Below are 72,089 nucleotides of genomic sequence, written 5' to 3'. Positions count from 1 at the left end.
TTTCTCTAGCTCATCTTTTGTAGACTCACTGGAAGCAACTTTAAGTCAGTTTCTGTATGAGAATATGATGACAATGGGGCACACCTCATCGTGTATTCATTTAGTTGGTGCAGTATATAAGACTGCTAGACTTTGAGTTCAGGAAAAGTTGTTTTCAAATACTGCTTCTGATATTTCCTGGCTGGATAAACCTTGACAAGTCATTAACTTCTCTTTCAGTCTCAATTTGATCTGTAAAACGAGGACTATAATAGAATCTACTTCATGGGGTTGCTTGTGAGAATCAAATAAAATAATATATGTACAGTACTTTGAAAACTATAAAATATTATATAATTGTTAGCTATACATATACCAATTTGTTTTATTAGTCTTCTCTATATTTTAAAAACTTTTCATTCCCTTTCGCTTGATACTTATGAATATTTCACAAAATGACATCAATTCAAACATTGTTCTTAAATTTTATGGATCAATATTATATCTAGATATTCGTGGGCCACAATTCTGTGTATGAAAACACAGTGGTTCCAATAGAGTTTCTCTCTTAGATTCTCAAAAATGTTCTTGAGGTTTCTATTGACTTCATGGGGATTACTCATGTTTTATTCCATGAAACAAGCAAACTTATCATCACTATTTTTTCATATTCTCCTTTTTTGAAATAATGTTTAAATAAAAACCATCTGAAGAGAGATCTCTATTGTGATAGCATTTTTTATATCTAAAATTTTATGGACAATTATATAGGTGGATTAAGTGATTAGTTTTTTAATTAACTAAGAATATTGGAATATAAATTTAGCTTTAAGAGATTATCTAAAAGTAGCATGTTTGGGAAAACTACAATAATAGAGAGAAAAACAGAGCTAATGTATATATTGTTTATTTCTCATTTGATTTTAGTTTTTAATAGGTCTTTATATTTTGACTTTTTTTCTCTCCCTATAACATAGAGATTAATAATTTTTTGTATGATGACAGCTATTAAATGTTCTTCCTTAATTTTTACTGATTGATGTTGTACCTAGACAATTATGAACAATTCTGTCTATAATGATGCTTCAGCTCCACTATAATCTTTTTGTTCAATTCTCAGGGATATTTTAAGGTTTTCACTTGCAGCAAAAAGGTTTTTTTTTTAATCTTTAAGTTATAAAGGATAGTGAATTTTTCTTATATAATTCTGACTGTTTAATCATGTCTTCTTAGGTTCTGGTACAGGATATTGTATATGTATGGAATAAAATAATTATTCTGCATAGTTTCTATCACGTCATTGTCTGATCTGCAGCCATCAATTAATTGGGATTTGTTTTGCTTATATATAATTTCTGGCAGTAAGGCTAGTATCCTGAATTAATATCTCAATTCCATTTTATGTATATATCTTCTTGACTCAGCCATTCAATACTTTTTTTTTTCCAGTTCTTGTGATCATCACCCCTGGAGTACCTTTTGACTCCACTTTTGGGTCGTAACCATTTCCTAGGATCCTTCTGAAAAAAAGCTACTTTTCCTTGCATTTAACAAATTTGGAGGAGTATATCTGTTCTCATTCTTTACTATTGCTTTCTAAACTGAGGTCTGTTTGTTCTAAATATAATTTGTAATTTTTTTACCTGTTAATCCTATGCTATGAAGGAGAGGTAGGAACAAACATTTATTAATTTATCACTATATGCCAGAAATTTTGCTAATATTTTTACAAATATTATCTCATTTGATCCTTACAATAATCCTGGAAGGTGAGTCTTATCGTTATTTCTAATGTACAGTTTGGGAAATTAAATTAAGTAATTTCTCCAGAGCCACAAAACTATTAAATGTTTAAATGGAGGCTAAATATGAAGTTAGGGTTTTCTTGATTTCTATTCCAGTGTTCTACACACAGTCACTTAGTTGTCTATGGTAACAGATATCAATTTTCTTTCTCTCTTTTTTTTGAATAAGGGTAAATCTTTCTATGGAAATTAAGTATGTAATGAGTAGAGTACCAAGCCTGAAGTCAAGAAAACTTATCCTTCTGAGTTCAAACCTGGCCTCAAACACTAGCCAATATTACCTTGACTAGTCACTTAACTTTGAGTCCCTCAATTTCTTTACCTATAAAATGAGCTGGAGGAAAAAAAGTGCAAACCACTTGGGTACTTTTGCCAAAAAATAAAAAATAAAAAAAAGCAAAGCAAAACTAAAAAACCCAAATGAGGTCACAAAGAGTTGGCTTTAACTGAAAAAATGACTAAACAATAATAACAACAAATTTTTTCTATAACTGTTTGAGGTTAATGACCTTTTCCTCAACATTGTATGGCTTTTTGTTTGGATGCTGTTTACATATATATTTTTTGTTGATTCCACCATGAAAAAACTATATATTCAACATGTTATTGCAAAGATGTTAACTGCTCTAAATGTGATTCTGCTGTTTTCTTTGAGTTATATGTGGATATAAAATAATATAGTTTTCTTACATTGATCTATTTAAATATACAATACACAAGCCATGAGTACAGAACTGAATCAAAGATTTCACAATACCCAATATAGATTTGTAACTGTTAAAATGTTTTAGGTAACTTGTTCAATAATTTTTGAATTAATAATGAGTTTCTCTTCATGTCCCTGGGACTCTGACACACCTTTTATTTTTCTCCCTTTGGCATTATGTTCTTTTATTTTGTGTGTCTACAAATTTCTTTGAGTGAAATAATCTGGAGTATATAGGTAACTAACCTATATACAGAAAAGTTACATGTATTTTCATCTTTCTGTGATAATTACATGATATCTTTTTTAAATAAAAATGTAATCATGTTTGTCTCAGAGGGTATAGAAAAATGTTTTACTAGTAATTCATGTGTCACTTTGATCAGTTTGAAAAGATAAGTATGGTTCATATTCAAACCTGCTGATTTCTAGTTCTTCAGAGGTGCTAAAATTTCAGACAAATTCACTGATGGAATTATGTTGCTCATTATATTAGTTCATATATTTGGTTCTTGGGATTCTTCTTCTCCTTTGGTTAGTTATCCAATACTGTAAAGGGTTGAAACTCTGAATAGGTATGCTTGAGTCAGACAACTGAACACTTAAGGCTAATTACCTATTGGATAATAACTCTATTAGCATATGTTTTGAATTTCTCTTCTCACAGCAAATGCTGGCTCAATCCTTGGGTTTAGGAGAATTATAGGAGGGATTGGGGGCGGAGTGAGACAACCCAGAGTCACTTTGGAAGAGGACAATGAGAAGAAAGGCTGGTGGAGAGTTTGTGGCAGTTTTCTCCGCTTCCTACACTTCTTCCCCTAAAGACCAAGGACTTTTGCTTATCCTGAGTCTGGCTGATTCTAAGGCTTCCAGGGAGCTAGCCTGGAACTTACACAATACCAATTGCATAAGATTCATTGCATAGTAGAATCTGTATTCTGAACTATTATTAGATTATTAGGAATCAGTTTTGAAAAAGCTTTAGTATAGTAATTCAATATCTAACACAAAGCTAAAAAAAAAAAACCAATTAATTATGAGACTAGGAAAAAAAGTGTTCATTAGATTATAGGAATCAATATGTTTCCTCAAGGAGGATAAGAAAGAAAACCAGAAAGAGAGATCCAATCATGGGGTATATATGGGACTCAGTATATATGGGATATTCAGGGAGTAGTAGCACCTCTGGTGTGAGGCTCACCAAGCCTTTTTCAGCCTGCTCACCTAACTTTGGTGTGCACTTTTCCAATTCTTAGCTGTGACTCCAAGAAGCTATAGTAAGAGCAGTGGCCACATCCCTGTAAAGTCATCTTGGAAGGTGGGATAAACCAGGCTGCAGATAACTGAGAAGCCTCAAACCTGTTGGTGCAATAGGGAGATATCTATCCCAAGAATGTGAAGACCTTTCCTTGGAGGAATGGGTAGATGAGAACAATATGTTCCAATGGCCAAGAAAGCAGTGGAAGCAGGTACTATAAAGTGCTTAGATCTTGGTCAGACATTGAAGATACTAAGGTAATTCATTGCATTCCAGAACATCATCAGATGTCCTTTTTTTTTTTTTTTTTTTTTTGCCTTCAATGACTTTGGTGCAACGCTGCCTCACTTAAATCCAATTCAAGCATGACTCAAGATGATACTTCATGATGTCTTTGAACATCTTCAAAATGAGGCACAAACACACATTAGTGGTAATTCAGTTTTTTATTTAATTGATATAATTTGAGCTTTTGTTGTATTCAACCAAAATGATTCCACCTCCCCATTTGGAGGGGGGGGGCAATTCTTTATTTCTTTTTATCTCAGATCTCTTATATTGTGATGGTAGTTGTTGTTTCAAATTAATTCTGAATTATTTTATTTTGTTTCTTCCTTTAAGCTGTATCTATTCCTACAACCTTAACCTTTGAACTTTTGCTTTCATTTGTTGATTAAGAATATCAAAAATTTCTGATCTTTTTTTTCTGAATTCCATTTTGCATGTTCCTTTTGTTGTTGTTGCCTTTTATTGAGCAATATGGCATTTTAGTTTGTCATTTTGTGCAGGTTCTTAATAGTCACCTCATCATTTCTGCCATTATGGGATTTGACAATTATCTTAAAACATATGGCTATGAAGCCCTAACCTTCCTCTGATATTTTCTACTTAAATAACATATAATATATTATGTTCAGATCCTGAACAGTTTTTATACTCATAACATATTTTGGGAGAATTTATAAATTCCTGATAGTAATAATAGTTGACGTATATATATGATATATATGTATATATATATATAATGATAAAAATCATTATAACTTTAAATACATATATACATATATATATAAAGTTATAATAATTTTGAATTAATCTATTATAGGTGCTAATATTTTTTGTGTCATAGACCCCATTGGCAGTTAAGTGAAACCTACTGGCTCTTTCTCAGAATAAAGTGCTTACATGAATTAAATAAAATGCATCAGATTATATGGGAACCAATCTAAATTGAAACAGTTATTGAAAAATGTTTCTTAAATTCATGGACCCCAATTAAGAACTGCTCTCCTATGAGTTGGGCTTATGCCATCCAATTCAAGAAAGAGTTTTTCAAAATTTTACTCTAAGAATGTCCATTTCCCTTTCAAAATCAGTTGAGACATCAACTTTATTTTGTATATACATTTCCCCATTAGGTAGATATTTCTAGAGTTTTTGTTAATGTAGATTTTCAATGCCTCTGGGTTCTTCAGCTTTTTTCCTGTTAGGTTTAAGTAACTCATCAATTTCTACTCATTTCATCTAATCTCTGCTTAGGAATGAAGTTATTTCCTAGGATTGCCCTACATTGATCTGTAATATGGTGTTGTATAGCTCGGAGCTGAGGATATTGTTGTCAAAAAGCTGGAAAAAGCCCTTGCCTATAATTGCAAGATCTGCTTTCAATTTTGTTATGAAGCAGTATTGGTGCATAATAAAAACATTCATATCCTCCATTTCATGTTCAATGGTAGTTTGCCTACTTTAATGGTCTGCACCATCTGCATCGAAGCATTTCCATCAGTTGGAGTATTGGCATTTCTGATTGGTTCCAATGTGTCTTGCCTCCTTAAAGCTCTAGGACATAAAGGAGATCTGCGCTCTGTCACCATGATGATTACAGTGATTCTGAGTTGGGCCAGCCAGGAACCCTGTGCTAGCCTGTCTCAGCTTCGTGATAACAGTTATATCACATCAGCCAGAGAGCTAACTGACCACTTGTGCTGCCCATGCTCAGCTGATCAGCATTTCAGACTTCTCTGGAAGGCGTCATATTTATTGCCTTAGTCCCAGGGCAACAGAGCCCCCATTGTTCATCACCCTGGATGGTACTCCCTTACTTTGTCATTCTGCCCCCCACTCTTTCTTCTTTAAGTGGATTTGTGGGGGTTGATTTTGTTGTTGCTAACGCAGAGTACCTATCTTAAGCTTTTTAGAAATAACATATTTCTTGGAACAAAGCTTTACATGAAGTCAGGACTCAATAACAACTTAACTGATTGACTGACCCAGGACCCAAGGAGGTAACAGGTCAATGCTTTAAGTGCCTTCCCAGAGATGAGGCCTTGAGACACCTCCCTCCAATCCTGCCTCCTCTGCATTTGGCTTTCTTTGCTATCTTTAGTCACTGGCTTTCTTGAGGCTGAAGATCACCCACGCTTTTAGGAAAAGGGAGGTAGGATGACTTTTTTCTCTTTTAGTTCAATATTATTAGGCCTGTAGATAAAACTGAAATCCACAGTCAGTGGTATGGGGTGGAGAGCTGGCAGGTGGCAAAGCAATTTATGCAAGGCTTTTCTAGCTGAGGTGTTAAAGTTGTTTTGTTTCTTCTGGGGTATCTAAGCTAGGCCCTGGAATAGCAAAGCTCCTGACAAAAATAGTGAAGCTTCTTGAACAAATCTTCATCATTATCACTGAATATGACCCTACAATGAGATTTAGATGGCTTCAATCCCTCCCTCTAACTGCTCTATTCCCTTCAAATCTTGGAACAAAAAACATTAAAACATAGCATGTCACAACTGGATGGTCCTTAGAACATAAAATACAGACTAATAGAGCCAGAAGAGAAACTAGAACGTGGGATGTAGAAAGCTTGAGTTGAAAGTTACCTTGAACAGAGAAGGTTTGAGCTGAAATGGTCCTTCAGGGACTCCAGGTTGACAGATGATAACACTGAACCCTGCCTTTAGATATGGACAACAAGTGTTCTTATCCTGCCTCATCTGTAATTGCTACAGCCCCGTGCCTACACGAACACCTTTACGGACTGGCCCATCCGAAGCCAGCACCGTCAGAGTGAAACATAACATATCGCACAGCTGATTTAATGGCCTTTAAAAGTCCCATCCAGAGCGGCTCAGAGGCCTGGTCTCATCATCCTGGTGCTTGGCGCTGCCCATAAAGCTGTCACTATTCATCTCCACCCACCATCCTGATGGTGTCAGGGTCGGCCATCAGGGAAGAATGATGCATATTTCACTGGGGGGATCTGGTCCATTGCTGCAGCATTCTTAACCCTGATTCATCAGCCAACTCTTACCCCTTGCAAATGATACCATCCAAAACTCCAGTGCTGTGGTCTCGAGGCTTCAATTACCTGCCATTTGCTGGCAATATTGACTTTTTTGACCTGATTTGGAATGTTCATTCCTAAATCTGTTTTGAGTCACTGCTTGAATTCCAAAACCATTGCTACCTGCCTCTCTGTCTAGTCTTTATTAATCCATGTGCATCAGTGGCTTTGGAAGTGTTCCTTTTCACATGTGAGCCAGATTTTCTCACACTGCATTGGAGATTTAGGCCTGAGGAAAAACACAGAGTTGTCATCATAGGATCTTTGAACTAAAAGGGACATACATCTTAGGTAATTTAACTTAACTCTCTCATTTTCTAGATGAGGAAACTGAGGATCAAAGATGGTGATAATAGTGATAGCCAGCATTTCTATAACACAAAGGAATCATAAGAATTTGGGCTATAAAATATATTTTAATATTATTTAATTAAATCTCATTTTTTTAAAATGAAAAAATTAAAACCCAGGGAAAGGAAAAAGACAAATTCAGCATTCCTGATCATACTGCCTTTACCTTTTCCAAAGTGTTTTATAATCATGATTTTATTTGATCCCCATACAATTTTACTAAACTTGAATATAGTTTATATATATATATATATACACACATATATGTATATGTATATATATATATGTGTGTGTGTGTGTGTGTGTGTGTATGGGGGGGGGGGAGAGAGAGAGAGAGAGAGAGAGAGAGAGAGAGAGAGAGAGAGAAAGTATAGTTGTTTGGTCTAAATGTTTGGTGCAAATATTACCTCCATCTTGTGGATAAGAATCAGATTGGGCAAGGACTCACGTTAATGGCAATTAAGTAACTGAGCTAAAAAAAGAACTCAAGTCTTTTGACTTTAATTTCACTATTTGTCTTATTGTCCCACAATGCCTCTATTTAAAAAACATTAAGTGAGAATTGTGAAGACTCCCTCTGGCCACCAAAATGATCACTTTTTTTAGCTGTTAAAACTATCTCCAAGTTTGTTTCGGTGACCTAGTGAGAGTTTCATGTTCATTGATCTTCTTCAAATAGTTCTTGAGATACTGCTCCTATATCAATAAATTCCCCACTGCTTTTCTGAGTTAATCAAAGGATAAGATATCAATACAGAGCCATTATGAAGCAAAAATTGACAAGATGGGGTGACTGATTGGATAGAAGTGATGGGGGGGAGAAAAAAGGATCTAAAGATGACTTGGATTGTCAGTCTGGTTGATCAGGAGAATAATTCCATTCAATTCAATATACTCTTATTAAAGAATTTTAATGTGGAAAGAACACTGTACTGGAAACTGGGGAGATATAAAGATGACTTTGTCAGGATGACCATCTTGATAGAATTTACCACTGATAGAATGATGACAATTGGAAAAACAACATGACAAAATATGTAGAGAAATGACTTCAGGATCAAGACCAGGGCTCAGATGCTGCCTCTGACACATATATTTATTGTGTGAATTAGATCAATCACTTACCTTCTAAATGTTCAATGTTCAATGTCAAAGCACCTCTCTCAGGCTTTAACGTTCCACTCATATTGGTAGGGGGGAGTTCCTTATTCAAGAATCACGGATCCAATTAAATCACAGATTCAGGCCCTATCTTATAGACTAGTCTGCAGGTAGATAGATCGATAGATTGATTGATCTATAGATCAATTATAGATTTATCTATTTATCTATCTACATATTTATGTATATAAAGGTAATATATATACATATATATAAAACTTCATATTTATATATATAAAGGTAAAATATTTATTATATATATAAAGTATATATATACATGTATGTATATATGTAAAAGTAAAATTGGGGGAAAAAGATTTCAAATTTGAATTTAGACACTTAAAATTTGAGTCAGTAGGCTACACAGAATCATAGATTTAGAGGTGAAAGGGATTTTGTAAGATCTACAGAGGAGATTTTTACCTAGATAGTAGGTAGCTCATTCATGCTTACTATGTTTCTTCAAGTAGACTTCAGGCGCATAGTAGGAAGAGTAATTTTTGTACTCTCTCCTTCCATCTTTGCCAACCTTCCCAGCACCACCCACCCTCAACAGACATGCATAAAGTGTAGGGCATTAGAACTGAATGTACTCTAGTTGAATGGTGGTGATTTGTTGAATGAATGAGTAGATGAATGAATGAATGCATGCATGAATGAATGATTGTTAGACATATTGAGAAAAACAATGCTTGGATTTTTCATCCTGGAGAAAAAATGTGAAGGGAAATTCAATAATGGTCTTTGAGGCTATAAAAAGAATATAGTAAGTAAACTTCATTTCCAATTTTATAAGGAATAGATCTGGAAGGGAATTAAAACATAGATACTTGGAACTAGAAGGACTATTAGAAGGAATGTTAGAACACAGATGTTCAAGTTGGAAGGGACTTACAATTCTAATGTACATTTCTATAGTGTTTTAAAGGTTAGAAAGTACACAGTGAGATAAATATCTAGGAGCAGTTTTGATCATTAATAGCTTAGTTTAACTATTAAATAATAGATAATGATGAATTAAATAATTTTTAAACAGTTATCAAAATTTAAAACTGAATTAAGACTTTTGGGATACATCAATTGGAGAATGGCTGAATAAATTGTGACATATGAATATTATGGAATATTATTGTTCTGTAAGAAATGACCAGTAGGATGAATACAGAGAGGCTTGGAGAGACTTACACGAACTAATGCTGAGTGAAATGAGCAGGACCAGAAGATCATTATTTACTTCAACAACAATACCATATGATGACCAATTCTGATGGATGTGGCCATCTCCAGCAATGAGATAAACCAAATCAGTTCCAATAAAGCAGTAATGAACTGACCCAGCTACACCTAGCAAAAGAACTCTGGGAGATGACTAAGAACCATTACATTGAATTCCCAATCCCCTCTATTTCTGTCCATCTGCATTTTTTATTTCCTTCATAGGCTAATTGTACACTATTTCAAAGTTCTACTCTTTTTGTACAGCAAAATAACTGTTTGGACATGAACACATATATTGTATTTAACTTATACTTTAACATATTTAACATGTATTGGTCAACCTGCCATCTGGGGGAAGAGGTGGGGGGAAGGAGGGGAAAAGTTGGAACAAAAGAATTTGCAACTGTCAATGCTGAAAAATTACTTATGCATATAGCTTATAAATAAAAAGCTATAATAATAATAAGACTTGGGATATTTTGGGTTTCTTTCACAATAATCCTTTGTTTCCATTTTACAGATGAGGGAACTCAAGCTGTAAGGAATAAAGTATGTTGCAATTCTTACAATTTATTGGAACTAGAAGTCTAATCCAGATTCTAGTTTTTTGGACTTCTAGTGCAGTGACCTTGTACTTATTTACATTGTACAATATTACCTCTAATGACATATTCTAGAACATAAAAGTGGAAGGAATTCTAGAAGATGGAAGATCAGAGATGAATGGGACCTTTGAGATCATCTAAAGCCACCCCTCAGATGTGGGAAAACTGGGACACTGATGCATTGTGGTGTAGTTGTGAATGAATCCAACCATTCTGGAGAGCAATCTGGAATTATGCCCCAAAAGTTATCAAACTGTGCATACCCTTTGATCCAGCAGTGTTTCTACTGGGCTTATACCCCAAAGAGATACTAAAGAAGGGAAAGGGACCTGTATGTGCCAAAATGTTTGTGGCAGCCCTCTTTGTAGTGGCTAGAAGCTGGAAAAGGAATGGATGCCCATCAATTGGAGAATGGCTGGGTAAATTGTGGTATAGGAATGTTATGGAATATTATTGTTCTGTAAGGAATGACCAGCAGGATGAATACAGAGAGGACTGGCGAGACTTACATGAACTGATGCTAAGTGAAATGAGCAGAACCAGGAGATCATTATATACCTCAACAACGATACTGTATGAGGATGTATTCTGATGGAAGTGGATTTCTTCAACAAAGAGAAGATCTAACTCAGTTCCAGTTGATCAATGATAGACAGAAGCAGCTACACCCAAAGAAAGAACACTGGGAAATGAATATAAACTGCTGCATTTTTGTTTTTCTTCCCAGATTATTTATACCTTCTGAATCCAACTCTCCCTGTGCAACAAGAGAACTGTTCGGTTCTACACACATATATTGTATCTAGGATATACTGCAACATATTTAACATATATAGGACTGCTTGCCATCTGGGGGAGAGGGTAGAGGGAGGGAGGGGAAAAATCGGAACAGAATGAGTGCAAGGGATAATGTTGTAAAAAATTACCCTGGCATGAGTTCTGTCAATAAAAAGTTACATTTAAAAACAAATAAATAAAAGAGAAAAAAAATAAAGCCACCCCTCTACTTTTTAACTGATAAGAAAATTAAGGCTCAGAAAGGAGGGTTGACTTGCCAAAACTTATATAGTTAGTAGGGGAATTGGTTCTATAAACTAGACTTGTCTCTAAGGTTAAAGGCCACTATGGTGAAAAAGAAAAGAGAAATAATTAAATCATTAAGGATTTGAGGTAGCTATAAGGGAAGACTTTTTGATTACAAAGTCATTACACATTATAATAGGTTATCAAGGTCTACAGAGAAATCACCCATGGTTTGGCTTTATAGGGAAAAAATCATCACTCTCTATATATTTAGGATGCTGTGTATAGGGCGTTATGATAAGGTACAGGGGAAAGGATAGGATGACTTCTCAAGGTCTCTTCTGGCTGTGGAGCATTACATTAGTATTGCCTGGATCACTGCAGTGTCTACTAAGAAGGCTGCTTATTTTGAATTTTTTTCTTAGGCTAGATAGTTCTGCTTCTAACTCCACCCCCTTCAACTTCCTCCCAGCAACCCAACAGGCAGTTAGGTATTTTTAAACTTCCTATAGTAGCTCAGTTATTACTACTGTTCCTTTCTCTACAAGAAGAGGATATAATCCTCCTCTAACTCTTTGGGAGTTAGAACTGAAAGGGAAGAAGAAGAGGAGGAAGAAGAGGAGGAGGATCACTAGTGCTAAAGGATTTTACTTTCCTAGGCATAAAAAAAAATTCTTAAATAGTTTCTCTAGGTAGGGGAGTAGGTATATAAAGTGGGAAGTGTGAAGGGCATTGGAGGGAGTTAGAATATCATAGTGAAATGAGGGATGGAGAAGATATGAAGAGTCAGAGATATATTCCATTGAAGAGTTGGCAGAGAGAGAAAGAGTGGCTGAAAGAAAACAGGAGGAGGAAACCAACATTTAATTAAACATTTACTATATATCAAGGATGTTGTAAATATTACCTCCTTTGATCCCTACAAAAAGCCAAGAGGTATGTATTTTTTAATATCCCCATTTTACACTTGAGAAAACTGAGGCAGGTAGTGGTGAAGAGACAGCTAGGAAATGTCTGAAGTTGAATCAATACTCAAGTCTTCTGACTCCAGGCCCAGCTCTCTATCCATTGTGCTCTCTAGAAGCAGAGAGACAAAGGAACCAGAGACAAAAAGAAAGAGACTGAGAAACAGAAATTGAAAGAGATAGAATCAGATGCGAAGAAAATAGAGCAGGAAATGTCAGGTTCTTCTATGTTTGAGAACAGCAAAATTGTCCTAAGAAACTGGTAGAAGATGTAAACTAAGAGAAGTTGCAACATTATTACTTCATTTATTTATTTGTTTGTTGTTTATTTATTTATTTATTTTTACCAGCTGCTGTACTGTCTTTAGCTAAAGTGCTGTTGTAGCTCATTTCAAGCAGGAGAAGCATTAGCTGGTTCTGTGACTGCTGTACTTCAATCTAAAAATCCTTGGGGAATTATTCTAAACATGCCATACAGACAGCATAATAACACCTCTGCAATATTACTGCTGCTTTCTTGGTGGCACAGAACACAGCAGGATTTATCACTGTTCATCTATAACCTTCTATTAGTTCACTTTTCCAATGGTTGCAGGCATTCAAAATCTTCAGAAAGTTTGGGTTAGTGTTCATTTCCTTCTTTTCTTCCTTCCTCCCTGCCTTCCTCCACATCTCCCTTTTTCTCCCTGTCCTCCCTTCTCTCTCCTTCTTTTCCTTCTTCCTTCCTTCCTTCCTTTTTTCCTTCTTTTCTTCCTTTCCTTTTCTCCCTTCCTTTCCTTCTGTTTTTCTCTCTCCCTCCCTTCTTTCCTTCCTTCCTTCCTTCCTTTCCTTCCTTCTTTCCTTTCCCTTCTCAATCTCTTTCTCTCTCTCTCTCTCTCTCTCTCTCTCTCTCTCTCTCTCTCTCTCTCTCTCTTTCTCTCTCTCTTTCTCTCTCTCCTTCCCTCCCTCTCTCCTTCTGTCTCTCAATTTATTAGCAAAAATCTACACTTGGTAAGAGAATGAATCTCAGGAAAAGAACTAAGTCCAGGATGCCTCAGGGTTTCTGTGGTTTGGCTTCTAGGCCCTGAGGCAAGTCTCCTTCAAGTGGATAAATGTCCAAGATGTTCACTCTTTAATATATCCTTCTTCTTTCCACCTCCAAAGCTAACACCAGTGATAATAATAGCCTACATTTATATAAGGCATTTTAGGTAATGTTCTTCTTATCACAATTACTCAGTACAATTAGAATTAGTATTTCCATCTTATGTATGAACCTTACAAAAGTGGAAGTGGCTTGAACAATGAAGGTCAATGAAGCAAAGTGATGATGGAGCTAGGTCTTTATCTAAAATTCCTTTATTCCATTGTCGAAGATACTTTCATTCCTCTTATGGAGATCCCCTAAGCTTTATGGTCTTTGTTTTCAAATTCCAAATTTCTAATTATTCCTAATTAATAAAGTCCTAAATATTTACCGCTTCTATTGTCATCTTTGTCTGGGTCTTTGCATTCCTTAATATCCTGAACTGTATAAATTATCAGCAGATCAGTACTTTGGTGATATACAATCCACTTCAATCAACAAAATATAAAATTTAATAGGGCATTGACTTGGAAGGAAAAGGTTATTTCAGCCTAGAAGGGTTTAATAGTGAGGAAATACCAGAAAAAGGATCTGGCTTTGACCACTTAATATACTAAAACTAGTCTCATGATGTGAAGACATTAAATGAGATTTCTGAAGTTGAGATTTTTGGAAGTTGGTGGACAAGTACTTATGTGACATTGAACTTCGCTATACTTATGTCTGCCTTCTATAAAATGAGGAGATTATATTAGAAGAACAACCTTACAATTCTAGCTGTAAGTCTCACTATTCCTCTATTATATCGGAATTTGGGAGGGGGTGTGTGTAGAACTTAATGACTTGTCACAGAAGATACACTTTCTGACATGTGGGATACCCATCACCATAACCAGGAATTAACCAGTGAGATTTCCATGGAAGGGCAAGAGATTTATTCCTGAAATTAGGCAACTGCCAGAAAACTGAGAGGAAGTGATCTGTAAAGGACTAAGGAAGATGTTAGTCAGAATTTCCTAAGGGATTTCTACAACAGAAATTCTGACTTAACTACTTAATGCATACTTTTCAAAGAACTGTCTACTGTTCTATTTTAGGAATCTCAATTTACCTGCACCATTGATATTTCCTAATAATTTATTCCCTTTGCCTACCTTCCCCATTTCTTTTAATGATAACACTGTCTTCTCAATCACCCAAACTCAAAACCCCAGTCATCTTTCACTCTCTTCTTGTCCTTTACATACATGAGGGGCGTGCTTCTCTACATGACTTTTCTAGCATTCCTTCCTCTTCACTTATCCTACTGTTGTTTGAGCTCAGGTCTTTATCATCTCTTTTGCTTATATACACAGCCTCCAAGTTGTTGTCTCTTTTCCATCTTTCTACTCTCTAGATTAGCTTTCACTTATCAACCCTTTATCCTGTTCTTCTACTGTTGAAAAATCTCCATGGCTCTGAGTACTTATGGGATAAAATATAAATTCCTTAGTGTAGCATTTTATGTTTTTCACAATCTGGCTCCAGCCTAATTACTTTCTTGCTTTATTACATAAGATTCCCCTTTCTACATTCATTATTCCAGACAAATTAGGCAATAGCTGCTCCCCAAATTCATCCTTCTATATCACACTTCTTTTCTTTAAAACAGAAGATTTCCATGCATACAATGGATTCCCTTAGGCAGCTAGACAATGTAGTGGATAGAATGCTGAGTCTGGAGTGAGAAAATCAACATTCATATCTAGCCTCAGGCACTTCCTAGCTGTATGACCCTAGATAAGTCACTTAATTCCTGTCTGTCATGCTTTTCTCAAACATTAACTGGGTGGGGGTAATAATAGCCCCTCCTTCTTATGGTGGTTGTAAAGATCAAACGAAATAATGTTTGTAAAATGCTCAATACACATTAGTTGTTTAAAAAATGCTTAGCCCCCTTCCAACTCAACCTGTTAAAATCCATCAAAATTCAACTCAAGTATGCTTCTGTTGAGGTTGAAAAAGGACCCCAAAAGATTGGGGTCACAGACCAGTATCTCAAGGTATCTTAAAAGAATTTGCAGGCTTGAACCCTTATGCAACTCAAGAGGCAAAGTGTATTGTAATTGTAATGCCAATTGAAGCAGTCTAAATTCCAAGAGAATCTAGCTAGGAATTTGAAGCAAGAAGACACATTTATCTAGTTCTTCATGTTATAGATATGCTAATTTTATGGCCTAGGATTAGAAGCAAGGAGTGCTCCCAAGAATTTGGTTACCAATGACCAACAGACAGTAATGTTTGCAGGATTATTCTAAGGCTAGAAAATTTGAAATCATTGACAGACAGATTATTAAAACAACAGTCTTGAGATCACTAATACATCTTCCCTAAAATCTAGGGGAACAAATATTATTATATTCCTAGACCAGAGAACTTTTATAATCAACAGAACAATAGTGTTCTTAGATCAGAGGTTCTCAGGATCATAGATTCCAAAGCCAGAAGATTTAGAATCACTGACTTATTGCTGGAACAGAAGCTTCCTAAGGTCAGGGGACCTTAAAATTATTGCTCTCTCCCCTGGAAGCTATATTACATCACTTCCTCCACCAACCCTTCTTAGATTCCTATATCTAAATTTATTTCCTCCTTGATATGTTTCCTTAGAAGGATTTGAATTCCTCTGTTGGACCTTCATACTCTATTTTGAATTATGCTTATTTGGGTATACCTTATATTCACAACAATCCTCCTATCCATCCTCATTAAATTATAAGCATCTTGGTGACAAAAAAACTATACTATTTTCAATTCATTTATTCACTAGCCCCAAACCAGTGCTTTCTGTATAGCAGACTTTTTCAAGTGTTTGTTGATTTAAAAGGGTAATCCATGCAAAACCTACCAGAAGTGAAACTATTACTTAAGACTTCCAGTAGGCTAGAGAGAAGCAAAATTTATCTTATTTTTTCCCTTATTACCAAAAACGATTGAAGCATTTCCTCATATTTATAATAAAAGTCACTGTTAAAATACAAGGCTCCCATCACATCAGTAGTCATTTCTACAAATAGAGCACTGACGTTTTATATTATTAACATGTGTTATAAATGTCATTGATATATTAAGATTTTCAGACGATCTAACCAAAAATAGCAAAGACAGAGAGGCAGAGAGGGGGAGAAAAAAAAAAAAAGAAAAAAATAACAGAGACAGAGAGGTGAGTAATTCAATAAGACAAAAGGGAACATGTTCTTGCACAATTAAATCCTATATTTGTGAGCAGTGCAAATAAACACTTAATTCAGCTTTATAGCTTGATTTCAATTCACCAGCCGAACAAGGAATAGATACTGCAATAATAAGGAATAGAAGATTATATGAATACACAGCATCATGGGCTGCTAGAGCTAGAGGGAGCTTTATAGATTATCCATTGCCACACATCTAATTTGACAGATGTAAGAAATGAAGCCCAATTTTGTTTAAGATCTTTGTTGTTGTTCAGTTGTTTCAATTTTGCCTCACTCTTCATAACCTCATTTGGAGTTTTCTTGCAAAGACAGAGGAGTTATTTGTCATTTCCTTTTCCCAGATTATTTTACAGTTGAGGAAACTGAGGCAAACAGGGTTAAGTGACTTGTCCAGGGTCACACAACTAATATCTGAATTCATATTTGAATTCAGATTTTCCTGTCTCCAAGCTCAATGGTCTATCCATTGAACCACTTACCAAGGTGCTCTGTTTAAGGTCACAAGGTAGCACATTAATAGCAGAATTACTGCTCTTCCCATCACACTCATAAACACACACACCCCTCACCCCAACACACACAGTACTTAATAGTGAAATTTTAGGCATAGTAAGAATTAGAAGGAATGGAAAGGAAAAGAAAGACCATCCAAAAGCAAATGAGCTCGCATCATGTGGATAGTGGCATTAGGTTTGTAGGGCTATTCCTGAAAGAATACAAATCCACTGATAAGCCCCAACTATACAGCAAAAGACTAGAACAAAGGGCCAAATCTAGCAAAAGTATATCTAACAGATATAAATGTAAAGCAATATATTCCTTTATATATATATATATATATATATATATATATATATATATATATATACATATACATGCATACATACATATATGTGTGTGTGTATGTATGTGTGTGTGTGTGTGTGTGTGTGTGTGTGTGTATGTATGTGTGTGTGTGTGTGTAAAACAGTTAGACAAGAGGTTTCATGTCCGGGGTGAGCAGTGGAGGAATCCCAGAATTTTAATATAGGCAACAACATCACAATGGTGCAGTTAAGAACCTTGATAAAATCTTGTGTTACATCAAGATGCAATATCCAGAAAAAGGGAAGGAATATTTCTGCTAACTTCATCTCTTATCAGACTACATCTGGAGTATATGCCCTGTTTAGTTTTGGGAAGGACCTAGAGGAGCATGATTAGAACCCTGACCTACAAATATTGGTGGAAGATATTAGGAATGTTTAACCTGGAGAACCATTTATAACCATAATGTCTGTCTTCAAGTACTTTAAGGTAAGGACTCTGTTGTTCAGAAGGGATCAAAAGAGTTTAAATTCATCATGGGGAGAGAAGAGGGATGTTGAAACACATGTAGTGTAATACTGGAGAAACTGAGGCAAGATAGAGATTAGGAGGGATTTAAATATTTTATTAGTGGAAGAGTTTGACTGGCAGTCAAACAGGATCCATAGCTGACCCCAGTAGATGGGATTCTTGTCAAAAAGCATCCAACAATGAGCAAGGGATTCCAGAGACTCTTATAGGGCTCCAGCAATCAGGGAAACAAAGGCAAGGGTGGGGCAGAGCACTGGTGAGTGGGAAGTTCCAGAAAAAGACCGTAAATTCAGTTTTGACAGGTTAGGGTAAGAAAGGATCATAAATTCTGATGAGTTGGGAAGAAGCTAGGAGACACTAAGTCTGAGACAGAAGATACCCAAACATGTGAGATAAGCCATCTGAAGTTTTAGTACTCTTTGGAATGCCAGTGGCCAGGGTTCCCAGCCCTAATTATCTTAGTCCTAATGGCCAGAAAGAGGGGTTGCCACAGGGAAACTAAGGCAGAACAATTCAGGGAAACTGAGGTAGAAGAATTCAGGGAAACTGAGGCTGGGAAACTGAGGCATACCAATGATTTGAAGTTGAAATGCGAAGAAAACACTGAATAGGGTAAAGCCGGCTATGTAGAATCAAGTTGATGTGTCTAATTGTGGCATAGGCTTTGAGGAGATATTACGTTCTAGTTATACTTAAGTATTATGTTGAGTTCTCAAAGATGTCTGCAACAGTAGGAGAAAAAATATGGAAATTCCAGAAAGGTAACAATTAGGCTCAATTTTTGGGAACAAAATCAAAAATCTTCCCAACTTCCCAAGAATCAGAGAGCTTTAAAAGTAGAATGGGTTGCCATGAAAAGCAGTTGCTCACGCTTTGCCATAGATCTTCAGCTAAAGACTGAGTGAACACAAATTCAGGATTTGTAGGAAGGATTTTTGGTTGGGAACAAGTAGTCTAAAATTCTGTGAATTCATCTTCTCTAGTTGGGTCTGTTTGCTTTGCTGCGAAATGACGGGCTTAGAGTAGTGGGTCACTCAGGTCTTTTCAGCTCCAATATCCTATATTCTCTTTTATCATTCTATGTTCCAGAGTGCCTTCAGATTCCAATATATTTTTAAAGAATTAAATTAAATTTTCTATGAATTCCATTTGAATTTACTATCTTTGCTCTTACTTTGTCTTTCCAGCAATGCCCTTGATTTCTACCCTCTGGTTATCATTTTATAAATATATTGAGATTTGCTGGTCCTTTGGTTCTTAGCCACCACTGATACTTTTTCAAGCATAGGTAGTCCCTCTAAAGGAATCCTACTAATCACAAAAAGGGCTTGACCATGTTGATCTATGTCTCTTGCTCAGGTCATGTCTCATTGGAACCCAAATTACAATGGAAGCCAATAGGTACTAATATAAACTTCCAGTGTCTGTTCATCTTAGCTGTTCAACTCCCCTGTGTTTAAGAGATTTTTTTCTTACAACTTTTCTATTATAAAATATCACATATACCTGCCATTGAGACTTGGACCATGGCAATAGTGACAGGGATGAAAACTAGAGAAATAATAAACTCAGAGAGGAAGGAAAAATGCTGACATTTTAGCTGGGAGTGAATAATGTATTGGGATGCTTCATTTTGTTGCAGATTGAAAAGGACTTGAGGGGAAAGAGGTGAGGGGGGAAGGAAGAGCAGAGATAGGGAAACACTGAAACCCTTAGAGATGGGTATTACCATCTAGAAAGCTATTTCTGAGACTGGGTTTAGTTCTAAAGTTCACCACTGAATTAAGTGTCAGATGCTCAGAGACCGTTGCAGGTTCAGTCACAACACCTCTAATAGAATGTAACGCTTAGTTTTGGAATCATCTCTACAACTCTATCATTGGTTATTGCTTCAATACCTTCAGTTTTCTTTTTTTCTTTCAATTTAATTTCTATTTTTCCCTGACATGGAATAGGTGTTCAATAAATGAAACAACATTAGAGGTGCACAGAAATTTAGAACACAACTTAGAACATGGACTAAAGAATGTTAGAACTAGAAGGAATCTTAGAACATAAAGCATATATGATTTATTAGAATTGGGAACTGGAAAGGATGTTAGAAAAGGGAATATTGTAATATGCAATACAATATAGCCTAATTTCCAACTGACTTGGAGTTTCTATAGATTACTGGGATAATTTTGGTCTATATTTTGCAAATAAATATGTCTATTATGACTTGAGCCCTCAATCCAATACCAAAGTAAGGACCTTTAGAATTCACTTACTTCTAGACACTCATTTATTATTGGTCTAACAATTAACAGGTAAACCACATCACAGAATGAATAAAAACTTTTAATAAAAACAAAAAAGAAAATGAAACAAACATTAGAACTTGTTCAGTAACCATTTCCCAACAAAAGTTTTAATATTATCCACTTCCTGAACATAGTCCTGAGAGTAAGTTATCTCCCTGAGAGCTAGATATCACTTTTGAATTAATTGAGGAAAATAGCCTACTACCTCTGCAGCTTCTAGGCTCACTTCCTGAGTCAACAGTCTGCTCATATAATCAATCCTTGGCTCTGGTTCTCATTGGCTCAATGAAAAAATATTTCTTGACATTAGCTCCATGACCTCAACTTTCCTTTCTTCTTACCTTATACCCTCACTGTAATGACTTATATTACAAGCACTGCAACAGATGGTAACTGTTGTCTTAAAACCCTTCCATCACTGCCCTATCCATCAAGTCAGATTCTTGGGACTTACGTCTTAAAGAAAATTAAATGTTCGTGGTACAGAATGCGTTTGTTGTACAGGACACCAGGAAGAATTGTTTTCCCCTCACCTGTACCATGGTAATTAGATAATAGTTGATAAAGTGCTGAACCTGAAGTCAAGAAGTCTCATCTTCCTGAATTCAAATGTGACCTCAGATGCAAACTATGTTACTTAACCCAGTTTACCTCAGTTTCCACATCTGTAAAATGCGTTGGAGAAGGAAATGGCACACTACATCATTATCTTTGCCAAGAACATATTAAATGTGGTCACAAAGAGTTGGACATGACTGAAAAATGACTGAACATCTGACTCATTGTAGTTGAAATGTTAGTTAGAAGAACATAAAGCGAAGAATTTTAGAAACTAGAATAAATCTGTGCAATCTAATAGTTCAACCCTTCATTTTAGAAATGAAGAAATTAATATACAATAATAACAGTAACTCACAATTACAGTCATAAAATAATTTCCATTAAGTCAATTCATAAACATTTACTAAATAACTAAAATGTGCCAGACTGTGCTGAGAGCTGAGGATTCAAATAAAAGTAAGAGTTGTCCCTGCTCTCAAGGAACTCAGTTTATTGGGGGAACAATCTTTAACCAATGATAGATAATTAAGGTATATGTAGAATAAATCTGAAATAATAAGCAAAAGGAAAACCCTAGTGTTAAAGGAGACTGGAAGTAGTTCCCTACAAAAAGTAGGATTATTGCTAGGACTTGAAGAAAGCCAAGGAAGACAAGAAACAGAGATAATGGAGGGGAAGCATTCTAAACACAAGGGATAATTAGTGAAAATGCTCTGAGCTGAGCAATGGAGTGTCTTGTCTAATAATCAGGAAGGAGACCAATGTCATGGGGTCAAAGAATACACAAGGAGAGGAAGAAGATATAAACTATAAAAAGACTGGAAAAGTGGAGAGGGAGCAGATTATGAAAGGCCATGCAGGATTTTCTATTTGGTCCCAGAAGTGAAAGGGAGCCATGAGAATTTTGTGGGTTGGAGGGAAAGGGTTATAGTCAGACCTGACATTTAGAAAGCTCATTATGACAGCTGAGAAAAAAAAAATCATATGCTGGAATGGGGATAAATTTGAGCCACAGCTACCCTACAATAGATTATTTCAAAAGTCTTGGTGTAAAGTGATAAGAATCTGTACCTTGTGGGTAGCAATGTCAGAGAAGAGGGGAGCCCTATGTGAAAAATGTTACAAAGATATAATCAAGAGATTTTGTAAACAGTTTGAATATGGGGGTAAGAAAGGTATGACATAGTGGATAGCATCTTGGACTTGGAGCTGAAAATTTGCTAGTTGAATGACCTTGGAAAATCATTTAATCTTTATAAACCTAAATTTCCTCATCTGTAAAAATGCCATTATTAATTCCTAATTCGGAGTTCTTGTGATGCTGAAAAAACATAATGGATACAAATCGCTTTATAAACTTTAAAGTATTATATAAAGTCAATATTGTGAGGATATAATGAGATAACACATGTAAATTGTTTTGCAAACCTTATGATGATTTATAAAGTCTACTTTTATGATGATGATGATGATGATGATGATGATGATAATGTCCAATTTGCTCTCATAATAAATATAGAAGATAGGCAAACTAATTATTAATTTTCCTTATTTTGTAGGTGAAGAAACCAATATTCCAAGGTCACACAAATAGAAAGCAGAAGAAGAAATGATTCATAGGGATGTTTGTTTTACTTTTTATTTAGTGCTCTTAGACACTTTTCGCCAACAAAAAGTGATGACATCTCTGTAGACACAAATCCAACTATACCCTCAGATTTATTTACTAGGATAAAAACCATAGCAAGTCTATGATCTGGTTATAGCAACATTAAAACTAAATAGTAATTGAAAAAAACTTTCATAAATATGTAAAGTCCTTAAATATCTATGCTTGGCTCCTTAGAAAACATGCACTCCTGAGAAGTATATATAGCAAGTTTAATTCATCCCATGGATTATAATATGTGTTCTTCTGGAGGAACAACAACAATAACAAAACATTAACCCAAAGATGGAATAAAGTAACACATAAGATGCAGCAGGCTTTCTTAAATTGCCTACAGTATTTAAAGGAAAATTATAATTTACTGATCAAATATTAATGAGTCTCCAAATAAGCTACAAAATATGAATGCAAAATAGCTGTAGTTATTTTTATATCTGGCACAATAGCTTAAAGGCCTGAAGAAAAAACTTTGGTGACAACTTAACTGAACAGAATGCTGAGAAGTATCTCAGTATCTATCAAATCTTAGTGAACAGTCGAATGATAAATTCCTAGAATTTTAGAATAAAAGGGGGAGGGAATCAATAAAGATATGTTGATTGAAAGAATGAAGGTATGCATGAGCAGAAGAAAAAAATAATCTTCCTCAGTAGTTCACAACAGGAAATTTCCATTCAATTGTAGGGATTATGCTTGGGTCAGAGGATTTGAAATTAGAAAGACTTGGGTATGGATTCTATTTCTGACCCTTAACAGCTGTACAATCTTGGGTAAATCATTTTACCTCCCAGGATGTCAGTTTCCTCATCTGTGAAATGATAGAATTAGACTAGCTAGTCTCAGAAGTCTATTTCAACTTTAAAATCTTGTAGTCCTACTGTGTACTCAGTCTTGTTATACAAAATAAATAAATAAATAGATAGATAGATGAATGAAAGAATGAATGAATGAATGAAAGACATTTCTCTTGCACTGAGGAAGATTCCGACTGACTAACACTTCAGACTCAAATGCTTAAAGTGACTCAGTGTAAAGTCCTGTTATCTTTTGTTCTTGTTGTTGTTGCTGTTTTAATAAATTGTTTGCATTGAAGGAAAAGAAAGCCCTGTAAAAATTAAAACTCAAGGAAATAAAAAATGATTAACTATTTGTAGATAACATTTCTATAACACAACAATTTGTAGAACATTTTCCTCACCAAAAAACTCTGTAGTGTTACATATTGCCCCACCCTTTTCCCAAAGCTCTTTCTAGTCTCCAATTTTAATACCTTGTTTATACATAGTTGTTTCCATGGGATCCAATTCCTTAAACAGTGAGCTCCTTGAGGGCAGAGAATTTTTTTTCCTTTGTCTCTCCAATACCTACCAGAGCACATGGCATATAGTAGGTAATTAATAAATGTTAGTTGACTAATTGACTAAAGGATTATAATCCTCATTTTACAAATGAGGAATTTTGGGCTTGGAGCTAGAGTTTGAATCCAGGTCTTCTGACTTCAAGTACTCTTTCATACTTTCTCTCACTAATAATAAAAATAATGTTAACAGTAATGGTGAAGTAGGATGGAATCATAGATAAAAAGCTTCAAATCCCTGCCTATGTGTGACCCATATTGGTTGTGTGACCCAAAACAAATCTCACAATTTTTCTGTGCCAGGAGGAAGCTCTTAAATTGTAGAGAGAGTGCTAATCTACATTGGTGGAGGGGGTTCCTCCCCAAAGAGTTCCTCATACTAGTGAAATAATGATCCAGTCTCCTTTCCCCCCATTAATAACAATAGAAATAAGAGTTTAAAATTTTTAAGATACTTTTCTCAAAAACAAAACAAAACAAAACAAAACTATTGGTGGGAAAATCAAGGTTTATAAAAGGGGAAAGAAACAAGTTGTCCAGAACCACAAAGTGGGTTTTAACGATTTAGTATTCCAACCCAGTTTTTCTGACTTCCTCACTATAACATATAGCCTCTGCCTCCAAGTCTAATTTGTTTCTACTTTCAGACTTTCTCTTTTTCCTCACCAATAAAATTTGGTCCTTGTAGGATAATGCTGGCTGAGCAAAACAGAGACCCACTTCATTACCACCATTGTTTCAACTCTGTCTTAGCCTTGGAAAGAGTAGCCTCTGGTGGACATGCCAATTTAGCTTAGCATCTTTGGATGGCAAAACTCCTGGGCTCTGTGCAAGACCATGTTTCTATATAATCAGTTCATCAGGGGGTTATGGAGCTTAATTAATTACTGTTTGTAATGCAGCCTGAGCTCTACAGATGAAAGGTACCACAGAAGTGCAGAGTATCAACAGTGTAGTCGTGCATCAACAGAACTAACAGAAATTATATATAGCCAGGGAAGCAAACAGGCTTAGTAGGAGGGCTTAATTAACTAAGCACTTACATCTATCACTGAGCTTCCTGGAAAGCACAGGTTCAAATCTCTGTGGGATTCACTCAGTTTCTCCCACTTCTAGAAGGAGACAGATGAATAGGCAACTTCAAAGACTGCCAGAGTTGGGGTCTGGAAAGCAAACTGTGGGCATGCACTCATTTTCAGGAACCAAAATATAGTATATAGATCAAGGGAGACACAAGAAATGTTTTATTTCAGACCTACTCTAAAGTCTTGTGTTCCATTCTTAGGGCCATATGTTGTATTTCATTTCAAAGACCACATATTCTATTAAAAGAGAAACATTGATAAAAGTAGGACTTATTGAGATGAAAACAATGAGAAAGCTGTGTAGGAGGAAAAATATTGATTTGGAGTCACTTGGGTTTCAGTTTTAATACTGATACTTTTTTTACCTGTATGACTCTGAGTCATTTGATTTTCTGGACTTTAGTCTTCTCATCTATAAAATGAGGGGACTAGACTAGATCAGGGATTCTAAACCCACAGGATAGATTTCAGAAGATCTGAATGAATAAGTGTCCATTACACATGTTGTAATTTATTATATTGAATAGGAAAAATAAATGACATCTTTGTTTTCTAAGCCCTCTAACTGAAATGTATTATTCTTTTCAATTGTGAATTCTAAGACAAAAACATTTTCTGAAAAGGAGGGTCATAATTTTCACTGGACTGCCAAAAAGATGTACAGAAGTAAGAAAATGAGTATTTCAAAGTGCCTACTTTGAGCCAGGATCTCTGCTAAGGGCTTTGCTAACATTATTTCCCTTTAAGTTCATAGCAACTCTGGGAAGTAACTGTTCCTATTTTTTCCATTAAGTTATTCCACAGTTGAGGAAACTGAGGCAAGCAAAAGCTAAGTGATTTAACCAGGCAGCTCATAAATGCTAAGACGAGATTTGAATTTCAGTCTTCCTGACTCCCAGTCCAGTGATGTGTTCATCTTATCTTCTAACTGAACCAGTCATCTAGATTTACATCTTACCACTGGACCCAGACGGCTTTGGAGGGGAAGTGAGGCAGATGACCTTGCACAGCCTTCCCTCACTTAAATACAATTCACTTGCATGTCAAGGCATCACCTCCCTGATGTCATGGTCCTCTTTGAGAATGAAGAACAAACAAAGAATTTTATAAATGGTTAGGCATCCTAGACTAGAAGGTACAATTGTTTTATTTTGTGTTCTTTCAACTCTATATTCAATGATTTCAAGGTGAATAGAAGTAATATTTCAAGGAAATGAGGAAGTTAAGTCTGAAGAATAGAAAACTTCCTTATACAGAGTGGGACATTTAATAAATACTTGCTGAATTAGAGTTTGACACGAAATTTTGGCTCAGAATAAGGGAAACCCTTCTAACATTTAGAGCTGTCCAACTCAGAAAAGGCCACCTACATAGATATTGAGTTCCAAACTCTTAAATGTCATTGGGGGGAAGTATGCTCTAGAAAGGATTCCTGTATTGAGTGGGAGGTTTGGCTAGAAAACCTCTATGGTCAGACTGCTTAAAATGTATAGATTCTTAAATGATTAGACTGAGAAGAGATGTTAAAGAAAACTTAATCCAACCAATCTTACTCCGTCTTTCATTTTATAGTTGAGGAAACTACTTCAAAGTTATGTGATTTGTTCATACTCATATAGCTAATTAATTAGAAAGAATCCAAGGTTCCAAATGAAGTCATCTAGTGAATTCTGCCTATCTTTGCTATTTTCTATATTAATCCACCATGTATTACCTTTTGGAATTCTACATTTTAAATCCCCTTATATTCTATAAACTACTATTTAGCTTATAATGCCTATCCTAATCACTTTCCTCTCAATACCTATAATCTTGTAAAAATCCATGTATAAATATATATGTATATATTTATGTCAACCAGAAAGAAAGAGAGAAAGGAATAAAGTTTTAAAAAGGATGAAGAAAGAAAGGAAGGAAGGAAGGAAGGAAGGAAGGAAGGAAGGAAGGAAGGAAGGAAGGAAGGAAGGAGGAAGGAAGGAAGGAAGGAAGGAAGGAAGGAAGGAAGGAAGGAAGGAAGGAAGGAAGGAAGGAAAGAACGGAAAGAACAGAAGGAGGGAGGGATGGAGGAAGGAAGGAAGGGAGGAATGAAGGAAGGAAAGAAGAAAGGAAGGAAGGGAAGGAGGGAGGAAGACCCAAAATAGTCATCATTTTCTAAAGTAGGAGTTTATAAGTTCTTTGTATGTCATGATGAACACTAGGGACCATTTCTCAGAATACTGTTTAAAAAAAAAAAAAAACCCTAAAACAAAATACATAAGATTGCAAAGGAAACAAATTATAATGAAGTACAATTATCTGTCTAGCTGGCTGACTGGTTAGCTAAATTTGTCTATACATTTATCTATCTAACTATGTACCTACCCACCTACCTAATTTTAAAACAAGTTCTTAGACCCCAGAATTAAGAATCCATAATTCAAGTTGTTATTATTATACTATCCTGATCATTAATCTGTTCAGTCACAGCCTGTAGTACATAAAAAGGTGTGTTTATATTGGCATTTTTCATTCAGTAAAATAGAGAATACACTTATTCAATCTGAAGATTGTCCTACCTTGAAGCAAAGATTGTAGAGAGATTGCAACTCTTTCCCCACTGGAAGGGAGAACAGCAGGCGGGGTTAATGTGTTTCACAATGAATTCTGATTTATAAAACATGATTAGTGGCTTATGAATATTCATGTGATGTCTGCAAACAAAAGGTCACATGGCTCACGCAATGGGGGAAATAATATTTAAGACAAAACTTGCAGTGCATTTGGTAAGGTGGGAGAGGAGCTCTATAAAGGTGAGGAGGATATGAAGAGGTGGCTTGGGGTGAAAAAGAAGAGGATTCAGAGCACAGAAAGTGCACATGGGGCAATAATGAGAGGTGGAGGTTCAAAGAACCTGAAAAGGGTTGAGCAGATGGAATACAGGTTGCCAAGGATAGATGGGAAATTCACTATGGCTATAATACAGGGGAATGAAGGGGCACTAAGATAGATCAGGACAGGTGAGCAAGATAAAAACTATCGGATGGAGAAGAAGGGGAGAGGAGAAAGGTCAAGGCCACCTTGAAGTATTATAATCTGCCAAGAGAAAAGAAAAACTTAATAATGGATTGGGAAGAAAGTTGCGAAGGCCTTTCCCATGGCATTTAAACTAATAAATATGTATTACTTTTCTGGGCTGTACACTATGCATAGGGTTATTTTTGGCTTATTCAATTAAAGAGTACACCTATGTGTAATGCAATCAGGTGTCCTGTAGGATTGATCACAGGGTTGATATAAGGCAGGGTTTCTTAAACTTTTTTTCTGCTCGTGACCCCTTTTTGCCCAAGAAATTTTTACATAACACCAGATATGCAGGTATATAAAATGGGTATACAAATCAAACATTTACTGAAAATAAATCATAATTTCATGACTGCCACATTCACTTACATGACATGAGGATTTTAAGAAGCTTTGCTATAAAGAATATCTGGATACTTTTTTAAAATGCATTTATTTATTTTATTACACATTACTTTGTGAATCAATTTGGAAGAGAAAAATCAGAACAAAAAGGAAAAACGTGGGAGAAAAAAAAAACAGAAATAAAGAAGTGAACATAGCATGTGTTGATTCACATTCAATCTCCGTAGTTCTTCTGAATGCAGATGGCATTTTGTGTCCAAAATCTATGGGGATTGCTTTGGGTCAGTGAATTACTGAGAACCACCAAGTCTCTCACAGCTGGTCATTGCATATCCTTGCTGCTATTGTGTATCATGCATTACAGTTTCTGTTGTTTTTCATTTAGCATCAGCTCCTGTAAATCTTTCTAGGCCTTTCTAAAATCAGCTTGTTTATCATTTTTAATAGAACAATAATATTCCATTACTTTCATATATCACAGCTTATTCAACCAATCCCTTATTAATGGGTATCTACTCATTTTCCAATTCTTTGTTACCACAAAAAGAGCTGCTACAAATATTTTTGCACATGTAGGTCCTTTTCCAGCTTTTTTGATTTCCTTGGGTTACAAACCCACTAGTTGCATTACAAAGTCAAAGGGTATGAATATTTTGATAGACTTTTGGGCATATTTCCAGATTGTTCCCCAGAATGGTTGGATCATTTCACAACTCCATCAACAATGTATTAGTGTCCCAGTTTTCTCACATTCCCTCCAACATTCATCATTATCTTTTCCTGTCATTTTAGTCAATCTGAGAGGTGTGAGGTGGTACCTCGTTTTTAATTTGCATTTCTTTAATCAATAGTGATTCAGAGCATTTTTTCACATGACTATAGATGGCTTTAATGTCATCATCTGAAAATTGTCTGTTCATATCGTTTATCATTTATCAATTAGGGAATGACTGGAAGTTGTATAAATTTGGCACAGTTCTTTATATATTTTACCAGAAACACTGGCTGTAAAGATTTTTTTTCCCCCTCAGCATTGTATTTCCCGTTTAATCTTGTTTCTGTTAGTTTTTGTAAAACCTTTTTAATTTTATGTAATCAAAGTTGTTCAATTTGCCTTTCATAATGATCTCTAGTTCTTTTTTTATCAGAAATTCCTCTGTTCTCCAAAGATTTGTTAGGTAAATTATCCCTTGTTCTACTAACATGTTTATGGTATTATCCTTTAAGTTCAATTCATGTATGCATTTTGACCTTATTTTGGTATGGGGTATGAGATATAGATCTATGCCAAGTTTCTAATATATTATTTTCCAGTTTTCTCAGCAATTTTTGTCACATTGTCAGTTCTTATATCATAAACTAGAATTTGGGAGTTTATCAAATTCTAGATTATAGGCCTGATTTTTGTGTTGTGTGCATCTAATCTCTTCCACTGATCCAACACTCTATTTCTTAGGCAGTATCAAATGGTTATGATGATCCCTGCTTTATAAGATACTTTTAGGTTTGGTACTGCTAAAACACCATCCTTTGTATTTATTTTTGTTATTCCAGATGAATTTGGTTATTATTTTTTCTTGTTCTATAATATAATTTTAGGCAGTTTTGATGGGTATGACAGTGAACAAGTAGATCAATTTAGGCAGAACTATCATTTTTATTATATTAGCTCAGCCTACTGATAAACTATTGATATTTTTCCAATTGTTTAGATCTGCCTTTATTTGTGCAAGAAGTTTTTTGTAATTTTGTTCATATAGTTCTTGGCAGGTAGAACATCCAAATATTTTATTTTGTCTACAGTTATTTTAAATGGAATTTCTCTTTCTATCTGTTTCTGATGGGCTTTTTCAGTAATGTATAGAAGTGCTGATGATTTGTGTGTGTTTATTTTATATCCTGCAACTTTGCTAAAGTTGTGGATTGATTATAGTAGGTTTTTGGATTTTTTTTTTTTAGGATTCTCTAAGAATAAGCATCATATCATTTACAAAGAGCGATAGTTTTATTTCCTCACTGTCTATCCTAACTCCTTTAATTTACTTTTCTGTTCTTAATGGTAAAGTAAAGATTTCTAGTACAATGTTGAATAATAGTGATGATAAAGAGGCATCCTTGTTTCACCCCTGATCTTGTTAGGAATGTGTCCAGTTTCTCTTCATTATAAATAATATTTGATATTGATTTTAATTATATTCTGCTTATTATTTTAAGGAAAGCTCTCTTTATTCCTATGCTCTCTGATGTTTTTAATAGGAATGTGTACTATTTTTGTCAAAATCTTTTTCTGCATCCATTGAGATTGTCATATGATTTCTGTTGGTCTTTGTTATTATTATGGTCAATTATGATAATAGTTTTCCTGATATTGAACCAGCCTTGCATTTTTGGTGTAAATGCCACTTGGTCAAAGTATATTATCCTGCTGATAAGTTGCTGTAATCTCTTAAATAATATTTTATTTAAAAATTTTGTATTAATATTCATCAGAGAGATTGATCTATAATTTTCTTTCTCTATTTTGTTTAGTTATTGGTACCATATTTGTGTCATAGGAATTTGGCACTATTCCTTCTTGGCCTATTTTTCCCAAATAGTTTACAAATAGTTCCAAATAATATCAATTGTTTTGTTAAGTGTTTGGTAGAATTTATCTGTGAATCCATGTGACCCTGGAGATTTTTTCTTAGGGAATTCATTGATGGCTTGTACAATTTCTTTTTCTAAAATGGGACCATTTAAATAATATATTTTCTCTTCTGTGAATCTGGGAAATTTATATTTTAGCAAACATTCACCCATTTTGGTTAGATAGTTGGATTTGCTATCATATAGTTGGCCTAAAAAGCTCCTAATTATGGATTTAATTTCTTTTTCAGTGGTGATACGTTCACCCTTTTCATTTTTGATGCTTGTGGTTTTTTCCCTTCCTTTTTCTTATCAAATTAACCAAAGATTTATCTATTTTATTGCTTTTTTTTAAATAAAATCAATTCTTAGTATTATTTATTAGTTCAATAGTTTTCTTAGTTTCAGTTTTAGTGATCTTTCCTTTGAGTTTCAGAATTTCTAATTTGGTATTTAATTGGATGTTTTTAATCTGTTCCTTTTTTACCTTTTTTAGTTATATGCCCAATTCACTGATCTCCTCATTATCTATTTTATTTATGTAGGTATTTAGAGATATAAAATTTCCCCTAAGAACTGCTATTGATATGTCATTGCATTATTGTCATTCTCTTGAAAGAAACTCTTAATGTCTTTTTCTTTGATATCATAACATCAGTGTCCATTCACAACCACAACCTATGTCCATGTGATGCCCTCCCTTTATCTGTCCCAGTAACAGAGGCAGTTCTCAAGAGTTATAGATAATTGTTTTTCTATCTAGAAATGTAAACAGTGTAACCTTTAAATAATATATATGTATATATATAATATATAATACTATATTATATATGTCAAATATATAATATAATATATGCATGTGCACACACACACACACACACATTTTACTTCCTATCTTTTATTGTAGAATTTGCCAGATCCTGTGTAATCTTGACTCTTGCTCCTTGATATTTGAATTGTTTATGTCTGGCAGCTTGTAGTCTTTTTTTTTTTCTTTGAGACTGTAGTTAGGGAGTTTTACAACAATGTTCCTTGGGGTTTTCTTTGTGGAATCTCTTTCTAAAGATGATAAATGCATTCTTTCAATGAATATTTCCCCCTCTGTTTCTAGACTATCAGAGCAGCTTTCCTTGATGATCTCTTGAAAAATGCTAACCAGGCCTTTTTTTTTTTTTTTGGGGGGGGGGGGCGTGTCATAGTTTTCAGGTAAATCAAAATTTTTAAATTGTCTCTTCCAGATTTATTTTCCAGGTTGACCTTTTCTAAAGAAGAATTTCACATTTTCATCCATTTTTTTCATTCTTTTTAATTTGTTTGATTGATTCTTGATGTCTCATACATTAGCTTCCATTTCCCCTGTTCTAGTTTTTAATGTGTAATTTTCTTCAATTAACTTTTGTATATCTTTTGCCATTTAATTAATTCTACTTTTGAAGGTGTTCTTTTCTTCAGTAGATTTTTTTTTTTTCAATTTGGCTGTAAAGGGCAGGAACTTTGGTGAAATGTACTTAAGGCTCAGTCTGATTTCACTTCCAAAAAAACTCTGTAAGGTTGAGACCAATTTATATCACTCTTTGAGATTTCCTCTGTGGACATTTTGTCCTCATCTAAGTTGTTTTAGTAATCCCTGTCACCGAAGTAACTTTTTATGGTCAAGGTTCTTTCCTGTTTCTTACTCATTTTCTTTTTGTTTCTTTTGGTATTTCCTCTTTTTATTCTGTTTCACTTGAGCTCTACTCCTGGCATAAATGGGGTGCTTTCCCAAGCTTCCTGTGTACCTTTGAGCCTTGCTTTTGTGCACAGGGTCCCCTTTTTTGCAGGGGGTAGCTTTGCCTCTTCTTTTCAGAAAACACCCTGGTCTCAGGTGTTTTACCTTCTGAGAATTTACCTTCTGAGAGACATGGGGAGACTTGCATGAACTAATGCTAAGTGAAATGAACAGACCAGAAGATTATTGTACATAGCAACAACAAGTATGTTAATATTTGTTGTTGCTTTATATGATGATCAATTCTGATAGATGTGGCTATTTCCAACAATGAGATGATTCAGATCAGTTGCAATAATCATGTGATAAAAAGAGTCATCTACACCCAGAGGGAGAACTGGGGGAACTGAGTGTGGATCATAACATAGCATTTTCACTCTTTATGTTGTTGTTAACTTGCATTTTAGTTTCTTTCTCAGTTTTTTATTCCTTTTTGATCTGATTTTTCTTATGCAGCAAGATAACTATATAAATATGTATCCATATATTGGATTTAACATATATTTTAACATATTTAACATGTATTGGATTACCTGCCATCTAAGGGAGAGGTGGGAGGAAGGAGAAAAAAATTTGTAACACAAGGTTTTTTAAGGCTCAGTGTTGAAAAATTACCCATGCATATGTTTGTAAATAAAAAAAATTAAATTAAATTTTAAAAAAATTATTTTCTGAGCTGGGGTTGGGGACTGCTTTTCTCCACTAGTCAGCCATGACCAAGGATCTCAATTGCTGATCTGCAATGATTATGACCCTCTCACTAGCTTTTCCATAATTTTCCTGAGCTGGGCTGAACACCCTTTCACCTCAATAAGACTGTTCTCTCTCTCTCTCTCTCTCTCTCTCTCTCTCTCTCTCTCTCTCTCTCTCTCTCTCTCTCTCTTTGGTTAAAAGCTTTATATTTTCTTATTATTTATTATTTACTTTTTTGTTTTTATTATTTTTTAATTATAATTTTTTATTTTCAAAATAAATACATGGATAATTTTTGACATTCACCCCTACAAAACTGTGTTCTATTTTTCCTTCCCTTGCCCCCTTCCACAGTTGGCAAGTGATCCAGTATATGTTAAACATTTGCACTTCCTCTATACATATTTCTACAAATATTATGCTGCACAAGAAAAATCAGAGTCAGAAGGAAAAAAAATGAGAAAGAAGGCAAAATGCAAGTAAACAACACCAAAAAGAATAAAAATACCATGTTGTGGTCCACATTCAGTTCTCACTATCATCTCTCTGGGTGTAGATTGGAATTGGTCTGAGTCAGTTCACTGTCCATAAGAGTCATGTCCATCAGAATTGATCATCTTTTAATGTTGTTGTTGCTGTGTACAATGATCTCCTGGTTCTGCTCATTTCACTCAGCATCAGTTCAAGTAAGTCTCTCCAGATCTCTGTAAAATCATCCTGCTGATCATTTCTTATAGAATAATAATATTCTATAACATTCATATACTATAACTTGTTCAGCCATTCTCCAATTGGTGGGCATCCACTCAGTTTCCAGTTTCTTGCCACTACAAAAAGGGCTGCCACAAACATTTTTACACAAGTAGATCCCTTTCCCTCCTTTATGATCTTTTTAGGATACAAGCCCGCTAAAAGCACTGTTGGATCAAAGGATCTGCACAGTTTGATAGCCTTTTGGACATAGTTTCAAATTGCTCTCCAAAATGGTTGGATCAGTTCATAACTCTAAAAACAATGTATTAATGTCCCACTTTTTCCACATCCCCTCCAACATTCATCATTATATTTTCTTATCATCCTAGCCAATCTGAGAGGTGTGCAATGATTATATCAGAGTTGTCTTAATTTTCATTTCTCTGATCAATATTGATTTAGAGAACCTTTTCATATGTCTAGAAATGAACTTAATATTTTCATCTGAAATTTGTCTGTTCATATCCTTTGATCATTTATCAATTGGAGAATGGCTTGGATTCTTACAAGTTTGAGTCAATTCTCTATATATTTTAGGAATGAGGTCTTTATCCCAACCTTTGAATAAAAAATTTTCCCAGTTTATTGCTTCTCTTCTAATTTTGTCTACTTTGATTTTCTTTATACAAAACCTTTTTAATTTAATTTAATTAAAATTAATCAGATTGCATTAAATAATGTACTCCAGTTCTTCTTTGGCCACAAATTCCTGCCTTTTCCACAGATCTGAGAGGTAAACTATCCCTTATTCTTCTAATTTGCTTATAATATCACTCTTTATGAGAATGACCTTTCTTGAAGTTTTTCCAATCTTGGTTGAGCTGGAGAGAGATTTCATTCATCCAGACTCTATTGAGAGTCTTGGTATCGTGTGGTTTCAAGGGATATTTGGAGAGCTCAAGCAGCTTGTTGGCTTCATTGCACCATCTTGACTCCACTCTCAGACTGTTTGGACTTTATTCTATCTGTATGCTTTTGAAACTTTGATTCAGAGACAGGACCAAGATGGCAGAGAGGAGACACGTCTTTTTTTGATCTTTCCCCAGGACTTTCATATTAACAGAAAGTACAAATTGCTCTGAACTGGTTTTGGAGTGACAGAACCCATGGATATTGGGAGTAACAAATTTCCAGCAGAAGATAATTTCGAAGATCTCCAGAAAAGTTCTATTTCAATCTAATACAGAAGTCAAAGTGCAGGTGACCAAACACAAGTGCCAATGAAGGCAGTACATAGTCCCAGGGCAATGTGAGCTCTCTATGCTGGAGAATCTACCTGGAGGAATCTATAGCAGTGTTGACTACTCTGTCCTGGTTGTAAGCTAATAGATCAGCAGGCTAGTTATAAGACATTATAAATGTATAATACAAAATATTACAATACAAAATGCAAATAGTGAGCCTCTAAACCCCAGAATATCATGTGACCTGGCCACATTCACCCTGCACTGACCCAATCTTGTAATTGTCACTGTAGAAGAATTTTGGACAAAAACAGACCTCAACCTTTAAAAAAAAAATGAGCAAAAAAGCAAAAAAAAAAAAAAAAAAGAACTCTGACCATAGATAGGTTTTATGAAGAAAGAGGACAGATTTCAAACCCTGAGGACACTAAAAGCAGATTGTCTCCAGATGATGTCCCAAAGGGTGATATAAATTAGTCCCCATTACACAAAACTCTCTTGGAAGAACTCAACAAGGATCTTAAGAGAGAGTTAGAAGAAAAATTAGGAAAGGAAACAAGAACTTTGCAAGAGGGTTTGGAAAAGAAAACAAAGAAATTATCTGAAGAAAACTCCTTACAAAATAGATTTAGTGAAATGGGAAAAGCATATAACTCCTTACAAAATAGATTTGACAAAATGGAAAAAGAAAACAAATTCCTGAAAAACAGAATTTGTGAAATGGAAAAAAAATGCAATGAAGAAAACAATTCATTTAAAAATTCATTTGGGCAAACACAAAAAGAAATGAAAAAGGTAACTGGACAAAATAATTCACTAAAAATTAGAACCTGAACAAATGGAAATAAATGAATCAATGAGACATCAAGAATCAAGCAAGCAAAAATTTTTTTTAAATAAAAAAATAGAAGAAAATGTAAAATAACTCCTTGGAAAAACAACTGATCTGGAAAACAGAACTATAAGAGACAATCTAAGGATTATTGGACTTCCTGAAAACCATGACTGAAAAAAGAAAATAGACATCATCTTTCAGGAAATCATCAAGGAAAATGCCCTGATGTCCTAGTATCAGAAGGTAAAATAGTCATTGAAAGAATTCACCAATCACCTCCTGAAAGACAGCCTCAAATGAAAACTCCAAGAAATATTGTGGCTAAAATTCAGAACTATCAGAACCCCCTCCCAAAAAAAAAATACAAGCATCCAGAAAAAAATAATTCAAATACTGAGGAGCCACAATTAAGATCACCCATGACCAAGCAGCTTCCACCATAAAGGATCAAAGGACCTGGTATCTGATTTTCTGAAAGTTAAAGGAATTGGGAATGCAGCCATGAATAAACTATCCAGCAAAATTGAACATTATCTTTCAGGAAAGAAGTTGAACATTTAATGATACAGGTGAATTTTAATGAAAAAACCAGAGCTGAACAAAAAAATTAACCTCCAAATACAGAACTTAAGAGAAGCATAAAAAGGTAAAAGTAAAAGAAATCCTGAGAATTATATCTCTGTTATGGGTATACAGAGAGAATGCAGGTATAATTTGACTTTACTATGATAATATTACAAAGAAATTAGAGTTGGAAAGGGGATTGTACTGGAAAAATAATGGATGTGAAATAAGGGAAATTACATCTCATGAAGAGGCAAAGCAGAACTATTATAATTGAGGGAAAGAAGGGAGGGGAATGAACATTGTGTGAATCTTACTCTCATAAGATTTGGCTCAAAAAGAGAATATTAGACATGTTTGGTTTCACAGAGAAACTTGTCTCAGATTATAGGGAATTGGGAGGGGAAAGGGAAAGGGAAAGGAAAAGGGTAAGCTAATAAAAGGGAAAACAAAAATAATAGGAGAAAGGCATAAGAAAGGGAGAGGAACTATAAAGGAGAGGACTGCTTGAGGGAAATGGTGGTCAGAAGCAAAATACTGGGAAGAAAGGAAAGAAGAAAAGGAAGAAAAAAACATAATTTGGGGTAAATAAGATGGATGGAAATACAGAATTATTCATTTTAACTATGAATGTGAATGGGGTGAACTCTCCCATAAAACAAAAGCAGATATCAGATTAGATAAAAAACCTGAATCCTACAATATATTACTTACAAGAAACATATTTAAAACAGAGTGATACATACAGATTAAAGGCAAAAAGCTGGAGCAAAATCTATTGTATTTCAGGTGAAATTAAAAAATAAAGTTGGGGTAACAATCCTGATCTCAGATCAAGCTAAAGCAAAAATTAAAAATTAAAGGAGATAAGGAAGAAAACTATATCTTTCTAAAGAGTATCATAAATAATAAAGTAATATCAATACTAAACATATATGCACCAAGGAATATAGCATCTAAATTCCCTAAGGAGCAGTTAAAGTAGTTGAGAGAAGAAATAAACAGCAAAACTATAATAGTGAAAGACTTCAACCTTGCTTTCTCAGAACTGGATAAACTGAACCACAAAATAAATAAGAAAGAAATTATGGAGGTAAAAAGAATTTTAGAAAAGTTAGGTATAATAGAACTTTGGAAAAAATTGAATAGAGAAAGAAAGGAGTATAATTTTTTTCTTGGAGGTTCATGGAACCTATACAAAAAATTAAGCATATATTTGGGCATAAAGACCTCAAAAGGAAATGCAGAAGGTGGGAACAGTAAATGCATTTTTTTCGGAACATGATGCAATAAAAATTACATTCAATAAAAAGCCAGAGGAAAATGAACCAAAAATTAATTTGAAACTAAATAATCTAATCCCAAAGAGTGAATGACTAAACCAGCAAATCATGGACACAAATAGTAGTTTCATCCAAGACAATGACAATAATAAGAAAACATACCAAAATTTGTTGGATACAGCCAAATCAGTTCTTAGGGAAAATTTCACATTTTTAGATATTTACTTGCATAAGATAGAGAAAGGGAAGATCAATGAATTGGGCTTGCAACTAAAAATGCTAGAAAAAGAACAAATTAAAAACCCCCAATCAAATACCAAATTTGATATCCTAAAAATAAAAGGAGAGATTAATAAAATTGAAAGTAAGAATACTAATGAATTAGTAAATAAAATAGTTGGTTCTATGAAAAAAAAAAAAAACAGATAAACCTTTAGTAAATTTGATTAGAGAAAGGAAAGATGAAAATCAAATTGTTAGTCTCAAAAATCAAAATGGAATAACTTTCCTCCAATGTAGAGGAAATTAGAGAAATAATTAGGAGTTACTTTGCCCAACGTTATTTCAATAAATTTGATAATCTAAATGAAATGGAGGAATACCTACAAAAATATAGACTGCCCAGATTAACAGAAGAGGAAATAAATTACTTAAATACATTTTAGAAAAAGAAATAGAACAAGTTATTAATCAACTCACTAAGAAAAAATCTCCAGGGTCAGATGGATTTACATATGAATTCTACCAAACATTTAAAGAACAATTAACTCCAAATATTTGAAAAAAATAAGGAAAGAAGGATTCCTACCAAATCCCTTTTATGACACAGACATGGTACTGATGCCTAACCCAGGTAGGATGAAAACAGAAAATAAAAATTATAGACCAATTTCCCAAATTAATATTGATACAAAAATCTTAAATAAAATGTTAGCAAAAAGATTACAGAAAGTTATCCCCAGGAAAATACACCATAACCAAGTAAGATTTAAAGCATTTGATAAAATCCAACACCCATTCTTATTAAAAACACTAGAGAGTATAGGAATAAATGGACTTTTATTTAAAATGATCAGTAGTACCTATTTATAATCATCAGCAAGCATCATATGTAATGGGGACAAAGTAGAACCATTGCCAATAAGATCAGGAGTGAAACAAGGTTGCCCACTATCACCATTACTATTCAATATTGTATTAAAAATGTTAGCTTTGGCAATAAGAAAAGAAAAAGAGATGAAAGGAATTAGAGTATGATATGAGGAAACCGAATTATCACTCTTTACAAATGATATGATGTTATACTTAGAGAACCCTAGAGGATAAAGTAAAAAACTACTAGAAACAATCCACAAATTTAGAAAATTTGCAGAATACTAAATAAATCCACATAAATCATCAGCAGTTTTATATATTATTAACAAAGTCCAGTAGCAAGAGATACACAAAGAAATTCCATTTAAAATATCTCTCAATAATATAAAATATTTGGGAATCTACCTGCCAAGGCAAAATGAGTAATTATATGAACACAACTATAAGACTTTCCATACAAATAAAATCAAAACTAGACAATTGGAAAAATATCAATGGCTCTTGGGTAAGCTGAGCAAATATAATAAAAACGACAATATTACCTAAATTAATTTATTTACTTAGTGCTATAGCAATCAAACTCCCAAGAAATTATTTTACAGATCTAGAAAAAACAACAAAACTCATCCAGAAGAACAAAAGGTCAAGAATGTTAAGGGAATTAATGAAAAAAATGCAAATGAAGATGGCTTAGCTGTGCCAGATCTAAAACTATATTATAAAGCAATGTTATCAAATCCATTTGATACTGCCTAAGAAATACCATGGTCAATCAGTGAAATAGGTTAGACTCACAGGGCAAAATAGTCAATAGATATAGTAATCTAGTGTTTGACAAGCCCAAATACCCCAACTTTCAGGATAAGAACTCACTATTTGACAAAAACTGCTGAGAAAATTGGAAAGTAATATGGCAGAAACTAGGCATTTACCCACACATAATAAAACATATCAAGATAAGGTCAAAATGGGCCCATGATTTAGACATAAAGAGTGATAGTAAAATCAAATTAGATGACTATAGAATAGATTATTTCTCAAATCTGTGGAAATGGAAGGAATTTGTGACCAAGGAAGAACTGGAACTCCTTATTGAACACCAAATAGATAATTTGATTATATTAAGTGGAAAGTTTTTGTACCAATGAAATTAATGCAGACAAGATTAGAAGGGAAGCAATTAATTGGGAAAACATTTTTACATTTAAGGGTTCTGATAAAGGCCTCATTTTTTAAAATATATAGAGAATTGACTCAAATTTATAAGACTTCAAGCCATTCTCCAATTGATAAAAATGGTCAAAGATATGAACAATTTTTAGATTAAGAATTAAAACCATTTTTAGTCATATGAAAAGAAGCTCTAACTCATTATGATCAAAGAAATGTAAATTAAGATAACTGAGATATTACTACACACTTCTCAGATTGGCTAAAATGACAGGAAAAGATAATGACTAATATTGGAGGGGATGTGAGAAAACTGGGACACTAATACATTGTGGTAGAGTTGTGAACAGATCCAGCCATTCTAGAGAGCAATTTGGAACTATAGTCAAAAGTTATAAAACCATACACATCCTTGATCCAGCAGTGTTTCTACTAGGCTTATATCCCAAAGAGATCTTAAAGGAGAAAAAAATGGTTGTGGCAGCCCTTTTTGTAGTGACAAGAAACTGGAAACAGAGTGGATGCCCATCAGCTGGAGACTGACTGAATAAATTATGGTATATGAATGTTATAGAATATTACTGTTCTATAAGAAAAAAAATGATCAACAGGATGATTTTAGAGAGGCCTGGGGAGACTTACATGAATTGATGCTAAGTGAAATGAGCAGAACCAGGAGATTATTGTACACAGCAACAAGAAGATTAAATGATGATCAATTCTGATCGACTTGGCACTTTCCAACAATGAGATGATTCAGATCAGTTCTAATATTTTTGTGATGAAGAGAGCCAGCATCAGTTCGTGTTAAGTCTCCCCATGCCTCTCCGAAATCATACTAATTCATATATCATATATTCAGCCAGTCTCCAACTGATGGGCATCCACTCAGTTTCCAGATTCTTATTGAGAATGGTTCTACTTTGTCCCCCATTACATATGATGCTTGCCGATGGTTTTTAATAGATGCTATTGATCATTTTAAGAATTCCATTGATTTCTATACTTTCTAGTGTTTTTAATAAGAATGGGTATTGGATTTTGTCAAATGCCTTTTCTGCATCTATTGAGATAATCACATGGTTTTTGTTAATTTGGTCATTGATACAGTCAATTATGCAAATAGTTTTCTTAATATTGAACCAGCCCTGAATTTTTGGTATGTATCCTACTTGGTCATGGTGTATTATCCATGAGATGACTTACCATCATCTCTTGCTAATATTTTATTTAAAATTTTTGCATCAATATTTATTAGTAAAATTGGCCTATAATTTTCTTTCTCTGTTTTGACCCTATATGGTTTATTTAAATGTTAGCACCATATCTGTGTCAGAAAAGGAATTTGGTAAGACTCCTTATTTCCCCATTTTTTCAAATAGTTTGCATAGTATTGGAATTGTTCTTTAAATGTTTGGTAGAATTCAGATGTAAATCCATCTAGCCCAGGCGATTTTTTCTTAGGTAGTTGATTGATTGGTTATTCTAGTTCTTTTTCAAAAGTGAGACTATTTAAGTAATTTATTTTCTCTTCTGTTAACCTGGGCAATCTATATTTTTGTAGTTATTCCTCCATTTCATTTAGATTATCAGATTATTGACAAATAGCTGAGCAAAATAGCTCCTAATTTTTGTTCTGATTTCCTCTTCAATGGTGGAAAGTTCTCTTTTTTTATTTTTGAGACTAGCAATTTGATTTTTCTCTTTCATTTTTTTAATCAAATTAACTAAAGATTTATTTATTTTGTTAGTTTTTTTTTCATAAAACCAACTCAGTTTTATTTATTAATTCAATAGTTTTTTATTTTCAAGTTTATTAATCTCCCCTTTTATTTTCAGAATTTCAAATTTAGTATTTAATTGGGGGCTTTTAATTTGGTCTTTTTCTAGCTTTTTTAGTTGCAAGCCCAATACATTGATCTTCTCTTTCTCTATTTCATGCAAGTAAACATCTAGAGATAGAAACTTTCCCCTAAGAACTGAATTGGCTGCATCCCATAAATTTTGACATGTTGTCTCACTTTTGTCATTCTCTTGGTTGACAATAATGTCTTGGTGCTGGGTAGGCATGGCCATGTCCAGCATTTTTCTGGGGTTCAGGGGCTCACTATTTGCCTTTTCTATTTGCTTGCGGTGTCTTCCCACTAATCTGGCTTGTAACCAGAAGAGAGAAGCCTAAGAACCTTACAGTAGATTTCCCGGTGCTTGGACCCTACAAAGTCCTATATCTCTGTCCCCAGCTCCCTACATTGCATCTGTGCTCAGTCCCCCCCTTCCCCCCCCCCTCACTTAATTAAAACAGACCTTTTCTGAAGTTCTACCAAAATAATCTTCTTCTGGAAATTTGTTGTGCTCCAAATATTTGTGGGTTCTGTCACTCCAAAACCAGTTCAGAGGCTTGATCTTGTTTTGATCTGAGGGACACTAGGAGGAGCTCAGATAAAGAAATGTCTATTCTCGGCCATCTTGGTTCCACGCCCCTCTCCCTTTTAACTTGATTATTAAGGAAAATAACCAGGGTCAGAGACATAGCTATTGTTTGAGTTACTACATAACTCAATCCTTTCCCTACTCTCAGGTTGTAATAGCTAAACAAAGAATATTTTTAAGTGTTTAGTTCCATGTCCTTGATACTCATCTATGTTAACTCCATCCCCCCATTCCATGCTACCTTCTTTTGTACCCTTTGGATCTCCCATTCAATAGTCAACAAACTTTCTATTCACACTCCTTCCATAGTCTCCACCTTCTTTACACAAAAAACTACCTTTACCCCACCTTCTCACCAGCAGTCTCTGAATTGCTAGCCACCCTATTTAAAACTAGATACATTTTCACTAATGCTTCTCAATTCCCTAGGCCGACAGGAAGAATAGGCATTCTTCATGCTTTTCACTGGCTTTTCAAGGCTCTGTTTTTAAGACCACCTCTCAGCAACCTCTCCTGTTTTGAGAAAGTGCAACTTTGATAGAAGTCCTGTCTGCTGTTTTCTACCACCCTTCATGTCATTCTTCTTCTCTTCCCTCCCCACTCCAGAACTCAACAATGGCTCCTAGTCTTCTTTTCCTCATAACTACTGTCCTTACACTATGGAATTTCAATATACATATTTATATCCCCTAAAATGTCCTGACTTCCCAACCTATCCATCTCTTGAGCTCTCATCATGTGCATTATAGCTTCAATTCAGCTTTACCCAGAAATAGTTCTACGCTTGATATCATCATCACTGATATGTGTTCCATCCCTACAATCCCATCTTCTTTTTCTGACCATGGCTTCATATATTTGGATCTGTCCTTGTGCACTAAACCTCCAAATATGTCTTCCTCACTTCAAGCTGTTATCTCAGACTATCAGCTCTGTTATAATCTCACTTTCTTTCTTTTACAATATTTACCTTCTGGCTAAGCAATTCAGCTCCACATTGTTTTCTATGCCTAAATCTCTTGTCTTCTGTTTTATCTCCCTTTATTTCTTTCAAAACAGCAAGCTAGGATCATTTGTAACTTCTCTAATTTTACAAGTGGCTTGCTGAACTCAGAAGGAAGAAGTTATCAAGTGCTGGCTGGCTCCAACAATTTATATCTTATACTAGTTAATGTGCCTTCATAGATGTAGTCCCATCCTCTACTTATCTGATTGATTTTAAATCTTTGCATAGTAAAGGCAAGAGAGGATTAAATTCTTTTCATTAGATCACACATCAATGAAAGAGCTAAAAACTAACAGCTCCCTAGAAGTATCTCTGAAAACAGCTGCACAAAATCCTTGAAGCTTGGGACAGTGTACCCACCACACTGGATGCAGAGTGCTATTTTAAGAATTAAAAGTCAAGGAAGCAGCTACACCCAGAGAAAGAACACTGGGAAATGAATATAAACTGCTTGCATTTTTGTTTTTCTTCCCGGGTTATTTATACCTTCTGAATTCAATTCTCCCTGTACAATAAGAAAACTGTCCGGTTCTGCACAAATATATTGTATCCAGGATATACTGTAACCTATTCAACATGTAAAGGACTGCTTGCCATCTGGGGGAAGGGGTGGAGGGAGGGAGGGGAAAAATAGGAACAGAAATGAATGCAAGGGATAATGCTGTAAAAAATTACCCTGGCATGTGTTCTATCAATAAAAAGATATTAAAATTAAAAAAAAAAAAGAATTAAAAGTCAAGTAATAGTCTGGGAAAGGAATAGAAAATAATTCTGACTATAAAAAGTTGCTATGGTGACAAGGAAGATCTAAGTACACACTCAAAAGAAGATAAAGTCAAAGTGCCTATGTTCTAAGCCTGTATAAGAAGTGAATTAATCTCAGGCTGTGGAGGAGCTCAAAAAGGATTTTGAAAATCAGTTAAGAGAGGTAGAGGAAAAATGGAAAGGAAAATGAGAGTAATATGAGAAAGTCATGAAAAATGAGTTGGCATCTTGTTAAAGAAAACACATACACAAATATTGAAGAAAATCATCCACACACACACATAGAAAAAAACAACAACAACAACACTAGGCCAAATGACAAATAAAGTACAAAAGGCCAATGAAAAGATGTCATTAAAAAAATAGAATTGGCCAAATGGAAAGGGAGGCACAAAAATTAACTGGAAAAAACTCCTTAAAATGTGGAATTGGCCAAATTAAAAGAATGTACAAAAGGCTCATGGAAGAAAATCATTCCTTACAATTTAGAATTTGTCAAATGGAAGCTAATCACTTTGTGAGAAATCAAGAAACAATGAAACAAAACCAAGAAAATGAAAAGAAAATAGAAAAAATATAAAATATCTCATTGGAAAAACAAACAACCCAGAAAATAGATCCAAGAGAGATGGTTTTAAAAAATCATACAACTGAAAGCCATGATCAAAAAAGAGCCTAACATCATTTTTCAAGAAATTATCAAGGAAAACTGTCCTAATCTTCTAGAAGCAGAGGGTGATATAGAAATGAATTAATCCACTGAATATAAATTAAAAGGGATTCCAAAATTAAAACTCCCAAGAATATTTTAGTCAAATTCCCAAACTCCCAGGACAAGGAAAAAACAATGCAAATAGCCAGAAAGAAACAATTCAATTATCATTGGATCATAGTCAGGAGAACACAAGATTTACCAGCTTATATATGAAAGGATCAAAGGTCTTGATATCTGATAATCCAGAGGGCAAAGGAGTTAGGGTTAGGGCAAAGAATCATCTACCCCAAAATACTTATTATAATCCTTCAGGGGAAAAGATGGATATTCAACAAAATAGAGGATTTTTAAGCTTTCCTAATGAAAAGACCAGAGTTGAATATAAAATTTGACTTGCAAATATTAGACTTAAGAGAAGCATTAAAAAGGTAAATAGAAAGGGAAATAAATCATAAGGGATTAAATGAGGTTAAACTGTTTGATTCCTGCATGGGATGAGTATACTTGTAATTCATATGAATTTTTCTCATTATTAGGGCACTTACAAGAAATACATACATATACAATCATGATCATACATATATGTATATGTGTGTGTGTGTGTGTGTGTGTGTGTGTGTGTGTGTGTATAGAAAGAGAGAGAAAGACAGAGAAAGACAGAGAGACAGAGAGAGAGATACAGCGAGAAAGAGAAAGACAGAGAGAGTGAGAGAAAGAGTGCAAAAGAGAGCAAGAATGAGAGAGCAAAAGAGGAAAGAGAGACAGAAAGAGACAGAGACGGAGACAAAGACAGTGAAAGACAGAGAGAAGGCACAAGAGTGAGTTGAATATGAAGGGATGATGTATAAAAAAATAAAACTAGGGACAGCTAGATGGTTCAGTGACTGGAGTGCTGGCCCTGAAGTCAGGAGGACCTGAGTTCAAATCCAGCCTCAGACATGTAATACCTCCTATCTGTGTGATCTTGGGCAAGTCACTTAATCCCAATTGTCTCAGCAACAAATAAATAAATAAAAGTAAAATAAAATTGAGGGGTGAGAGAGAAATATACTGGGAGAAAGAAAAAGGAAGATATAGAATAGGGGTAAAATTATCTCAGAAAAGAGGCCAAAAAAACTTTTAAAATCAGGGGGAAGGGGGCAAAGGTGGGGGGGGGGGGTAGGGGGAGTGAGTGAACTTTGCTTTCATTAGAATTGGCTCAAAGAGGAAATAATGTACATACTCGATTGAATATAGAACTGTCTTACACTACAGAAAAGTAGAAGGGGAAGGGAATAAGAAAAGCTGGGAGAGGCAGGGATAATAAAAATGAAAGTAGATTGGGGAAGAGGATAATCAGAAGTAAAACATTTTTGAGGAGGGACAAGGAGAAAGAAGAGAGAGAATAGACTAAATGGGAGTGGGAGAAAAATAGGACTGAGGGAAATATAGTTAGTAATCTTAACTATAAAATTTTTTTTGAAGTTTCTCTGAAAAAAGGTCTCATTTCTCAAACAGAGAATTGAATCAAATTTATTTCTAAAAAAGAACCATTTCCCAATTGATAAATGATCAAAATCTATGAACAATTTTAGATGAAGTAATCAATGCTTAGTATAGTCATATGGAAAAAAAAATACTCTAACACAGTATTGATTGTAGAAATGCTAATTAAAACAATTCTGAGGTACTACCTTATATCTATTATATTGGCTAATAGAACAGGAAAGGAAAATATATAGTGGGAATATGGAGAAAATGAAACACTGTAGTGTTTGGTGGATTATGAAATGATTCAGCTATTCTATAAAGCAATCTGGAACATAACCAAAGAATTATAAATCCATGTATATCCTTTCACTTAACAATACCAAACACAAGGACTGTAACTCAAAAGAGATTTTTTAAAAAGGAAAATTATGTATATGTACAAAAAGTAACTTATAGCAGTTTTTTCTGGTGGCATAGAATTGAAAATTGAGGAAACACCCATCAATCAAGGTATGACTGAACAAAAGGTGGTACATGATTATGATGAAATAGTATTGTGCTATGAGAAATGGTGTGTAGCTCTCAGAAAAAAAAAAAAAACATCCAAAAATAACCCCAAAACAAAAAGAAAAACAAAAAAGAACCTAGAATGACTTACATGAGCTGATACCAGCTGAAATATACTGTTTGCAAAATATAATAGTAACATTAATTGTAAGATGTTACCTGTGATGGATTTAACTATTTTCAGCAATATAATGATCCAAGAAAACTCTGAAGGACCTATAATGAAAAACATTATCCATCCCCAGAGAAAGAACTGATGATGTCAATACAGATTGAAGCATGCTTTTTCAAACTTTATTTTTCTTGTGTTCTATTTTGTCTATGTTTTCTTTTACAATATGACTATATTTTACAATATATCATATGCAATATATACAAAAATTATATTTTTACAATATGACTATATTGAGAAACTAAATGTGTGTAACCTATATATAATTGCTTAGCTGCTTAATGAGGGGCAAGGATGGGGAGGGAGGGAGAAAGAATTTGGAACTTAAAGTTTTAAAATGTTTTTAAACATGTAACTAGGAAAAATAAAATTCTTATTTAAAAAAAAAAGAATACAATCAAATAAATGTATTTTGTATGAACAAAACTAAATGTGGTTATATGGCAAAAAAAAAAAAAAAAATGAAGAAAAGATGTAATGACCGTGTATTTAAAATCAGCCGGAGTCAGGAATTCAGGTTAAGGGAAAAATCTTCACTCTTTATTGAAGTGAAGAGGTGAAAAAAGATTGCGATAGCAACACCGGCAAGAAGGATTGCGATAGCAATATGGGCAGCTGTGACAGGAAGCCAACTAGCAGAGAGAAACCTGAGCTAAAGCGCTGTAGCAATGGCAATGCAAGCAGTCTCTCCTTCCCCTTCCCTTTCCACTCCCCTGCCTCCACCCACCAAAATCATCATTTTTTATACAACACATCAGGACTTGCACAAAGAGTGGGCGGGGGCCATTCTTTCTTCAAGCTTATATATTAATAGAGTATGGTCCAATTACTATTTAGCCTCACATGCTTGGGACTTCAGTGCATCAACTCGAGTCTCAGCCCATTACAAAAAGAGATGAACCATATAGAGGAATCCACAGATTTGAGGCCAGAGAGTATGTGTATATGTATGTATATATTTGTAGGGGGAGATGAGGCTCATGTTTACAAACAGTGAGTTGAATTCCATAGAAGCTTTTGTGTTCTATCACCCTGCCTGAATTGCTGAAGAAGTAGGGGTCACTGACAGAATTTCACTAAATGTTTGAGGAAGATGGATGCAAATAAGAGGTCTTAAACAAGGTAAGGGTATGGAATTTGATCCTGATCATCTTGACATAACCCTTTTATCTTAGAGCCCAGATTGATAATAAGGGATAAGGAACTGATTTTTCCCTTTTTTTTTTTCTTTTTTCTATTTCTTACTCTCATAGTTTTTGCCTCTAATTCTTTAGTTTTAAGTCCTTTTGTTTTGCAACCCTCTATAACAGCGCAACATCTATCAAAAATCATGGATCATGAATCCATTATCTCTATGCCAAAAGGTGGGTGACATTTCTAAATATCCTTTTCTAGAAGTTAATAGAATTAATTAATAGTGGGATGGTATATTGGATGGGAGATCATAAGCAACTGTCTTGGAAATGCCAGCCCCATCAACAAGTTGTGGTAAATAATTAAGATGGAATACTACAAGAAATAACAAGCAGGATGTTTTCAGAAAACCCAGAGAAGACATTATGTCAACAATGCAAAGTTAAGTGAACAGAACCAAGAGAATAATGGATGTGACAGCAATATTGTAATGATGATCTTACTATTCTTAATAGAATGACTTATTATTCTCAAAATTACAACAATCCAAGACAATTCCAAAGGACATATCATGAAAAATAGTATCTACATCAAGAGAAAGAACTTTTAGAGTCTGGAAGCTGATGAAAACATACATTTTTTTTACCTTTTTATGTTTTATGATGTTGTTTGTTTTTGGTCTGTGTTTTCTTTTGTAACGTGATTAATATGGAAACATGTTTTGCATGACTACACATGTATAATCAAGTTGCTTGTCTTCTGAAGGAGGGGGGAAGGAGGAAAAGAAGGAGATTATTTGGAATTCAAAAATTTTTTAAATGGATGTTAAAGATTTTTTTTACATATAATTTAAAAAATAAATTAAAAGCAAAATAAAAACAAAACAAACAGAAAACTAGAAATTCCTGCCTCTCTGGATTATTCTTGTTATGGGAATTATAATTTTCATGTTAAATGACATAATACGTACAATGATTATACTAACTATCTAGATTTCTTGGAGCTCCCACTATTCTCAGTGGATTCTGACTAACTTGGGAACCATAGCTCACAAAGTGATAAATCAATAAAAAGACCAGAAAGACAAAAAGAATCATGAATCCCTGAACTTTCATCTGTAAGTTGAACTAAATCAGAGGCTACACTACATTCCTGTTCCCATCAAAATATCACTGGTTCTATACCCAGTTGAATCATCACAATGCTCAATTATCCTTTAGATTTGAAACAATCAAAATCCCTCAGGATTCAATAGTAACTGTGTTGTCCCAAAAATACGTGCATGAATGAGCCTGCTGTGGGAATTGTATCTAGACTTGGGAATAACTATGTTGTGATCTATATACCTCTTATATTTTTTATGTATGCAACACTTGTCTTTGCTCCAGCAAGTTGAGCACCTCAGCCCCCAACCCTCACCCTATCCCCTTCCATCGTCCTGCTGCAGAAGGACTTGATTTCCACATTTGCCTCCCTCACTCTAAAACTAATTAAACTACTAGTTGACTCCTGACATATCTGTCTTTGGTTTGCTCTGTTTAGGTTCTAGCTGTTCCCAGGTTAGAGATCAGTCAAGTCCAAAATGTATTTAAAATACTGTTAGCACTCTTTAGAACCTCAAGGAGAAAAGCAGAACTCTCTTGCCTGTGAACCTGACCTACCAATTCATTGTGAGTTGGAGAGTGAGTTCAGAGGGAAATACTAGACTCCCAACTTCCAGACTTTGGCCAGTGTTCTTCTTCCCAATCCATCCTTCATATAGTTGCTAATTTGATATTTCCAAACCACAAGCCTGATTATGTCTTTCTCTTAAGAAACATTAGTATCTTCCCCTTATTTCTATAATAAAATATAAGATTTTTTTGTTTTTCCCTGCATAATCTGAGTCCAGACAATCTCTTCAAAATCTGTTTGTATTATGTATAAGACTGCTTGCCATCTCGGGGAGAGGGTGGAGGGAGGGAAGGGAAAAGTCAGAACAGAAGTGAGTACAAGGGACAATGTTGTAAAAAATTACCCAGGCATATGTTCTGTTAATAAAAAGTAATAATAAAAATAAAAAAACAGAATTGGAAATAAAGTGGATACCCATTAATTAAGAAAAAAAATCTGCTTGTACTATTAACTTCAAGAAACCCATTCTAATTTCTGGAGAACTCAAAGTACATTCTCTGTTATTGACAGGTCCAAAACATCTTTATCCCTTGAAAAAAGATAACACATCCTAAAGAAAACATAAAGATATTTAGCTTGATTCATAATAATAACCATTGTTTATATATGTATAGGTTTTCCTATGTCATAAAGAATTCATACATCCATTATTACATCTGTTCTTTATGAAAGTCTAGGCACATAAGCAGGACAAGTCACTTTTTAAAAAAAGAATAAATGAATGGGAAAAATGAATAATTGAGTTAATAGAAGATAGATGGATAGATGAATGGATGCATGGATAGATAGATAGATAGGTATTTTAGGTATGTGAATGGATAGATAGAGAGAGAGAGAGAAATGGATGGATAGATTAACGACAAGACTCAAACTTGGATCTCTTGACTTTTGATAGAGCTCAGTGATCCATATTAAAAGGGGCTATTGGCCTTACTCATACTTACTGAATAAATGTCTCAAAACTATGTTTCTATGTCTCAAAACTACCAAAATGCCCAAAAGGGCTGTTGTGCTTAAGGAATTTCTACACACAAAGTTCTGTGCCAACTTTAATACTAAATATTAGCTCCTAGTATGAACTCAATGAATCCTGGGAAAAAATCCATGAAGAAAGCAAGACATGGTTTTACAGATGAGAAAATGGAGACTCACTGAGAAGAAGTGATTTGCCTAGAGCTACTGTGTAGCTAATATGTTGTAGGATTAAGTCTGGAAAACTAGGTCTTAAAAGTAGAGATTATTTCATTTTTTCAATTTGTTTACCCAGAACCTACTTAGCATAGTGCCAGGCACATAGTAGGAATTTAATAAATAATCATTGATAAATCCTAATTTAAAAACCAAGACTTTATGTAGATGACTTTTAAGGAAAAAAAAACAAGCTCTGAAGAAATACGGAGTTTGACTACATACATGATTAAACCTTATTATAAATTTAAAAGGTAGCTTGATATAGAGACTGGATTACCAGACCACTTTTTCTTCCATTCTTCCTTTTCTGTCTCCCTTCCCCTCCCCTCTTTATCCTCTGCAAAAGATTTGGAGCTAGGTAGAGGAAGTCCTGCTTACACTACTTCTTGTCTGTGTAACTTTGACCAATCTATATAAAATCATGGTGTTGTGTTTTACTCATTTATAAAAGAAATGGACTAGATTAGTACTCTCAACATCTTTCTCTGCATTAAAAAATGTGTGTGTATGTGTGTGTGTGTGTGTATGTGTATTATATATATATGAATAAAGAACTGTGAGAATCACAAAGGGATCATATAATTTTATACATATACATTGTAGGTATTTAACAAATGTTTGTTGATTGATTGGTCATCTACTCTAATCCGCTTATAAAAAATGAATCAGAAATAGAAAATGAAATTATTTCCTCAAACCACGTAGCTATTCAATGTCAGAACTGAGATTTGAACCAGGGTGCTCTGATTCTAAAAATCATTGCTTTTAGAACTATTCTATATAGATTTTATATCATGAGGAAAATTTTCAAGATCTGTTGTGTCATAATGGGTGGTAAACTTTACCAGGTGAATGTATGTATTCCTTCTCCTGCCCAGGTTTTATGCCAAAAGGGAAAAAAAAAAAAAAAAAAACTTGTTCCTTGCCTTTATCATGCTGGATTGGTTTCATCCTATGACAGAATCACATACAAGGTGCCCTGGATGAGATAAAGGAGCCAAACAAACAATCTACAGTGTTCCTCAAGTGCCCCATCACCAGAATTAAATGTTAACAGGAACATATTTATTAAAATAAATAAAAAACATTTCCTAAGACCCTTACATATATTTTAATGGTTCCAATTTCTGAGTTTTATCCCACTGAGTTAAAGGATAAACTTGGAATGAAGAGAAGAAAATGTTAGACAAGATGGGTCATGCTGGGTAGCAAACACACAGAATGTTCACTCATGCCAGCTCATCAAGGATCGTCTTTTTTTTTTTTTTTAATATTTTAACACAAGAATTTAGCACAGTACCTACATATACATTGTAATATGTAACAAATATTTGTTGATTGACTGGTCATCTATTCTTATCTACTTATTATAAAAAAGGAACCAGAAACTAAGATAATGAAATTATTTCCTCAAGCCACATGGCTATTAGTGCCAGAATTGAGATTTGAAGCAGGGTCCTCTGATTCTAACCATCACTCTTAGAACTAGACCCTGTTTGTGTTTAGAAAATCATGGAAAAGGATAACTGTGAAGGTTTAACTTTTGTCACAAAGCTATATTCTTGGGTACAGAAAAAAAAAAGAATGTGGAAGAAGATGGGGGTGGGATGATATGAGTCTGAAGACAGAAGCAGAGGTACATGCTCTCAGACAAATGAGGCCAGGTTGGCAGCAAGAAGGCGAGGCCCACTTATAGCAGCTGCGGTGACATTCTCCTAATTGGAAATAATTGGGATTCTGTCTCAAACCACAGAGCCCTGATATAACCAACTCATCCTCAACCAGGAAGCATCTGTTGCCATCTCCAATGGCAACAATTCAATCCCCACTCCAGTGCGCCATCTCCCTGTGCCAACTGGCAGGAGCTATGTACTTGCTTAGAGCCTCAAGTCCTTATGCTTGGGCCCCAGGGAGCACCAATGGAGAATCAACTTAAACAAACTTCTTTAAGTATGGATCCTGATAGAGAGACTGAGTGTCCAAGAAAGCACAATTCCTATTTCCTGGGGGGAGATAGAGAAGGGGTGGAGAGACAGCCAATAGGTGATGGAAACAGCAGAGCTGCTGAGACAAAGGAATAAAGTCAAGGGGTAAAGGGGAGGAATACTTTTTCCCCACATAGCAAGAGATAATGGGTGTTGCACAGGGAAATTTAGAAAATAAAGTCAGAAAATGGTTCTATTATTATGTTAATGGATCCTTTGTGAATTTCTATTGCTTATATATAATTAAGATGGCTTTTAACAACAGCAAAAAAGTATTCACCAAGATTTTTTGGGGGAAAATGAAAGTGTTTATTTGAATTAGTAATAACTAGTAAGTAAAAACAGGTGGCTATTTCCAAAAGGACTGCAAGAAGAGAACCACCCAGTGGGCTTTGGGATGCAGATTGCTTATAGAAAAATCAAAATAAACTACAGAAACTAGTTCAACAGACCCACAGAAAGCTGGAGGTAGAAAAGTTTTAAGGTATAAGAATGTTAGATATATAAGGGATTTTTGGATATAGAAACTATGTAAAGGGAAAGGATCTTAGCAATTAACTAGTGTACCTATATCAGCTGACAAAGGGACAAACTGAGGCCCAGAGGTAGAAAGTAACTTTCCCCATAGAAACAGTGAAAACACTGGAACCTAGAGCTCAAATCTCAGTCAGGGCTCTTTCCATGAATAAAAACGTAAGGAAATGATATCTTGTCAAAAATGGTTTTCCCTCTCTTAGTAAGAAAGTTCTTTGATTTTTTTATTAGTTTCTTTTCAAGGGTAGGTCTCATATTGTTCAGTGGCTGAAAGCTGGATAGTATTTTTCTTGTACAGTTGTGTCCGACTCTTTGTGACCCCATTTAGTGTTTTCTTGGCAAAGATACTGGGATGTTTTGAAATTTTCTTCTCCAACTAACTTTACAGATGAGGAAACTGAGATGAACATAGTTAAGTGACTGACCTATGATCATACTGCTAATAAGTGTCTGAGGCTGGATTAGAAGTCAGGAAGATTGAACTTCCTGATTTCAAGCCTGGTATTCTATCATTTTACCACTGAGATAAAGAGTATTGGAGAAGATGTCAAACCATAAAAGAATTCTAGAGACCCTCTACAAGTAGCTGTGAAGGAACTGATTCTAGATAATTTGCTTTCCTTCTTTATAGACCTGCATTTTCCATAAAATAAGGAGATTATATAAAATAGTCTTTTTCTACCTTGTTTAGCTCTAACATTCAATATGAACCTATATAAAGTGTTGAAAGATACATTATATATCCTAACAGTATTTTCTATTCTACCCAACTTAATCCAATCAAGTCCAATAGGCATTTATAAAAAATATAGCTGGCTATATATAAAATATTTTCTATAATCTTAGTCCTTTTTCAGTTCTAATATTTTACGTTCTTTTTTTCTTTCCAGTTTAATACTTTTGTGTGGGAGGACCATCTCCAATTGTCCTGATTTATATCTCACCACTGGACCTTGATGGTTCTGGAGAACTAAGTCTGTTGAGTTTGTATAGCCCTCCATCACTCAAATCCAATTTCCTTACATGTCATGGAATCCCCTCCCAGATGTCATGGTTGTCTTCAAGAATGAAGGACACACAACAATTCTGTGTGGAAAGATTCCTTCTAGCTCTAATATTTTATTTTCTATGTTCAGTGGTTTAATCTCCCAGTTCTAAAATTATATGTCTTTTGTTCAGTATTAGTCATTCTCTTTATGATTTTGGCTAATGCCAATATTTCAGTGCTCCCTACAAGACACTTGCTCAATATCTCAATAGAAGAACCATCTTTCTAAGTTTCCATGGCATTTGCGGATAATTACAGTCATACTTGCTCATTTCCTCTATCAGCTTAGGGTTAGTATTTAACACTCCCTTTGAGCTGAAGGAAAGGGATGGAATGCCTGTGCTCCTGTGGGGAAGGGAGGAGTCCCAAGAAGATAAATTGATGTTCTGTAATAGATCAAATGCCTGAGAAAAAGTCCATGGACATATGAATAGTGAGTCTCTACCTTTGAGCTCTGTTTTTTCAGGCTTATGGCCAAGATTCTGTCCATTCTAAGTATCTCTTCTCTTTTTTTAATCCCTTTAATTTTTACTTCTATCATTTCTCACTTTGAATGCTGAAATAGCCTATTACCTAGAGGCACTGTGGTATAGAAGAAAGAACATTTTATTTACGATCAAAGGACCTGAATTTAACTCTTTTATTTTTATACCTACTACCTTGCACAAATCCCTTTGCCTCTCTGAGGCTTCACTTTTCTCATCTGTAAAATGGACACACATTCTACATTATCTTTAATTAAGCATGTTGCCTGGCTCATAATATGTACTTTATAAATGTTTATTGACTTTTAAAAAGGCTTTGGACTAATCTTTCCAAGGCGACTTGCAAATGCTGTCATTTTAAATTCCTGCTTCATTTATAATCACATCATTCCCAGGTCAAAAAATGTCCATGTCTTCCCACTAGAACAATGAATAAAGTCCAAAATCCTTAGTATGAAAAAACAATAAATCAACTATCCAAGCATCACATGAGTTGCCAACCCCATCCCATACTATTTTCTCTAATGTGTTTTTTTTTCCAAAATGGATTACCTTCTATAAGGTTTTTTTTCTCCCAACCCATCTTTCTCTATCAAATTCTGTCTTATTTCCCTTCCAGCATCAACTCTGGTTTCCTTTTCTAGAAGTAGCTTTTTTGTATTCCCTTCTAGTTGTTAGTGATCCTATGAAACACCAATTTACTTTGTCTATAGTTTGAATTTAATTACATATTTACTTGTTTCTCACCCCAGGAGAATATAAACTCTTTGAAGACAAGGGCTGCTTTATTTTTGTCTAAATCTCAACTGCTTAATGTAGTGGTTTGTCCAGGCCAAAGGTGAATTCTTTAATAAAAATTTCCCTCATTTTCTAATTAGAGATCTTCCTTCTATGTAGACTCTTTATATTTTGTGTAAGAATATTTTGGAAAATGATGAAGAAAATATTAATAATGCAGATTCAACCCAGAAAGCTGATTGTTAAATATTTACTAGCATAACCTTGACACAACCCTTTGAAACTGAGCACTGAACTTGGGTCTAGAGTTTCTACATTTATAGTTCTACTACTTTTTAATTGTGTGATCTTAGGAAAATCTTTTCATTTTTTAGGGTGTCAAGTTTCAGTATGTCAAGGTCTCTTATCTGTAAGGACTTTTATTTTACTTTCCATATTATACTTTCTTTCCTAATTTTTGTTTTCATATCAGTACATAATTACAACCTCTGCAAGATATATCAGATTTGGGGTTAAAGAGGACCTTGAATATCACCTCATCACAGCCCTTCCTTGTACAGGTAAGGAAAGACATTGGAACCTTTATAGGTCAAGTTATTTTTCCAAGGTCATATGGGAATGAAGTAGTAAAGATTAAAACCTAGGTCTTTGCCTGAATCCATTCAAATTCTAAAGAGATGGCAACCTTTCATTACTTTGGGTTGTTTTTCTCATCTGTAAAATGTGACTCATCATCCTATCTGACCCTATCTCCTACAGTTGTTGTCAGGGAGCATATTTCCAGCTTTAAAATGTGACATATTATCTTGGTCTCTCCCTCAATGCCTGTTAACACTGCTGAAGTAAGCCGGAGCTGAGAACACAAGAGATTCATAGAGAGGTGTCACAGAGGTGACAAAAGGCAATGGGTAGAGTGGGTTAATAGTGTTCAGAGCTAGCTTGAGATGTAGGGAAACAGGAAGCAAGAGAGGAGCTACCACAGGAATCCAGAGAAATGCCTCAGCATGGTCCCAGAGAGGTGAGGATAGAGAAATCAGACTCACAAAAAAAAAAAAAAAAATCACATGGATGGTAAGAGTGCTGAAAAGCAATGGTTTTGGGTTTGAACATCAGTAGGTGTTTGAAGATCTTGGGAATTAGACAGAACTCTATTCTTATCTCATCATTTATTTCAGGCTTTCTTAGAGATCTGTGTGGTAAAGCACATTTGCTCGCTGGCTTTGGCCCCACAGGGGTCCTTAGCAAATGACCTCCTGAGTCACTTCTTTCCTGATTTTTTCTCCCATTTGCAATAACTTTTTCCCCTCCTCTCTGACAACCTCTTTACCCAGCTCTGTCTCCTAATTTGTGGAGTATTTTTTTTTCTTTTATTCTTTTTTCCCCCCTCTGGCTCCTTTTTCTCTTTGGAGTGTGAAGCCCATCACTTCATACACATACACAAAAAAGAAAGAAATAAAAGCCGAGTGTGATTCTTTTCCCATTCCCATTCTAATTTTCCTCATCAATTTTGTTTTTGTTTTTCTTTTTTTTGCAGATGACAATTTATTTGTAGGCTACATATTTCCAGAAATAGTAGTGACTGTGAAACTAAACAAAACAAAGAGAAAGAGAAATTCAAACTTTTCTAGCTTTGAGACACGCCTCTTAGAAGGTAGGTCATAGCAGGGGTATGCTAGAGGCAGCTTCTATCAGCAGGAGAGCCAGTTCTTCAATTTTTCAGTGTGAACATTTACACCTCTGAAATTGGATCAGGGATTGACTTATCATTTTGTTGATTGTCTAGACATAAGAAAATGATTGGGGGGAAGTTAATAATACAAATTAAACTTAAAAGTAGGTTGTGCCTTTCAGAGATCTGATTGTTAAACAATTACTAGTAGTTCTTTTATCATAGTCCTTTGAAATTAATATCTGAGAAAATACAGGCTAGTCTAGCATTGAAAAAAGCAATGGACTTAAAGTCAGATACCCTGAATTTATAGCTCCTCTCTACCACTTTCTAATTATGTAACTTTAGGGAAATCAATTCATTTTTCAGAGTCTTGGGTCTCAAAGTTTCAAGAGGTCTTATTTTCAAGCTTAGGGCAGTGAACTAGATCCCAGCTTCTTAAACTGTGGAATCTCATAACTGAGTGTGGGAGCTGCAAAATTATGATTTATTATCAGTAAATGTTTGATTTGTATATACACTCTCAATAAAGCAACAAATAATTCATGAGTGCTCACTGTTTTGTCAGGCTTATGCTGAAAATCATCATGGATTGGATTATAATGACTCCCAGTTCTTTAGGACTTTCAGCTTTACAAGATATTTCCCTTACAAGAATGTTATAAAGTAAGCAATTCAAGTATTAGCATATCTTTTCTTCCTCCCCTCATAAAGAAACAGGCATGAAGAAATGAAGGGAATTTCTTAAAGTGATAGGTAGCAGATTTCTGGGTTTGAACTTGAACTCAGACTTCAGTCTTCTTTCACTATACTACATATATATATATATATATATATATATATATATATATATATATATATATACTACAGATATAACAATATATATAGCAATATATAACATTTGAAACTGTGGGAAAGGAGTTATGTCTGGAGTCCAGAGAAATCTGAATTCAAATCCAATTTCAGATATGTAGTAATTTTGTAACCATGGGAAAATCATTTTTTTTTTTTGAGCCTCAGTTTCTTTCTCTAAAAAAATTGGGATGTACCTTACAGGGTTGTTGTGAGAATCAAAAGAGGTAATATAAGAAAAATTCTGTGAAAAACCTTAAGATGCTATATAACTTTTCAAGGTATCATCCTTGTATTTGGAGGCCAGGTGCTGCCTCCCAGAATCTCTTACCTTTAATCCAATTTCCAAATGGTGAATCTGAGAGCTCAGCAAAGCTGGTGCTCATGATTGTCCCCAGGGAGAGAACTAATTTCATTCAAGTCCCTTCTAAGCCCCTTTTCTCCTATACTTAGAAAGTATTGTTCACTGTGCATAATCAGTCCATCCAATCCAATGCAAAATTACTCAGTGCCTACTATATACAAGAGCTTTGCTTGAAACTGTTAGGTAGACTGTAGGGAGACAATAGAAGAGAACTGTATGAATAAATAGAGTGCAAGGCAGAATTGCAAAGTGCCATATACACACACATATAAAAAAGACACAAGATATATATATATATATATATATAGAGAGAGAGAGAGAGAGAGAGAGAGAGAGAGAGAGAGAGATTGATATAAATAGAAACACACACATATGTATACAAAAACACACACATATACATATATAGCTATATATTGCATATTATATCTATGTATCATGCCATATCATAACAAAAGAAATCACAGATATTATGGTTAAGGATCAATAAGGTCCTTAACCAACTATTTGGCTCTTGTTTTAGGGAATCTATGGATGACAGGAAAAGGTGAGTCTAAATGAGAGTTGAGTTAGACCAGGAATGACTAGCATACAGAAATCAGCCAGAACCAACAGGATCAGAACAAACCACAGGGAGATATTTTAGCAATAATCCAAAAAAAAAAAAAAATGTGGCTTGAGATGTAGGAAAATTAAGCTCTGGTTCCTGCCATTAACTAGCTCCTGGAGTTGAACAAGTCACCCTCCTCTTCTTTGCTTCAGTTTTCTCATAAATAAAATAAAAAGTTGGATGAAAGGGTTTCTAAGAACCTTTGTAATACCCGCATTCTAGGTTTTATGTCCTAGGTCTTAAGGTATCTTCCATTTCTAAATTGTAGAATGTTCTGACATTTTATCTTCAAAGATTTCTTCCAATACTAAAATCTTGTGTTCTAAGCTTGTTTTCATCTCACCCACATATATATGTATATATATATAGCTCTAATACATATATGTATGTTGTGTGCTCTCTAATATATGTATATATGTGTGTATGTAGCATGTGTGTGTGTGTAATGTTCTAACATTCCCCTACTACTCTAACAGCAGAACTCTGAGAAGGGAGAGTATTTAGGGAATTATAGCTTACCTAGGTGAGTGGGCAAATCATTATTTAGTGTTGGGGGTTGGGGAGAAGGATTAATGAAAAAAACCTTTGACTTTCTAAGAGAAAAGACAATGAAAAAAAGTGTGTGTGTGTGTGTGTGGGAAAGATGTATTTTTCATATCTCAACCTATTGTTATGCTTTGCCCTCTAAGGTCAGCTGTTAGAGAGCTGTTCAATTCCTATTCTAATGAAGAGTCAGTGGTATTTATGCAGAGTTGTCCTGTTGGCTAATATCTCTACTGACTCTTCAATTCTGCTGTTCTGTACAGCCAGGAGACTGTCAGAATTCTTGGGAAAGAAGGCCCTACTCACTTATCCTCTCAGTTATGAAGACATCAACTGCTATACTGACAGAGGAAGAGAGTACAGATGTTGGGGCAGCATTTCTGCTCTATGCAGATGTCCAGAGATAGCTTCATGGTCCAATCTACAGAACAGGAGGCAATCAAATGAGTGGTTTGTTCTGAAGGCCCTTTGCCAAATAGTGGTATTAATCATATGGCTCTGTATTTAGTTTGAACTGGTATCATTTTAATCTATGGATCTATCTGTTCAAATATGCAAGGGTATAACCATCATGTATTGTATGCAAAGAACGATTCTCTCCAGAGACCTCTGAGAGAGCTACATTGTTAAATCCATATTTAGGGCTTGTAAAAAGTTATCTTCCCAACTAATAATGTCACCTTACATTCAAATGCCATGTTACTGTTTTCAAATACAATGCAACAACTCAGGAGATATTTAAATGGACTGATGAATATATGATCTCATGAGAGTAATAATCCTTCTACTGTTTCAGGCCAAGACCAAGCTATGCCTATTTCTTTTTTATGAGTCTTTTCCATTTCTTCTTATAAATTTTCATATTAAGTTCACTTATGTGCTTTCCCTAGAAGATATGTTGGCATTATATGAATGCAACAATAATACAATGGAAATGATGGGATTAACCACCAGATGTTGGGGAAAGCATTGAACTTCAAAAATATTTTGGGTCTTGGGCCAGTGTTGCAGGTTGTTTGAAAAGAATTTATAGGCTTACATGTTCTTCAAATCAAGAGACAAAGATTTTATTATACTGCTCACAGTGGGCTAAATCTATATGCATTTTTTTTTTAAGCAAAGAAAAGGGTTTTAGCAATTAACAAGGGACCTAAGATGCCATTAAGGGGAAGATGTTATTGGGGTAAGATTCCATTAAAGCATGGCAAGTGGAGGATTATGTCATTGGGCTAAATTCCTAAAGAAGTTTTGCTATTGTGACATTTAGCAAGCAGGCTAATCCCACAAAGGAGTTAGACATAAAAAGGACAAAGAAGCCATGAGATGGGATTATGTCATTGGCCAGCTAAATTCCAAGGAAGTTAACCTAACAGGCTTTGCAGTAAGAACAGGTCTTTTATAAGGGAAATAAAACCTCAGCGTTGACATCATAACTTGACTTTCTGATCAATACAGTAACTGTGATTGAGACAATTTTGTCAAAGCAAGGTATTTGATAAAGAACAAAAGGCTTACTTAAGAAATCAAAAGAAACACTTAGGGGAGATGATCTCATCAGTTCTCGTTGTTTGCCTCTGAGAGTAGTGAAGTTTTCATATTATTTACAATAATTCTGGCTCACTTAGCTATCCTGTACTTCCTCAGAATATTGTTCAACTACCATACGTTAAGTCTTGTGCTAGACCTGAAGAAATACGAAGTTAAACATGTAAAGTCTTGTGCTTGACCTGAAGAAATACAGAGTTTAGACAAAGTCTGGTCTCTACTTTTAAAGATATGATAGTCTAATAGAGAACCATGATAAAAAGATAGAGAACTATAATATACAATATTACAGAATAGGATAGTTTCATTAGCAAGATGGAAATAAAATACTTAAGAAAAAATTCTAAGGAGAATATCAAACAATCTTAATAGATCCATGGATTGCTTAATAGAAGCAATCTAGTCTAGCCTCTTCTTATAGATGGGAAAACTGAGGATCAGAGATTAAGTGAAAAGGCAAAATTTATGAGAACAAGTTCAGTAGTCTTTCCATAGTAACAGGAAGACTTATTGGAGGAAATGATACTAAGTTTTAAAGGAAAAGTAGAAATTCAACAAATGCAGAAATAGGAAAGACATTCTAGGCATAGAAAATATGAACAAAGGAAAGAATAGAGATGCTACAGCATACAACAAACCTTTCAAAGAATCACAGGAATAGAGTAGGAAGGGATCTTGATGATTGTTTAGTTCAATTCTCAATTACAGACTAGAAATTTAGGCACAGAGAAGTTAAATAACTGTCTGAGGTCATATAGCTAGTAAGTAGCAGTATATCAAAAAACCACATCTGATATAGACCAAAAAAAAAAAAAAAAAAAAAAAAAAAGATGGCTGGCAGTGACTGATAATATTATGGTCTTATGGTCCCTGGAAGTGGAAAAGAGAATCTTGGAAGAATAATAGAGTTAGCCCTGGAAGTGATGAGAGAAAGAACAAGGTCAAGGATCCTGGCTATAAGACTTGACCAGGTGAGATGCTCACTAAGATAGGAGATCAGAAAAAAGGACCCTGAAAGCCTGAAGGAATGAAAGCATGAACTGTCTTGGTCATATATATTCCCTATATGTGTTCCTCACTATTAGTACTCTTAATTTGTGCCCATTCTTCCAACTGATTCTGTGTGTAGTGAAAGAACATTCCCCAGGTTTATGGGAGGAATGTTGGGTAGCTACTCAATGATTTTGTACTGAGTTAATTGAAGCTAATGGTTGAGTATTACAGTTAGGTGTATTTGTGGGAGTTTGTGAATTGTAGGTATAGGAATTTAAATTCACAAAGTACTCTGGTACCTGTGAGATTGTCACTGCTTTAGGAACCCATCCTACAAATTTATGAGTAGCAAGTGGATGAGGGATCTCAGAAGATCTGTTATAGGAGAAATCAGGTAGAGAAAGAGCAGTCTCTTTCATTATTTCACTGACTTTTCACCACAACTCTGTGATAGAGATGATGTTATATATATTTTTAAAAGAAGGATGTGAGATTATGTTGTGCCACAGTTTTCTTTTATTGTCCTGACTCAGTTTCTCTAATTGTCCTGATTCAGTTTCCCCTAAATTGTCCTGCCTCGGTTTCCCTGAATTGTCCTGCCTCAGTTCCTAATTGTTCTGCAGCACCACCCCTTCTTCCTAATCATGATGACCCAGATAAGGAGAAAGACCTTCTACTTTAGGCATCATCAGAATGTTGGGTGCCTCTCCCCATTCTGTAATCCCAATTTATCAGATGTCCCCCATGTTTCCCCCATCCTATCAGAACTGAATTGATGATAGTCCAGTTCCTGCTCTCAGCACTCTAACTCCACTCCTGCCTCGGTCTACCCATATCTGAGTCACGTGTATATGTGTGTGTGTGTGTGTGTGTGTGTGTGTGTGTGATTGAAAACTCACTTTGTTGGCTGGATTCTTGGAGACAATAGTCTCATCCATCCCTGGGACCAAACCATGGATCCATTTGGTCCCAATAAATCTCTCCCTTTTAAATAAAATATTATATAACTCTCTAATTTCTATCTTGCCTCAATTTCTCCAACATTACAGTTAAAACTGAGAGAAAAAGAGACAAAAAGAATTAGAGAGACAGACAGAGCCAGAGAGACTTAGAACATAATCATTTGCTATTTGATTTTCTTTCCTTCCTCAAAAGCCATCTATTTACTTCTGTGTTTATATTTCATGTCCCCTTACTAGAATTCAAAGCCTTTGAGGATGGATGCTATTTTCCATTTTGTGTTTGTGTTCCAAGCCCCTTGGATTAGAACACTGCATTTAGTAGGTGTTTGCTAAATATTTGTTGGACTGGAAAATAGAATATAGAATGCTAAAAAAAAAAAAAAAAAAAAAAAAAAAACAGAAGAAATTTTTATACTATAGAAGGTTAGTGCTCCAAAATAAATAACTGAAAATGCACAAAGGTAAGAGTCAGGAAACACAGTAAAGAAAGTGAGTTCACTCCTACCTTTTGACAAAAGCAGAAACAGATATCCAGTGTGCTTCAAAGTTAGTGACTTAACCCAAAACAACATCATAATGTTAATGGCAGATCTAGTAATAAAACCTCAGACTCTTGACATCCAGTTTAATATCTTCTCTAGTATGCAATTCAACATAGCAAGAAAATGGGGGTGGGAGGGATGATGGTCACCTGGGCAGTAAGAACAAGGTCTAGAAGATTTCAGATGTTCTTGGTTTCAAATATTCATTTTTCTGAAATGAGATGGCTTCATTTCTGCTCAAGCATTATCCCAGTCCCCACCTGCTTCCTTTCTCCTTTCTCCACCCACACAATCCTTCTCAGATTCTCCCCCAGATTTACTCTTATGAATTAAGCAAAATGAAGAAAAACAACAACAACAAAAAGCTTTCCACAGCAGGGTATTCAGAAGCTGGCTCCAAATTCATTTTCTGCTTCACAATACATGCTGCCCATTTATTATATTGTGTATACACAATTCCTTTGATCTGTGAGAGATTAGCATATTACAAGAAGAAGCCAAATTCTACCTTGGCTTCTAGATATGGAAACTGAGATTTACAAGTAATATTTAATAATAATAATAATAATTCACATTTATAAAATACTCTACATAATGCTTTCCTTATAATATTTTTGTAAGATATCTGGCATAATTATTATTCCCACCTTCCAGATGAAGAAAATGAGTCTTAGGAAGAAAATAGGAGAAAGATGTTCCCCTAGGACTCCTAACTCCAAGTTTGGTTCTCTTTACATTATACCATGTTGTTTCCTTCATGAAGCAATGCCTTTTAATGCTGATTCAGCACCCGAGGAGACAAGATCCCTGCCTTCTGCTCCAGATATGGTTTAGACAAATGATTCATCTTGCTTCAAAAAAAAAAAAAAAAAAGGATTATATGTGGTATCCTCATCTCAATTTACTTATCTCTGAAATTAGTATGAAATAGAGTACTTACCTTAACACAGAGGGGTGTTGTAAGATTTAATTAATGTATGAAAGCACTCTGAGTACATCAGATGAAAGGTACTATATAAAAACCAAGTATTATTATTATTACAATTACCAGTTTTCAGGCACTCTGCTTCCTGCTGTGTTGTGTATTATGTTTTGCTTGAAAGACAAACAACAGCCCCCACTAGAAATAATCCATCCAAGATTCAAGCATGGGTTATTTCCTAACATTATGTTAGAAAGTAAAGGAGGCCTAGGATGAATTGAATTAACTCAGAGAAAGGTCTAGAATGAAAATGGATACCTTGGACACTAATTACCTATAGTCAGCCTCAGCTGGGAAGTAGAAAATTATTAATCCAGGGCTGATATGAGGATGCCGAAAACAAATAAGTCCCAGAACTTGGGAGAGAGCTATAGCCAGAGAGAGAACTGAAGGCTTAGTCAATAAACTGAGTTACCACCTAAAGTACAATGTGGAGAAGATAGACTAGTGTTGGAGTTCAAATGTTGGAGTTCTTGTTCTTCTCAAAACACAGCTGGTTTAGCTTAGGGCCCTCCAAATATCTCCAATCCAAAGGTTCTGTCCATTAGCCTCTGCCTCTGCTTTCTTCAGCCTCCAACCAGCACAGAGATGGAATGAATCTCTTGCTTCCTTCTCTTGGAGCTCGGCTAGCTTTCTGGTGAGTCTTTCAGACCAGCTTGGTCTCAGTGGGGGGCGTGCAGGAGCCCAGCCACCTACCACAGTGGTGTGAGGTGAAGATGAATATGGTTGTCCACTGAACTCTCACTCGTAGCTTTATCCTTTGAAAACTCTTCGTCTGCCACCAGCCAGCCAAGTGGAAAATATTCTGCCTTGCCTCGGAGAGAGGGCTTCTGGCGTAATTCCGCAAAGTGCTCTCTGTCTACACCAGAGTTGCTCCTCTCCAGTCCAGCTGAACTCTCCTCTGCGACCAGCCAGCCAAGTGAAAAAAAATGTATTCTGGAATAGCTCTCTCGCCTTATATGTGAATCTTCTGAGAGAATGGGATTATGGGTTTTCTCCCATAGTGCTCTCTGGCCCAAAGAGCTTTAAGGGAGGTGTGAACTCCCTTGAAGTTAGAAAGTTTAGTTTGTGAAGCTGGCATACTTGTGGACTCCAATGAGTAAAGGTGTGAACACAAGCCTTGTATTAATTAGTTCTACTTAGTACCTTGTTTCAGGTTCTGGCCAAAATCTTCTTGTAAGATTAGATCAACTCTAATTAGTTAGCAGTTAGTAAGGATTCCAACATCTCCCCCTTTCTTTTGTTAGATGAAAACACCAAAGGAAATAGGAAATCTAATCAGATTAGTGGGTTTCTGAAGGGGTACACATAAATCCATCAATATGGGCCAGAACTTTGTAACAGATATACATGGTATACATAAATCCATCAATATGGGAGGCATTATACATAATTTACATAAACACAAAGCAATATAACACAGGCTAGTAGTAATATAACAACATGAATCAACCTGAAAATTTACACATGTCCATAAGTCCTAGAAATAGTCCATAAGGAATCCATTGTCCATTAGTTCATGTGCCAGGAATCCAATAGTTCCTGTAAGCCCTGAAGTACTGCAAAAGCCTCATCAACAATTTTTCATCTTAAGGAATCCAATGATTCTCGCTGGTTTTTCAAGAACTAAAACAGTTTCATCTTGTGTTAGGAAATCCAATGATTCCTGAAGATTTTAAAAGTCTTTTTAACAGTCTCCTTGTCAGCTATGCTCTTTCAATGGTGAGCACAATCAGCAACAGAACCACCCGATATTTCTTGGGTCTTCTCCTTTGTTTCAAGGGTCTGCTCCATCTCTCTGTGATGGACAAGGCGAATGCGGCTCGTAGGCACCCATCTGATTCCTTCTCCACATGTAGAGATGCAAGCAAACCCTCTCCCCCAAGCAGTTAGCCTATCTAGTCCCTTCCATTCACCACTTTCTGGGTCTCTCCACATCACTTGGCGATTATCTAAAGATAGTGGAGCTGCTCGCACTGGACACTGCTCTTCTGGTGGGTTATAAAACCTGTCTGCTGGAGCCAGTGCATCTTTATCAAAGATTAAAAAATTAATGGTATAGAGAACTAAATTTAGAAGTTCTCTAGGGTTACCTGTGGCTCCCCCTTTCTTTTGTTTTTGGAGGAGTGTCTTAATGTCCCTGTTTCTTCTTTCTACTATTGCTTGACCTTGAGGATTAAAGGGTATGCCAGTAGTGTGTAAAATCTTATACTGTGCACAAAAGTGTTCAAAATGTTTGGAGGTATATGCCGGTCGCCAAATGTTGGAGTTCAAATGTTGGAGTTCTTGTTCTTCTCAAAACACAGCCGGTTTAGCTTAGGGCCCTCCAAATATCTCCAAATCCAAAGGTTCTGTCCATTAGCCTCTGCCTCTGCTTTCTTCAGCCGCCAGCCAAGTGGAAAATATTCTCTCTTTCCTTGGAGAGAGGGCTTCTGGCGTAATTCCGCAAAGTGCTCTCTGTCTACACCAGAATTGCTCCTCTCCAGTCCAGCTGAACTCTCCTCTGCGACCAGCCAGCCAAGTGAAAAAAAATGTATTCTGGAATAGCTCTCTTGCCTTATATGTGAATCTTCTGAGAGAATGGGATTATGGGTTTTCTCCCATAGTGCTCTCTGGCCCAAAGAGCTTTAAGGGAGGTGTGAACTCCTTTGAAGTTAGAAAGTTTAGTTTGTGAAGCTGGCATACTTGTGAATTCCAATGAGTAAAGGTGTGAACACAAGCCTTGTATTAATTAGTTCTACTTAGTACCTTGTTTCAGGTTCTGGCCAAAATCTTCTTGTAAGATTAGATCAACTCTAATTAGTTAGCAGTTAGTAAGGATTCCAACAGACTAGAAGAAGGAAGATAGACTAGAAGAGGAAAAAAGCCATTAGAGAGAAGCTGGAACAATAAGAAAGAGAGAACAAAAGCAGAAGGGAATCTTTAACCATCCTCTTGATGTGGTGCAGTTATTGTCAAGAATGATGTGAAATCCTGTCTTCATTGACAACCTTATCACACACATGCACAAAGGGAGGCTTCCTTCCTGGCACTGTTATCTGGTCAATGACATCCTTGTAATCCAAAGGATCCTGCAGGTAAGGGACCCATTCTTCCCCAATAGATACATTAAAATTATGAATAACTTTAGTGACCAAACCACCATCATTATCCTATATTATTATATCCCACTTCCTAAAGTCTCATTATGCAGTAGACATAATATATATGTGAGTTTGTTGTCAAGTAGGAGTCTCCTTAACTCTTAGCTAATTCTCTAGAGCTCACCTTTACTTCCTTTTTCCCTCTTCCTTCTGACCTTTAAAATGGCATCCCTTCATGCATAGCCAGTTGCTAAATCAACTTAATCAGCCCATTTTGTCCTTTTCATGATAACAAAGTGCTCTTTGTGGCTAAAATAGTGTTTTTTTATGTTTTTCACATTCTAAATTGCTTTCCCAAAACCTGCTACTTCATCACTATAAATAATCAGATTTATCTACACATGCTTTATTGAGTTGCTTTTGTCTTTCTTTCTCAAAGAGTACCATGATTTCAGGGAGGTGATGCCATTACATGCAAGTGAGTTAGATTTAAATAAGAGTGGACCTTGCAACTTCACCAGCTTCACTTTCTCTTCCAGATGGACAGAGCCATCTGGGTCCAGTGGCAAGATATAGATCTGGATGATTACAAACAACTCTAAATGCACTGGAAGATACCCTTTTTAAGCTAAGATCTTTAATAGGTTTCAGTTTGACTGACCCATTCGGTAATTAAGGCCAGGTAAAAAATAAATATTGCAAAGAATTACCCTTTTACCTAGTCATAAAAACCACAAAAGATCCAATCTAGAAGGAGAAGAAACTGTTTTGTTTTGTTTTGTTTTTTTTTTTTTTTTTTTACAAAAACAGAAACAATTGCAATTTACATTCCAGAATTACTAGCAATTCACTATTTAAATTCATTTATTCAACCAAACAATAACCAATAGGCTTGGTGTGGAATCTATTGTGGGCCAATAAGTAAGAGCCAGAGTGATTTGGGTTGAAAACAAATTAGTCTAGATAACATATCACATAGTTAGTCCTTGGTATTTAGAAGAGGCAATGTGTTGTAGTGGAGAAAGAGCTGGCTGACCTTGGAGTCAGGATGATATAGATGTAATTCCTGCCTTTTATACATCCTATGTGTTGCTGAGCCTGTCACCTAATGTCCCTGTGTTCTATGTTGGAGAACATTTATTGCTCTGCACTGGAAGAGGGATTTTTCTTCCTTTTCTGAGAACAATGAAGTCATCGTTCCAGATTAAGAAAAGAAAAAAAATGGCGATTCAGTAAAAACAGCACTAGTTTTGCCATCAGACAACCTGGGTTCTAATCCTGATTTTCCCACTTACTACTTGTTTTTCTCTGGGCAAGTCATTTCCTAACTCTGGAACCTGAGTTTCTTAATTTATAAAATGAGGAGTTTAGGAGTATCACCAACTCAAAATTCTTGGAATGTGATGTTAATTTTTTAGATTTAATTTCCCAAAGGACATGAACATATTATAACTCATTTGATCCTCACAAAAATCTCATGGTACAAGCAGGAAGGAAATTGAGGCAGCACAGTTATATAAAAATATTAGCATTTATAGCGTGAGGTATAGCGGTAGCTGATGGTGTAGTGGCTAGAGCACTGGACCTGGAGTCAGGACTTCAGATCTTGGCTCAGACACCTATTTATTGTGTGACCTTTAGTAAGTAGACTTTTGTTTGTCTTGCTTTCTGCAATTGTAAAATGTGGATAATTATAGCATCTACTTCCCAGGATTGTTGTGATGCTCCAATGAGATGCATAAAGTGGTTATCAGAGTTTCTGGCACATAGTGGTTGCTGTAGAATGTAATTATTATTACATAGTACTTTAAGGCTTACAAAGAACTTTAGATGTTATTTCATTTCATCATCACAATAACCCCTTGAGAAAGATGTGATTGCCTTCTTTTTACTAATAAGGGAACTGAGGCTGAGAAACATTGAACTACTCCCTCAAATCTATTTTATCCCAATGCACTGCCTACCTGTTTCTAATAGAGAGGAGGTAATATGATGATGTGGAAAGACCATTATATTAGGAGTCAGAGAATCTGGATTCTTGCTCCTATTGCCACTTATGATATGGATTCAGTAAGTTTGAGCAAGACATTTTGCTTCTCTCCAAAATGAAGAGGGTGGAAAACCTCTCTAAAGTGCCTTCATTTGGCAAATAAGGAAAATGAGACTCCGGAGAGGTAAAGTTGTTACACAGTGGTCTGTTGACATTAATCACTGTTCAAAAAGAAAGGTCTGGGTGCATATTTTAACTCATATCCTTTCCCTTTTTGCTTTGACCAGAATGGGATCCTGATTTTGCTCTCTCTGCATCTTCCAATTTTAGGTAGGCCCTGGGTCTCAGCCCCAGCTCTCCTCTCTATCCCCCAAGGGCAGAAATAGCTGACATATACCTAAACTGAAATAGAGATTTTGGCAGATAAATACTTTCACTCAACACAGTCAAAGGAACTCCCCAGTGGGAAATTTTATGCTCAGCACATCCAGGCCTACATTCCTCTATCCCCTCTGGTCTGTCCCTTAGCAGCCATATCATAATATCTGCCAGAGTGAGTAACAGCCGCACTCACTATGCCTTCTCACTGGTGGGAATAGTCCAAGATGTCCTCTGAGGGTTGGCGCCGTATAGTATCCACAGCTGAGCCAGGGATGTGGAAAGTTACGCTGAGGAATGGGGTTTTATTCAGCTGTTCTCCACCCTGATTAATTTTCCAGCTAATGACTCTCCAGACATGGTGATGTACGGTGCTCTGTCAGTGACAAAAAAATTGAACTTTTACTAATTAAATAGAACATCTTCATGCGGTGAAAGGTTTTACAAACGAAAGTAACTCACAAAGAATTATGTTGGCAGGAGATTACTACCAAAACCATCTCAGAAAGGCCAAGGACTGATAAAAAGAAAGACCCAAAAAGGAGAGACACAGAGAGAGTCTCAGGACATTTATATCAGCCGCCAAGCTAATGCTTTACTCTAAAGTGCAATCTAGTCCATCTGGCAGAGGGCAGACCTTTCTCATTATGCTAGACTCACCCTCTGTCACACTCAGAGCTAACCACAAGGAAAAGCAGGAAGGCAGCTCACGTCTCAGGAATATTAACTGAGCCATCTATGTAAGAAAGCAATGAATTTCATGTTAGAAGGTAATCTCCAGAATCTGAAAGATCTGGTTTCGAGTCTTGTCTCTGACACTTACAAACAATACTAAATGACCTTGTATAAGTCATTTAATGGTTCAAGGCCAAAAGTTTTAAGACTGTATAGACCAAATGTCAATTTGTATCAGCAGAGACAGTTCCTACAAAAAGTAAATTACAATTATTATTTTATAAGAAATGACCAGCAGGATGAATACAGAGAGGACTGGCGAGACTTACATGAACTGATGCTAAGTGAAATGAGCAGAACCAGGAGATCATTATACACTTCAACAACGATACTGTTTGAGGATGTATTCTGACGGAAGTGGATCTCTTTGATAAAGAGATCTAATTCAATTTCAATTGATCAAGGATGGACAGAAGCAGCTACATCCAAAGAAAGAACATTGGGAAATGAATGTAAACTGTTCACATTTTTGTTTTTCTTCCTGGGTTATTTATACCTTCTGAATCCAGTTCTCCCTGTGCAACAAGAA

This window comes from Antechinus flavipes, chromosome 2 (assembly GCF_016432865.1).
Source record: "Antechinus flavipes isolate AdamAnt ecotype Samford, QLD, Australia chromosome 2, AdamAnt_v2, whole genome shotgun sequence".
NCBI classification, from domain to species: Eukaryota; Metazoa; Chordata; class Mammalia; order Dasyuromorphia; family Dasyuridae; genus Antechinus; species Antechinus flavipes.
This window is presented reverse-complemented; position numbering follows the sequence as displayed.